This window comes from Ranitomeya imitator, chromosome 3 (assembly GCF_032444005.1).
Source record: "Ranitomeya imitator isolate aRanImi1 chromosome 3, aRanImi1.pri, whole genome shotgun sequence".
Taxonomy (NCBI): domain Eukaryota; kingdom Metazoa; phylum Chordata; class Amphibia; order Anura; family Dendrobatidae; genus Ranitomeya; species Ranitomeya imitator.
The window spans coordinates 266,511,132-266,583,220 of record NC_091284.1 but is presented as its reverse complement, the minus strand read 5'-3'; the positions used below and the strand labels follow the sequence as shown (position 1 = coordinate 266,583,220).

The window sequence follows — 72,089 nt, the reverse complement described above, 5'->3', positions numbered from 1 at the left end:
ATCAGTTAGCTTTTGGTAGAAAAGTATTACATGAAGCAGTCCCACCCTAGTTTACCATCCTTTGGTATTCCTCCAATGGTGCTGTCAGGTGGTGAACTGGAAAACGGTAATTAGACCTACCGGTAATTGTATTTCCAGGAATCCATCTTGACAGCACTATTAGTTCCCTCCCACTGCAAGTCTGTATTATAGACTAATGTGATGAAACATTGGTGTATGACTGTTAATAAACTCTCTTTTTTGCATCCATCCAGATGTGGTACTTAGAAAATCACTGGTGGGTGGAGTGGGGAGGTTCCTTTTAAAAGCTTGTTGTTCCTGTCCCACTGAGGGTAAGAAGGACGTCCTCCAATGGTGCTGTCAGGATGGATTCCTGGAAATACTGGTAATTGTAAGTCTAATTACCGTTTTTGCAACCACAACACATTTTAAAGTATACTGTATGTGTATCTTATTTCTGACATACACAATTTCACCAGTATAAAATCATTAAAGCTGCTGTTCTCTGTACTCCTAAATTACATAACTCAAACTTCAGCACTGAGATAGAAAATTGGTAGAGTTCTGGTCATCACAGGAGGGATAGATGTTAATGTTATGCACCCCATCATGATTCCTTCAGTCAGCAATCTCAGGCCCGTGGTCACCTTTATCTTCCGCCCCCGGAGAGATTCCCAGGGACCCCAGTGTTTGGGCCGGCAGCTGTAGCATAATGGCTGCTGGCCCATTAATGTCTTCCTGCTCTGTGAGCAGCGCATGCTGTGTTCACTACTGAACGCTGAGGAGCGTGCAATGAGAGATTACGTCCTGACATCATTCCCAGGATGCACTTCATGGGTGGAGTTAGTGTGCAATTTGTATGGGCCCCGAAGGACGGCATAAATATCCAAATAGCCCCTGGTGTGGAGTGTAGGCGCCACATTACCCGTACAGAATATCAGATGGTGCTGTTCTAGTTGTGTGTGTGGCACCAGGTTTGGGAAATGTTATTTCCTTTTTTCATATCATTACCATCTTATAGGCCCTGTGATTTCCATCAGTTTGATATCATTACCATCTGTGGGCCCTGTGATTTCCATCAGTTTGATGTCATTACCATCTGCGGGCCCTGTGATTTCCATCAGTTTGATATCAATACCATCTGCGGGCCCTATGATTTCCATCAGTTTGATGTCATTACCATCTGTGGGCCCTGTGATCTCCATCAGTTTGATATCATTACCATCTGCGGGCCCTGTGATTTCCATCAGTTTGAAGTCATTACCATCTGCGGGCCCTGTGATTTCCATCAGTTTGATGTCATTACCATCTGCGGGCCCTGTGATTTCCATCAGTTTGATGTCATTACCATCTACGGGCCCTGTGATCTCCATCAGTTTGATGTCATTACCATCTCCGGGCCGTTATCTCCATCAGTTTGATGTCATTACCATCTGCGGGCCCTGTGATCTCCATCAGTTTGATATCATTACCATCTCAGGGCCCTGTGATCTCCATCAGTTTGATGTCATTACCATCTGCGGACCCTATGATTTCTATCAGTTTGATGTCATTACCATGTATGGGCCCTGTGATTTCCATCAGTTTTATGTCATTACCATGTATGGGCCCTGTGATTTCCATCAGTTTGATGTCATTACCATGTATGGGCCCTGTGATTTCCATCAGTTTGATGTCATTACGATCTGCGGGCCCTGTGATCTCCATCAGTTGATGTCATTACCATGTATGGCCCCTGTGATCTCCATCGGTTTGATGTCATTACCATCTGCGGGCCCTGTGATCTCCATCAGTTGATGTCATTACCGTCTGCGGGCCCTGTGATTTCCATCAGTTTATGTCATTACCATCTCAGGGCCCTGTGATTTCCATCAGTTTGATGTCATTACCATGTATGGGCCCTGTGATTTCCATCAGTTTGATGTCATTACCATCTGCGGGCCCTGTGATCTCCATCAGTTGATGTCATTACCATCTGCGGGCCCTGTGATCTCCATCAGTTGATGTCATTACCATCTGCGGGCCCTGTGATGTCCATCAGTTTGATATCATTACTGTTATGACCTGGTGGTTAAGAGGCCACACTGATATGACCTGGTGGCTAAAACGCAACATGGAGCGAGCTCTGAGAAGGTGGTATCTCTACTGACCACAGTCCCTAATCCTAACAACAACACTAGAAATAGCCGTGGGATGTTCCTGACTCTCCCTAGACACCTCTACACAGCCTAAGAAATAACTACCCCTAAAGAAGGAAATAGAAAGCTATCTTGCCTCAGAGAAAACCCCAAAAGGAAAGATAGCCCCCCACAAATATTGACTGTGAATGGAGAGGGAAATGACGTATTCAGAAATGAAATCAGAATTCAGCAAAGGAGGCCAATACTAAACTAGATAGACAGAGAGAAAAGGATACTGTGCGGTCAGTATAAAAAACTACAAAATCCACGCAGAGTTTACAAAAATGAACTCCACACCGACTCACGGTGTGGAGGGGCAAATCTGCTTTCCCAGAGCTTCCAGCTAGCCTGAATAAGACATAGTGACAAGCTGGACAAAAAGAGACATATTTGCAAGGCAAAAGAGTCCAAACAAATGGACAAACAAAAACTAGCAAAAACTTATCTTTTGCAGACAAGGACTGGCCATATGAGAATTCCAAGGAGAGAACTAAATCCAACCAAGAACATTGACAGCAGGCATGGACTAAAGCCCAGAGCAGGTTTAAATAACAAACCCAGGCAAGGCGATTAGTGAAGGCAGCTGCTACAGCTACCTAAAGGAGCAGCAGTTCCACTCGAAACCACCAGAGGGAGCCCAAGGGCAGAACTCACAAAAATACCATTAGCAACCACAGGAGGGAGCTCCAGAACGGAATTCACAACAGTACCCCCCCCTTGAGGAGGGGTCACCGAACCCTCACCAGAGCTCCCAGGCCGATCAGGACGAGCCAAATGGAAAGCACGAACCAAATCAGCAGCATGAACATCGGGGTCAACAACCCAAGAATTATCCTCCTGGCCATAACCCTTCCACTTGACCAGATACTGAAGTTTCCGCCTCGAAAAACGAGAATCCAAAATCTTCTCCACCACATATTCCAATTCTCCCTCAACCAACACCGGAGCAGGAGGATCAACGGAGGGAACCATAGGTACCACATATCTCCGCAACAAGGATCTATGGAACACATTATAAATGGAAAAGGAAGCTGGAAGGGCCAAACGAAAAGACACTGGATTGATAATTTCAGAAATCTTATAAGGCCCAATAAAGCGAGGCTTGAACTTAGGGGAAGAAACCTTCATAGGAACATGACGAGAAGACAACCAGACCAAATCACCAACACGAAGCCGGGGACCAACACACCGACGACGGTTAGCAAAACGCTGAGCCTTTTTCTGAGACAACGTCAAATTGTCCACCACATGAGTCCAAATTTGCTGCAACCTGTCCACCACGGAATCCACACCAGGACAGTCAGAAGGCTCAAGCTGCCCTGAAGAAAAACGAGGATGAAAACCAAAGTTACAAAAGAAAGGCGAAACCAAGGTAGCAGAACTAGCCCGATTATTAAGGGCAAACTCGGCCAACGGCAAAAAGGTCACCCAATCATCCTGATCAGCAGACACGAAGCATCTCAAATAGGTTTCCAAGGTCTGATTGGTTCGCTCCGTTTGGCCATTTGTCTGAGGATGGAATGCTGAAGAAAAAGACAAATCAATGCCCATTCTAGCACAAAAGGACCGCCAAAACCTAGAAACAAACTGGGAACCTCTGTCAGACACAATAATCTCCGGAATACCATGCAAACGAACCACATGCTGAAAAAATAATGGAACCAAATCAGAGGAGGAAGGCAACTTAGGCAATGGCACCAAATGGACCATCTTAGAAAATCGGTCATAAACCACCCAGATGACAGACATCTTCTGAGAGACAGGAAGATCAGAAATAAAATCCATGGAAATATGCATCCAGGGCCTCTCAGGAATAGGCAAAGGCAAAAGCAACCCGCTGGCACGGGAACAGCAAGGCTTAGCCCGAGCACAGGTCCCACAGGACTGCACAAACGAACGCACATCCCGCGACAAGAAAGGCCACCAAAAGGACCTAGCCACCAAATCTCTGGTACCGAAAATCCCAGGGTGACCAGCCAACACCGAACAATGAACCTCAGAAATTACCCTACTAGTCATCTATCAGGAACAAACAATTTCTCCACAGGACAGCGGTCAGGTTTATCAGCCTGAAACTCCTGAAGTACCCGCCGCAAATCAGGGGAGATAGCAGAAAGAATCACCCCCTCCTTGAGGATCCCAGGCGGCTCAAGAACTCCCGGAGAATCAGGCAAAAAACTCCTAGAAAGGGCATCAGCCTTCACATTCTTAGAACCCGGAATATACGAAACCACAAAATCAAAACGTGAGAAAAACAGAGACCACCGAGCCTGTCTAGGATTCAACCGCTTAGCAGACTCGAGGTAAATCAGATTCTTGTGATCAGTCAAGACCACCACGCGATGCTTGGCTCCCTCAAGCCAATGTCGCCACTCCTCAAATGCCCACTTCATAGCCAACAACTCCCGATTGCCGACATCATAATTACGCTCAGCAGGCGAAAACTTTCTGGAGAAGAAAGCACACGGTTTCATCAAAGAGCCATCAGAATTTCTCTGAGACAAAACGGCCCCTGCCCCAATCTCAGAAGCATAAACCTCAACCTGAAAAGGGAGAGAAACATCTGGCTGACGCAACACAGGGGCAGAAGTAAAACGACGTTTAAGCTCCTGAAAGGCCTCAACAGCCGCAGAGGACCAATTCACCACATCAGCGCCCTTCCTCGTCAAATCGGTCAGAGGCTTCACCACACTAGAAAAATTAGCAATAAAGCGGCGATACAAATTGGCAAAGCCCAAAAATTTCTGAAGGCTCTTTACAGATGTAGGTTGAGTCCAATCATGAATGGCCTGGACTTTAACAGGGTCCATTTCAATAGCTAAGGGGGAAAAAATGAAACCCAAAAAAGAAACCTTCTGAACTCCAAAGAGGCACTTAGACCCCTTCACAAACAACGCATTAGCACGAAGGACCTGAAATACCATCCTAACCTGCTTTACATGAGACTCCCAATCATCGGAGAAAACCAAAATATCATCCAAATACACAATGATGAATTTATCCAGATAATTCCGGAAGATATCATGCATTAAGGACTGAAATACCGATGGAGCATTAGAGAGCCCGAATGGCATCACAAGATATTCAAAATGGCCTTCGGGCATATTAAATGCTGTTTTCCATTCATCACCTTGTTTAATACGCACGAGATTATACGCCCCTTGAAGGTCGATTTTAGTAAACCAACTGGCACCCTTAATCCGAGCAAACAAATCAGAAAGTAAAGGTAAAGGGTACTGGAATTTGACAGTGATCTTATTGAGAAGGCGATAATCTATACAGGGTCTCAAGGAGCCATCCTTCTTGGCAACAAAAAAAAATCCCGCTCCCAACGGTGACGAAGACGGGCGTATATGCCCCTTCTCCAAGGACTCCTTTACATAACTCCGCATAGCGGCATGCTCTGGCACAGACAGATTGAAAAGTCGGCCCTTAGGGAACTTACAGCCAGGAATCAAATTAATGGCACAATCGCAGTCCCTATGAGGAGGCAGAGAACTGGACTTGGGCTCATCAAATACATCCTGGAAATCCGACAAAAGCTCAGGAACTTCAGAAGAAGGGGACGAGGAAATAGACATCAAAGGAATATCACTATGTATCCCCTGACAACCCCAACCAGTTACAGACATAGATCTCCAATCCAGCACTGGGTTATGTACCTGTAACCATGGAAAACCCAGCACAACAACATCATGCAAATTATGCAACACCAAAAAGCGAATATTTTCCTGATGTGCTGGAGCCATGTACATGGTTAACTGGGTCCAATACTGAGGTTTATTCTTGGCCAATAGCGTAGCATCAATCCCCCTTAAGGGAATAGGACTCTGCAAAGGCTCCAAGGAAAAACCACAGCGATTGGCAAATTCTAAGTCCATTAAGTTCAGGGCAGCGCCAGAATCCACAAATGCCATAACAGAGAAGGACGACAATGAGCAAATCAGGGTAACAGACAAGAGAAATTTAGGCTGTACAGTACTAATGGTAACAGACCCAGGAACCCTCCTAGTACGCTTAGGGCAATCAGAAATAGCATGAGCAGAATCACCACAGTAAAAACACAGGCCATTCTGACATCTGAATTTCTGTCTTTCTGCTCTAGTCAAAATCCTATCACATTGCATAGAGTCAGGACTTTGCTCAGAGGACACTGCCAGATGGTGCACCAACTTGCGCTCACGCAAGCGCCGATCAATCTGAATGGCTAGAGACATAGATTCGCTCAAACCGGTAGGCGTAGGAAAGCCCACCATAACATCTTTAAGGGTTTCAGAAAGACCTTTTCTGAAAATAGCAGCCAGAGCCTCTTCATTCCACTTAGTGAGCACAGACCATTTTCTAAATTTCTGGCAGTATAACTCTGCCGCTTCTTGACCCTGACACAGGGCCAACAGTGTTTTCTCAGCATGCTCTACTGAGTTAGGTTCGTCATACAATAATCCGAGCGCTTGAAAAAATGCATCCACACTCAACAATGCCGGATCCCCTGTTTCAAGAGCAAAAGCCCAGTCTTGAGGATCACCACGCAGTAAGGATATGATGATTTTTACTTGCTGAATGGGATCACCAGAAGAACGGGGTTTCAAAGCAAAAAACAATTTGCAGCTATTTTTAAAGTTCAAAAACTTGGAACTGTCCCCAAAAAACAAATCAGGAGTAGGAATTCTAGGCTCTAGAGCCGGAGTCTGGACAATATAATCTTGGATACTCTGGACTCTTGCAGCAAGTTGATCCACACGAGAAAACAAACTCTGAACCTCCATACCAGAGCATATATCCAGCACCACCCAGATATCAAAAGGAAAAAAAAGACAGAACAGAGCACAGAAAAAAAATGGTTCAGAACTTTCTTTTGAGATGCATTTAATTCATTTCTGGCCTTGCTGTACTGTTATGACCTGGTGGTTAAGAGGCCACACTGATATGACCTGGTGGCTAAAACGCAACATGGAGCGAGCTCTGAGAAGGTGGTATCTCTACTGACCGCAGTCCCTAATCCTAACAACAACACTAGAAATAGCCGTGGGATGTTCCTGACTCTCCCTAGACACCTCTTCACAGCCTAAGAAATAACTACCCCTAAAGAAGGAAATAGAAAGCTATCTTGCCTCAGAGAAAACCCCAAAAGGAAAGATAGCCCCCACAAATATTGACTGTGAATGGAGAGGGAAATGACGTACTCAGAAATGAAATCAGAATTCAGCAAAGGAGGCCAATACTAAACTAGATAGACAGAGAGAAAAGGATACTGTGCGGTCAGTATAAAAAACTACAAAATCCACGCAGAGTTTACAAAAATGAACTCCACACCGACTCACGGTGTGGAGGGGCAAATCTGCTTTCCCAGAGCTTCCAGCTAGCCTGAATAAGACATAGTGACAAGCTGGGCAAAAAGAGACATATTTGCAAGGCAAAAGAGTCCAAACAAATGGACAAACAAAAACTAGCAAAAACTTATCTTTTGCAGACAAGGACTGGCCATATGAGAATTCCAAGGAGAGAACCAAATCCAACCAAGAACATTGACAGCAGGCATGGACTAAAGCCCAGAGCAGGTTTAAATAACAAACCCAGGCAAGGCGATTAGTGAAGGCAGCTGCTACAGCTACCTAAAGGAGCAGCAGTTCCACTCGAAACCACCAGAGGGAGCCCAAGGGCAGAACTCACAAAAATACCATTAGCAACCACAGGAGGGAGCTCCAGAACGGAATTCACAACACATTACCATCTGCGGGCCCTGTGATCTTCATCAGTTTTATGTCATTACCATCTATGGGCCCTGTGGTTTCCATTAGTTTGATGTCATTACCATGTATGGGCCCTGTGATCTCCATCAGTTTGATGTCATTACCATGTATGGGCCCTGTGATTTCCATCGGTTTGATATCATTACCATCTGCGGGCCCTGTGATTTCCATCAGTTGATGTCATTACCATCTATGGGCCCTGTGATTTCCATCAGTTTGATGTCATTACCATCTATGGGCCCTGTGATTTCCGTCAGTTTGATGTCATTACCATCTGTGGGCCCTGTGATCTCCGTCAGTTTGATGTCATTACCATCTGCGGGCCCTGTGATTTCCATCAGTTGATGTCATTACCATCTGTGGGCCCTGTGATTTCCATCAGTTGATGTCATTACCATTTGTGGGCCCTGTGATTTCCATCAGTTTGATATCATTACCATCTGCGGGCCCTTTGATTTCCATCAGTTTGATGTCATTACCATCTACGGGCCCTGTGATTTCCATCAGTTTGATGTCATTACCATGTATGGGCCCTGTGATTTCCATCAGTTTGATGTCATTACCATCTATGGGCCCTGTGATTTCCATCAGTTTGATATCATTACCATCTGCAGGCCCTGTGATTTCCATCAGTTTGATGTCATTACCATGTGTAACGGGGTCTAACAAGCTGGGGTACCTCTTTCAGTACCACCCCGTTTTTCAGGAGGTCCACGCTGCTTTTGCTGGATTCTGAATGAAGGATGCTGGCTGGAATTCCTTGGTTACGTGAGAGCATATAAAAGCTGACTGCTACCCCACGTATTTCCAGTCTAAAAGAACTCACTTTATTTTCAGCACACAGAATATATAACACAGATACACAGGACAGGCCAATAGGAAAACAGCTGGCCAGACATACATTACAATAGCCGCAGGGGGCCGGAGCCTGCCGCTATTTACTGTGGGAATTACAAAGGTGGGGGGAGGTCAGAAACAGAATATCTTGTCCAGGGGCGCAGCCTGTACTGATGCATTTCACATGGAAACTATTATACATACATATACTGCATAACATTCTTGGTGCTGGGGGGTTCTGTAACACGGCTCACCTTTTCATCGACGTGATCGGCATACACAGTCTGATCCTTAACGAATCGGTTTGGGGATGACCGAAGTTTATGGGGTTGGTACGAGTTCCGTTTGTCGACTTAGTCCATCGGCGTTACCGTTTTGTTTGCCGGGTCTGTAGTGGATGGTGAAGTCCAGAGGTTGTAGGGCTAAACTCCACCGCAGTAATCTGGCGTTGTCTCCGGAGACCCGATTAAGCCAGACTAGGGGATTATGGTCCGTGAGGAGGAAAAACTGTCGTCCATACAAATATGGTTGTAACTTTTTGAGTGCCCATGGGCTACGCATTCGTCACTGTTTTCTCATTGAGCTTACGATAGTCTACACAAAACCGTGTAGTCCCATCCTTCTTGGGCACTAACACTACGGGGGATGCCCAGGGACTATCTGACTCTTCAATGACCCCTAAACGCAACATCTCTTGTATCTCTTGTCGCATTCCTTCTCGTACAGACTCAGGGATGCGGAAGGGGGGTTGTCGCAGGGGGGTCTGATCCTGGGTCTCAACCTTGTGTTGTGCCAGGTGAGTGTACCCGGGTTTCCCCGAAAACATCCTCTGTCGCTGCCTCAACAACTCCTACGCCTGCTGTCTCTCCAGGGGACCTAAGTCTTCACCCCAGTGTACCTGGTCCCATGTTTTAGACTGAGCCCTCTCCCCTAAGACATCAGGCAAGGGAAGTCCGGCTAAATCCTCTGCTTCAGGTGCACAGATGGCCACTACCTCTTCAGGGCGCTCCCGATAGGGCTTCAGCATATTCACGTGGAACATGCGGATAACCCTGGGGTCATCATAATCGGCGACATTATAGGTGGTGTCGGCTATTTTCCCCACTACCTGGTAGGGCCCCTGCCATGCAGCTTGGAACTTGTTCTGCCTAGTGGGCTCTAACACCAGGACCTTCTGCCCTATTTCCAAGGTGCGCTCTCTGGCCCTCCGATCGTACCATACGCGCTGGCGCCGCTGGGCCACCTGCGTGTTCCCACGTACTGCCTGGGTCAGCTCCTGTAGGCGGTCCCGGAATTCCAGCACATAGGGTACAATAGGTACCCCTTCTATGGTGCCCTCCCCTTCCCAGTGTTCTAGCACTAAGTCTAGGGGTCCCCTTACCCGTCTCCTGTATACCAGTTCGAATGGAGAGAACCCCGTGGATTCTTGGGGCACCTCACGATAGGCAAACAGGAGGTGAGGCAAGAATTTCTCCCAGTCCCTGTAGGTCCTGGTAAAAGTCCCAATGAGTTGTTTTAACGTCCCGTTCAAGCGTTTACACAACCCATTGGTTTGCGGGTGGTACGGGGCGCTTCTAATGGACTTTACGCCACACAGCTTCCACAGTTGGTTGGTCACCTCTGCTGTAAACTGGGTACCCTGGTCTGAGATAATCTCCCGGGGAAATCCAACCCGTGAGAAAACCTGGAGCAAGGCAGCCGCCACCGTCTCTGCCAGTATGTTAGGTAACGCAACCGCCTCTGGATACCGTGTGGCATAATCTACCACTGTCAATATATACCTTTTCCCTGACGGACTGGGTTTGGCTAACGGCCCTATCAGATCAACCGCTACTCGGCTAAATGGTTCCTCCACAATGGGGAGGGGGCGTAATTTGGCTTTGCATCGATCTCCCCTCTTGCCAATGCGCTGGCAACTGTCACAGGTCTGGCAGCACTGACGAACATCATAGGTTACCCCCGGCCAAAAGAAGTTTTGTGTCAGACGATACCTGGTGCGACTGACGCCGAAGTGCCCGGCCAAGGGTATGTCATGAGAGATTCGCAGTAACTCCTGCCTATACTTCTTGGGAACTACCAGCTGTCGTTTTATAGTGGGGCTTGTCCCTGTGTGGTGCTGCTCTGTGATCCGGTAGAAGAGTCCCTGCTTCCATATAAACTGTTCCCCTTCCAGTACCCCTCTCCCCTCCTGTGCCTTCCCACGATATCCCTAAAATGAAGGATCCTCAAGTAACTCCCTCTTAAATTCATCTGGGGTGGCCCAAGAAATGTGTCTGGCTATAGGAATACGTGTAGGGCTGGGATGTCTTACCTGGGCCTCCTCTGAGTGTGATTCCGCCTCCGCAGCTCGAGCTTGTCTCCGGGTGGTCACAGGATGTGTCTCAGCCAGAGGGGCAACCGAGAAGGCAGACAACATGGGCCCCAAGTCATTTCCCAGCAAAACGTCTGCAGGCAAATCCTCCATCAAGCCGGCCTCAACAATGCCATCCCCAACTCCCCAGTTCAGGTGAATCCTGGCAGTGGGCAGTCGATGTATGGCTCCCCCTGCTACAAGGACTGCCACTGTCCGGTCCATCTTCTCTGGGTCCCGGACGAGATGAGGCTTCACAAGGGTCAAAGTTTCTCCGGAATCTCTTAGTCCCTGCATGCGTTTCCCATTAACCCACATGACCTGTCGATGCTGTTGTCGATTATCTGCCCGGGCTGCCTGCACGGGGTCTACTTCATGCAGCACTTCCTCCATGTCTTCCACCCCTTGGTTAGTTGTAGCCCCCAATGCCGGGTCAGCTTCGCCTTGGTAGCAGTGTACAGCGGCCCGGCGGAAGGTAGCTGTTCCCGCCTTTGGCCACTGGGTATGCTGAGTCCGGTTGGGACATTGTCTTTGCAGGTGGCCCAGCTGACGGCAGGTGTGGCATCGCGCCCCAGGGGAACTGTGGTAGGCCGGGTTTCTAGCTGGTCCCCCTACAATCTTCGGTGGTTTGGGGCCCTCCAGGTCCATGGGCGGACCCCTAGTGACCATCATTGATCCTGACAACTGAGGCCTCCTGGCGTCATGATGTTCATCGGCCAGACGAGCGGCTTCCTCAAGAGTCATTGGCCGCCTGTCCCGAAGCCATTCCTGTGTCTCGGGGTTTAGTCCATTAAAGAATTATTCTAACAAGAAGAGCTGGAGGACGTCCTCCTTAGTGGTTGCTTGGCTCCTTTGTACCCACTGTAGCAGTGACCGCCGTAATTTACAGGCCCATTCAGCGTGGGTATTGGTTACTCGTTTTATAAGTCCGCAGAACTTTTGGCGGTATGCCTCTGGTGTCAGCGCATACCGGGCCAAGATCACTTCTTTGATCCGCTCATAGTCCATACAGTCCTCATCAGGTACCGTTCGATAGGCGTCCGCTGCCCAGCCTGTCAGCTTGCTGGCCAGAATCTGAACCCGTTCCTCCGGCTTCACTTGATGAAGGGCACACTGCCGCTCAAAGTCCTGCAGAAAGCCATCAATGTCTTCCTCTGCCTCCCCCAACTGTCGGAAGGCATTATACTGAATCTTTTTGTGGCTTACTGTTGAAGGTACCTGGGCGGAAGCCAGAGCTCCCCCTGCTCGCTGACTCTCCTCTCTCTGCTCTGCCATCTCCATCTTGGCCAGTTCCACTTTGGTCCGTTCTGCCATCTCCATCTTGGCCAGCTCTATCCTGGTCCGCTCGGCCATCTTTTCCTTCAAATCAGTACGCACATCAGCCATCACCTCTCGTATGATCTCTACTGCAGGGTTTGGGCCATAGAACGCCAGTCTGTTCTTTACCTCCCTCTGGAATTCAGTCTCCTCCACGTTCACATTGGGGGGCGCTGCACTGTCGTGTTCCATGATGGCTGCTATCAAATCCGCTTTTGTTTTGTTGCTGGCGATTAACCCTCGGGCTTCCACCAGATCTTTTAATGTAGTCCTATTTAACTTCTGGTAGTTGTCTTCCATTAATTCCTTTCCTCCTGTAGAAAGGGTTTCAGAACCCGCTGTCTGCCACCAGTGTAATGGGGTCTAACAAGCTGGGGTACCTCTTTCAGTACCACCCCGTGTTTCAGGAGGTCCACGCTGCTTTTTGCTGGATTCTGAATGAAGGATGCTGGCTGGAATTCCTTGGTTACATGAGAGCATATAAAAGCTGACTGCTACCCCACGTATTTCCAGTCTAAAAGAACACACTTTATTTTCAGCACACAGAATATATAACACAGATACACAGGACAGGCCAATAGGAAAACAGCTGGCCAGACATACATTACAATAGCCGCAGGGGGCCGGAGCCTGCCGCTATTTACTGTGGGAATTACAAAGGTGGGGGGAGGTCAGAAAGAGAATATCTTGTCCAGGGGCGCAGCCTGTGGACTGATGCATTTCACATGGAAACTATTATACATACATATACTGCATAACATTCTTGGTGCTGGGGGGTTCTGTAACACCATGTATGGGCCCTGTGATTTCCATCAGTTTGATGTCATTACCATCTATGGGCCCTGTGATCTCCATCAATTTGATATCATTACCATCTCAGGGCCCCGTGATCTCCATCAGTTTGATGTCATTACCATCTTATAGGCCCTGTGATTTCCATCGGTTTGATATCATTACCATCTGTGGGCCCTGTGATTTCCATCAGTTTGATGTCATTACCATCTTATAGGCCCTGTGATTTCCATCGGTTTGATATCATTACCATCTGTGGGCCCTGTGATTTCCATCAGTTTGATGTCATTACCATCTTATAGGCCCTGTGATTTCCATCAGTTTGATGTCATTACCATCTGCAGGCCCTGTGATTTCCATCGGTTTGATGTCATTACCATCTTATAGGCCCTGTGATCTCCATCAGTTTGATGTCACTACCATCTATGGGCCCTGTGATTTCCATCAGTTTGATATCATTACCATCTGCGGGCCCTGTGATCTCCATCAGTTTGATATCATTACCATCTGCGGGCCCTGTGATTACCATCAGTTTTATATCATTACCATCTCAGGGCCCTGTGATCTCCATCAGTTTGATATCATTACCAAATGCGGGCCCTGTGATCTCCATCAGTTTGATATCATTCCCATCTATGGGCCCTGTGATCTCCATCAATTTGATATCATTACCATCTCAGGGCCCTGTGATCTCCATCAGTTTGATGTCATTACTATCTGCAGGCCCTGTGATTTCCATCAGTTTGATATCATTACCATCTGCGGGCCCTGTGATCTCCATCAGTTTGATATCATTACCATCTATGGGCCCTGTGATCTCCATCAGTTTGATATCATTACCATCTATGGGCCCTGTGATCTCCATCAGTTTGATATCATTACCATCTATAGGCCCTGTGATCTCCATCAGTTTGATGTCATTACAATCTATGGGCCCTGTGATCTCCATCAGTTTGATATCATTACCATCTCAGGGCCCTGTGATCTCCATCGGTTTGATGTCATTACCATCTGCGGGCCCTGTGATTTCCATCAGTTTGATGTCATTACCATCTATGGGCCCTGTGATCTCCATCAGTTTGATGTCATTACCATCTATGGGCCCTGTGATCTCCATCAGTTTGATGTCATTACCATCTATGGGCCCTGTGATCTCCATCAGTTTGATGTCATTACAATCTATGGGCCCTGTGATCTCCATCAGTTTGATGTCATTACCATCTGCGGGCCCTGTGATCTCCATCAGTTTGATATCATTACCACCTGCGGGCCCTGTGATCTCCATCAGTTTGATGTCATTACCATCTATGGGCCCTGTGATCTCCATCAGTTTGATGTCATTACCATCTGCGGGCCCTGTGATCTCCATCAGTTTGATATCATTACCATCTCAGGGCCCTGTGATCTCCATCAGTTTGATATCATTACCATGTATGGGCCCTGTGATCTCCATCAGTTTGATGTCATTACAATCTATGGGCCCTGTGATCTCCATCAGTTTGATGTCATTACCATCTGCGGGCCCTGTGATCTCCATCAGTTTGATATCATTACCATCTCAGGGCCCTGTGATCTCCATCAGTTTGATATCATTACAATCTATGGGCCCTGTGATCTCCATCAGTTTGATATCATTACCATCTCAGGGCCCTGTGATCTCCATCAGTTTGATATCATTACAATCTATGGGCCCTGTGATCTCCATCAGTTTGATATCATTACCATCTGCGGGCCCTGTGATCTCCATCAGTTTGATATCATTACCATCTATGGGCCCTGTGATCTCCATCAGTTTGATATCATTACCATCTATGGGCCCTGTGATCTCCATCAGTTTGATATCATTACAATCTATGGGCCCTGTGATCTCCATCAGTTTGATATCATTACCATCTATAGGCCCTGTGATCTCCATCAGTTTGATGTCATTACAATCTATGGGCCCTGTGATCTCCATCAGTTTGATGTCATTAACACCTGCAGGCCCTGTGATCTCCATCAGTTTGATGTCATTACAATCTATGGGCCCTGTGATTTCCATCAGTTTGATGTCATTACCATCTGCGGGCCCTGTGATCTCCATCAGTTTGATATCATTACCACCTGCGGGCCCTGTGGTCTCCATCAGTTTGATATCATTACCATCTCAGGGCCCTGTGATCTCCATCGGTTTGATGTCATTACCATCTATGGGCCCTGTGATCTCCATCAGTTTGATATCATTATCATCTCAGGGCCCTGTGATCTCCATCGGTTTGATGTCATTACCATCTTATAGGCCCTGTGATCTCCATCAGTTTGATATCATTACCATGTATGGGCCCTGTGATCTCCATCGGTTTGATATCATTACCATGTATGGGCCCTGTGATCTCCATCAGTTTGATATCATTACCATCTATGGGCCCTGTGATTTCCATCAGTTTGATATCATTACCATGTATGGGCCCTGTGATTTCCATCAGTTTGATATCATTACCATCTGCGGGCCCTGTGATCTCCATCAGTTTGATGTCATTACCATCTATGGGCCCTGTGATTTCCATCAGTTTGATATCATTACCATCTCAGGGCCCTGTGATCTCCATCAGTTTGATGTCATTACCATCTCAGGGCCCTGTGATTTCCATCAGTTTGATATCATTACCATCTGCGGGCCCTGTGATCTCCATCAGTTTGATATCATTACCATCTATGGGCCCTGTGATCTCCATCAGTTTGATATCATTACCATGTATGGGCCCTGTGATCTCCATCAGTTTGATATCATTACCATGTATGGGCCCTGTGATTTCCATCAGTTTGATATCATTACCATCTGCGGGCCCTGTGATCTCCATTAGTTTGATATCATTACCACCTGCGGGCCCTGTGATCTCCATCAGTTTGATATCATTACCATCTCAGGGCCCTGTGATCTCCATCGGTTTGATGTCATTACCATCTATGGGCCCTGTGATCTCCATCAGTTTGATATCATTATCATCTCAGGGCCCTGTGATCTCCATCGGTTTGATGTCATTACCATCTATGGGCCCTGTGATTTCCATCAGTTTGATATCATTACCATCTCAGGGCCCTGTGATCTCCATCGGTTTGATGTCATTACCATCTATGGGCCCTGTGATCTCCATCAGTTTGATATCATTACCATCTCAGGGCCCTGTGATCTCCATCGGTTTGATGTCATTACCATCTTATAGGCCCTGTGATCTCCATCAGTTTGATATCATTACCATCTGCGGGCCCTGTGATCTCCATCAGTTTAATATCATTACCATCTATGGGCCCTGTGATCTCCATCAGTTTGATATCATTACCATGTATGGGCCCTGTGATCTCCATCAGTTTGATATCATTACCATGTATGGGCCCTGTGATCTCCATCAGTTTGATATCATTACCATCTATGGGCCCTGTGATCTCCATCAGTTTGATGTCATTACCATCTATGGGCCCTGTGATCTCCATCGGTTTGATGTCATTACCATCTATGGGCCCTGTGATCTCCATCGGTTTGATGTCATTACCATTTTATAGGCCCTGTGATCTCCATCAGTTTGATATCATTACCATCTGCGGGCCCTGTGATCTCCATCAGTTTGATATCATTACCATCTATGGGCCCTGTGATCTCCATCAGTTTGATGTCATTACCATCTATGGGCCCTGTGATCTCCATCAGTTTGATATCATTACCATGTATAGGCCCTGTGATCTCCATCGGTTTGATGTCATTTCCATCTTATAGGCCCTGTGATCTCCATCAGTTTGATATCATTACCACCTGCGGGCCCTGTGATTTCCACCATTCCACACGTGCACCCCCTTAGAATGCTAGTATTGGGGGCGCAGTATGACACGTACGTCCAGTCCTCCGCTCCTCCCATAAGGCACGTGCCTCTGCACTGCCCCCTGGCGGCTGGATTGCTTCCTGCTGGTGAACGCTATTTACCATGCCCCGGGGTCCTGATAGAATCATAAATGTAATGTGTAGAGCAGAGCAGTTGCCATAGCAACTATAAAGATAACTGCGCTTCCAAACTAACGCTCAGAGACGCAGAAGACCCCTCCGATATTCAGCAGTGCGCTCAGGATCGCCGGCCGCACAGTAATCAGCCTTGTCACGTGTGCTCCAGAGGACTTGTGGCAGACTTCCGGGTACGTCAGAGTTGGCGGGGCTCACGAGCTGTCGGTGAAAGATATGGCGTTTAGAGCGCTGGGCAGACACCGCTCGTGGGTTCTGCGGCTGTGCCAGCATGAGGCGGCCATCCTGCAGGCCGGAGGCACCTGCCACCGTCCAGGTGAGTGTGTGGCCGCCAGGTGGCGCACTGCCCGTGCGGGGTATTACACGTCCTGTATGACTGCCCCTGGCTGGGGAGCTGTGCGGCATCAGGTGGCTCATTTCCATGCCGTGCAGGTTAGGCTACGTTCAGATTAGCGTTGCGCGCCGCTGCGTCGGCGACGCAACGCACGACGCACGCAAAAACGCGTTTTGCGACGCGTGCGTCGTTTTTTTGACGAAAATCGGACGCAAGAAAAATGCAACTTGTTGCGTTTTCTTGCGTCCGACGCTAGCGTCAAAAACGACGCACGTGTCGGAAAACGCAACAAGAAAAACGCATGCGTCCCCCATGTTAAACATAGGGGCGCATGACGCGTGCGTCGCTGCTGCGTTTCCCGACGCAGCGTTGTGAAACGCTAATCTGAATGTAGCCTTACTAGCCGTGCTGCTGGCCGCCCCTCAGCGGTATTACCCCTCCACGTCACTGGGGTTTTCTGTCAGTGATCCTCCCCATGTTTTACACCTGCTTTCTGTCCCAGCTGTTTATGGCACAAGCCCAGGTTCCATTCCTGATGTGGTAAGTTCTGTTGCAGGTACCGTGTGGTTATGGCTCGCTCTTCCGCGTTATTCGCTTTTGTGAGGGCTATTTGGTTATCTTCATCGGCTAGCGCTGACCCATGTCATTCAGTGAGGCAATGATGATGGCCAATTTTTTCGCTGACAATCTGTGAAAAATATTTGCAGCATGCTGCAATTTAGCTCTGTATTCAAATGAGAAAGAGAAAAATCAGATGCCACACGGAACATCATTATGGCATCCGCTCTTTATAGATACATTGTGTGACGACAGCGTCTTATCTTAATTGATCAGATGTCTATTTTCAGTAGAGGTACCTTCACACATAACGATATCGTTGCTTTTTGTGACGTAGCAACGATATCGTTAAGGAAATCATTATGTGTGACAGCGACCAACGATCAGGCCCCTGCTGTGATGTCGTTGGTCGCTGAGGAAAGTCCAGAACCTTATTTCGTCGCTGGACTCCCCGCAGACATCGCTGAATCGGCGTGTGTGACACTGATCCAGCGATGTCTTCACTGGTAATTAGGGTAAACATCGGGTTGCTAAGCGCAGGGCCACGCTTAGTAACCCGATGTTTACCCTGGTTACCAGCGTAAAAGTAAAAAAACAAACACTACATACTTACCTACCGCTGTCTGTCCCCGGCGCTGTGCTCTGCTCTCCTCCTGCACTGGCTGTGAGCGTCGGTCAGCCGGAAAGCAGAGCGGTGACGTCACCGCTGTGCTTTCCGGCCGCTGTGCTCACAGTCAGTGCAGGAGGAGTGCAGAGAAGCAGAGCGCCGGGGACAGACAGCGGTAGGTAAGTATGTAGTGTTTGTTTTTTTTACTTTTACGCTGGTAACCAGGGTAAACATCGGGTTACTAAGCGCGGCCCTGCGCTTAGTAACCCGATGTTTTCCCTGGTTACCCGGGGACCTCGGGATCGTTGGTCGCTGGAGAGCTGTCTGTGTGACAGCTCTCCAGCGACCAAACAGCGACGCTGCAGCGATCAACATCGTTGTCGGTATCGCTGCAGCGTCGCTGAGTGTGAAGGTACCTTAAGCCAAGAGTCATTGACTGTTATCTATATGTTGACTTTTGAATTTGTGTTTTTGGTTGGTCATGAAAACAGACTTTCGTTCACATAAGCCTGCAATATTGACTAAGTTGACTATTGATGTGACATATTGTGCTGTTATACTGGATCACTAGAGATTCAGGATAATTGAACAATGATGTTTGCTGATATGTTGATTACACAGTGTCCAGGTCAGCTAGCTTATTGACTTGCAAAACAGGAGGAATAACCATGCAAATAGATTAATTAGACAATGCGAGTTGATCTCCTCAACAGTCTTCCCCTTTACTTCTGGATGCCAGCTTGAAGGACAGTTGTGAAGTATTAAAAGAGGATATACAGTGTATGTTCCTCTGTAACAGATAGCTCCTTATACAGAAATACATCCAGACCTCCAAAGAACCAGAGGCTTTCTACAAGACAGCAGCCAAGACATGGCTCCATCACGAGGGACACAAATGTGATGTTCTACAGGATGACAGTAGGGGAAAACTGCCCCAGCTGAAAGAATGCAGATCTGCTCCATTGACCATCACTGAACCACGGATACATTTGGAGCGGTCAGGATTTGGACCCATTTGTCATTTGAGGCCCATGTATGTTTGTGAAAGCCAGTGATGGGACCCTACGTTCACCTGGACCATGGAGATGTTCGGAGAAGCCAGGTTGTGGCTTTGTGGACTGTCAGCTTCATAAGCTTGTTGTGGCCTCCTCTCTCTGCGTGCCACAGGTGAGGTAGGTGTTACTGGAAGCTTTGAAGTCACAACTGCTCTTATCACGGCAGGTCAGCGAAGGGTGAGACTCTGTAATTTGCACCATCTTGGGTATTTTGCTGGCACTCTTCTATGTGTTATTTGCCCGTTTTTGCGGTTGAATAAAGTATTGCCACATTTTTACCCTCACCCTGTGTTGTCTGAGTAGTATTTCTGCCCATGGGGAAAGGAGAGCGGGCGTTTCGGTTTGCGGACTAGGGCACTCACTGACAAGTGAGAAAAAATCATCCCACTCTCCTGGATGAGAATGGGACTATTAATTTATTTTTGTTTGCAGCCTAAGGCTACTTTCACACTAGCGTCGGAATCTCCCCGTCGCAATGCGTTGGGCAGAGATTCCGACGCTAGCGTTTAACGCACTGCACAAAGGGTGCAGCGGATGCATTTCTCCGGCGCATCCGCTGCCCCATTGTGAGGTGCGGGGAGGTGGGGGCGGAGTTCCGGCCGCGCATGCGCGGTCGGAAAAAGCGGTCCGTCAGGAGCAAAAAACGTTACATGTAGCGTTTTTTGCTCCCGACGGTCCGCCAAAGCACGATGCATCCGTCGCACGACAGATGCGATGTGTGGCAATCCGTCGCAATGCGTCGTCAATACAAGTCTATGGGGAAAAAACGCATCCTGCAAGCACTTTTGCAGGATGCGGTTTTTCTGCAAAACGACGCATTGTGACGGATTGCAGTTAACGCTAGTGTGAAAGTAGCCTAAGTTGCACATTTAACATGTGTGGATTTTATGGCAAACCTGTCACCAGGTTTGGCCGATGTGAGATACGGCCACCGCCTTTCAGGGCTTATATACCCCATTCCATAATGCTGTCTTATCTGCCCCCAACCCGACCTGTAAGAACTGAAAAATACCGTATATACTCGAGTATAAGCCGAGATTTTCAGCCCAAAATTTTGGGCTGAAAGTGCCCCTCTCGGCTTATACTCGAGTCAAGGTGGGTGGCAGGGTCGGCGGGTGAGGGCGCTGAGGCATACTTACCTAGTCCCAGCGATCCTTGCGCTGTCCCTGCCGTCCCACGGTCTTCTGTGCTGCAGCTTCTTCCCCTCTTCAGCGGTCACGTGGGACCGCTCATTACAGAAATGAATAAGCGGCTCCACCTCCCATAGGGGTGGAGCCGCCTATTCATTCCTCTAATCAGCGGTGCCGGTGACCGCTGATAGAGAAAGAAGCTGCGGCACCGAAGACCAGGCAGAGGGACAGCGCGAGGATCGCCAGGACTAGGTAAGTATAGCATATTCACCTGTCCTCGTTCCAGCCGCCGAGCGTCGCTCCATCTTCCCGGCCGGCGCCTCCATCTTCCCGGCGTCTGCACTCTGACTGTTCAGGTCAGAGGGCGCAATGACGCATATAGTGTGCGCGGCGCCCTCTGCCTGATCAGTCAGAGCAGAGACGCCGGGAAGATGGAGGCGCCGGAACGAGACGCCGGGAGCTGCAATCAAGGGAGGTGAGTATGTGTTTTTATTTTTTTATTGCAGCAGCGGCGGCGGCAGAGATTTATGTGGAGCATCTATGGGGCACAGTGAACGGTGCAGAGCACTGTATATGGCACATCTATGGGGCACAGTGAACGGTGCAGAGCACCATATATGGCACATCTATGGGGCACAGTGAACGGTGCAGAGCACCGTATATGGCACATCTATGGGGCACAGTGAACGGTGCAGAGCACTGTATATGGCACATCTATGGGGCACAGTGAACGGTGCAGAGCACCGTATATGGCACATCTATGGGGCACAGTGAACGGTGCGGAGCACCGTATATGGCACATCTATGGGGCACAGTGAACGGTGCAGAGCACCGTATATGGCACATCTATGGGGCACAGTGAACGGTGCAGGGCACCGTATATGGCACATCTATGGGGCACAGTGAACGGTGCAGAGCACCGTATATGGCACATCTATGGGGCACAGTGAACGGTGCAGGGCACCTTATATGGCACATCTATGGGACACAGTGAACGGTGCGGGGCACAGTGAACGGTGCAGAGCACCGTATATGGCACATCTATGGGGCACAGTGAACGGTGCAGGGCACTGTATATGGCACATCTATGGGGCACAGTGAACGGTGCAGAGCACCGTATATGGCACATCTATGGGGCACAGTGAACGGTGCGGAGCACCGTATATGGCACATCTATGGGGCACAGTGAACGGTGCAGAGCACCGTATATGGCACATCTATGGGGCACAGTGAACGGTGCAGAGCACCGTATATGGGCACAGCTCTGGGGAAATATGAACGGTGCAGAGCACTATATGGCACAGCTATGGGGAAATAATGATCTATTTTTATTTTTGAAATTCACCGGTAAATGCTGCATTTCCACCCTAGGCTTATACTCGAGTCAATAAGTTTTCCCAGTTTTTTGTGGCAAAATTAGGGGGGTCGGCTTATACTCGGGTCGGCTTATACTCGAGTATATACGGTAGCTTTTATTATACTCTCCTGCGGGCGGTCCGGTCCGAGGGGTGTCGCAGGTCCTGGTCTGACTCCTCAATCTTCTTATGATCCTGTTTGCTTCATGTGGATGACGTGTCTCGATACATGCCCACTGCAGTACTTTATTCTGCCCAGTCAGAGCAGAGAAGTACGCCTGTGCAGGAGCACGATGCCGGGGAGACTGAGGATGATGTAGGGACGTGTCATCCTCACAAAGCAAGACTGTATTGATACAGATTTAAATCCAAATACCTGGAAGTTTCAAGAACAAAGCAGCTTTATCTAAAACATGACATACCAAGTAGAGATCTAAACCGCAGCGATAAAAATGCATTTAAAGGGAACCTGTCAGCAGGATTGTGCACAGTAACCTACAGTGTCAGGTCTGCGCTGTTATACTGATTACAATGATACCTGGGTGATGAAATCCGCCTTGTGGTTGTTGTTTAATCCTTGTTTTCAGTTTTGAGTTAATGATATTCTCGTGCTCCGGGACGGCCTGTGGGGGTTTTTCATGTGTTGATCTGCTTAGGTATTCATAATGCAGACTGCTGACAGGTCACTGATCCCTCACTGACCTGCCCCCTAGTTTACATAATGAATGAATGAATGTATGTATATACTGAAGAAAAAAAAACAACAAAAAACTGCAGGCAGATGCTGGCCGTGGCACCTGTGCTGTAGCATAATCGCATGTGTGCTGTGTTTATAATTAATGTGGTTGAGGTTATCCTGATTTGGAAAAAACCCCATTTAAAAATGGCGCCTGCGCAGAAGCAGCTGTCGATGTAAATTGAGGTGTTCCAATAGCTGCTAATGTGCCATCTTGCTAAGGAAAAAAAACCAATTCCTCCTCCAAGATGATGACGATACCTGCTGCCTACAGTTGGGTCAGCATGTATCGGACATTGGCTGTAGTATCCCAGCCATGTATGTTTGTCCCTAAAACACTGCAACATTTCGGAGATGAACACTTTAATAGCCGCCGGCTACTGAGCCACACTAATGACTAGTTGTACAGGCGACTTCCCTCCGCCCAATGAGTGACTGGCAAGCCTCTGCCTACATGCATACATGGGCACAAGCTTGCCAGTTACTGTCAGCAGGCGGGGACTAGCTGTAAAACTAGTCATTAGCTCGGCACAGGCACTAAATGATGTCTGAAAAATCATCACTGCTGTTATCAGACTGTGTGCTGGCACCTTCACCATTATATGCAGGAGGATTTTGCCATCCTGCTTGTTGAGACCCCTTTTCTAAGTGATTATTCAGGGATTCCTATTCCTACATAAGTTGTAATATCACAATAATTTTGATTTGCAAACCTCATGGATCACCCATTTCATCATGAAAGCTCATCATCTGTTTCTCACTGTAATGTTCAGCAGTGTTGTGATAACTTAAGAAAACAGCAGAATTACCGTATATCTGTCCATCAGTTTGTGACCAAACAGTAATTGTGCCTGTGGCAATGCTGTGTCCCAGTTATGAGCACACAGCAGTAAATGTAGCGTTATATATTGAATAATGTAAACATTCCCATGTGAAAGAGGAGAATGCTTTATGAAAGCCTGGCAAAATCACTTCTATCATGATGTTCTACACAGTAAGGCATCTTGTGGAGGGATCACTGCATGGTAAAGCAAAACCTCTACATACAAATCACTGTACATGTTGTAGAAAATGTCATTCTAAACCAGACATCTATAATATAAGGCTGGGAGCGTCATTTTGTCCGAAGCCTTTATAGACTGCGCAAGCGCCGGCGCAGTCTGCACCCCACAGAGTGACGCAGCCCAGGAGATCGCGGTATGCGTAAGCACTGAACGTACACCACGATCTCCAACGGAGAGGCAGGAACGTGCCAGGAGGGTGCGTATGCTATATTCACCTTTCCCGTTCCAGCGTTGCGTGCCGCTCCGTCTTCCGGGTCCTCTGCCTGTGACGTTGAGTTCAGAGGGCGCGATGACGCGCTTAATGCGCGCCGCCCTCTGACTGAACAGTCACAGCCAGAGGACCCGGAACACGGAGCGGCACGCAGCGCTGGAACGGGACAGGTGACTATAGCAAGTGTTGGGGGGCCTGAGCTAGCGGCGACTCCGGCACCTGACCCCCACAGCGCGCCGGTGTCCCCGCCTGCTCAGGCCCCCCAGCACTCACCCGCCCAGCGACGATAGGTGAGTATGTTTTTTTTTTTTTATATATCGCAGCAGCGTACGGGGCATATACTATGGAGAATCTTATGGGGGCCATCAACCATAATGCAGCAGCATACGCGGCATATACTATGGAGAATCTTATGGGGGCCATCAACCATAATGCAGCAGCATACGCGGCATATACTATGGAGCATCTTATGGGGGCTATCAACCATAATGCAGCAGCATACGGGGCATATCCTATGGAGCATCTTATGGGGTCCATCAACCATAATGGAGCAGTATATGAGGCATATACTATGGAGCATCTTATGGGGGCCATCAACTTTTATGGAGCAGTGTACGGGGCATATACTATGGAGCATCTTATGGGGGCCATAAACCTTTATGGAGCAGTGTACGGGGCATATACTATGGAGCATCTTATGGGGGCCATCAACCATAATGCAGCAGCATACGGGGCATATACTATGGAGCATCTTATGGGGGCCATCAACCATAATGGAGCAGTATACGGGGCATATACTATGGAGCATCTTATGGGGGCCATCAACCATAATGGAGCAGCATATGGGGCATATACTATGGAGCATCTTATGGGGGCCATCAACCATAATGCAGCAGCATATGAGGCATATACTATGGAGCATCTTATGGGGGCCATAAACCATAATGGAGCAGTATACGGGGCATATACTATGGAGCATCTTATGGGGGCCATCAACCATAATGCAGCAGCATACGGGGCATATACTATGGAGCATCTTATGGGGGCCATCAACCATAATGCAGCAGCATATGAGGCATATACTATGGAGCATCTTATGGGGGCCATCAACCTTTATGGAGCAGCGTATGGGGCATATGGATGGGAGCAGCAAATTACAGAACAGTGGCGCAGGATGGGAGCAGCAAATGACAGGATGGAGGCGCAGGATGGGTGCAGCACATGACAGGATGGGGGCGCAGGATGGAGCAGCACATACCAGGATAGGGACGCAGGATGGGTGCAGCACATGACAGGATGGGGGCGCAGGATGGAGCAGCACATACCAGGATGGAGACCATATACCAATATAAATGCTCGCCACCCGGGCGTAGAACGGGTTCAATAGCTAGTTAAAAATATCCAGCTTGAAGAAAACTTAGAACAGACCAACAATGTAGAATTGGAGGTGGTCCAGTTGGCAGAATGAAGGAGCAGAGATGTACAGTTGAAATAAAGTCTACACACCTGTTTAAAATGCCAGGTATTTGTATTTTTCCTCCTTTATGGTCAGTAATAGTTTGTACAATTTAATAGAAAAACAAACTAAAGTAATGTGGTTGTGTAAATATGTACACCCCTAAACTAATACTTTGTTGACGTTTCCTTTAAATTAATGCATTGCACATCTAGAATTGCCAGTCGTTGTTCTCTCTTCCTTTTTAGTAGTCCTTCAAATCTGTCAGATTGCAAGGGCAGCTCCTGTGTCCAGCTCTCTTCAGGTCACCCAGAGATTATCAATTGGATTCAAGTCTTGGCTCTGGCTGGGCCTTTCCAAAACGTTGACATTTTTATGGAGAAACCATTTTATTTGTTGATTTTGGAGCATGCTTATTCTAGAGCATTCCCTATTATTATTATTATTATTACAAAATTGACTGATATTTGGAATTCATTACTCCCTCCACCTTTACTAAATCTCCAATTCCAACTACCAAAATATAGCCCCAAAGCATAATGCTGCCTACACCATTTTTCACCATGGGTATAATAATAATAATAATAATAATCTTTATTTTTATATAGCGCTAACATATTCCGCAGCGCTTTACAGTTTTTGCACACATTATCATCACTGTCCCCGATGGGGCTCACAATCTAGATTCCCTATCAGTATGTCTTTGGAATGTGGGAGGAAACCGGAGTGCCCGGAGGAAACCCACGCAAACACGGAGAGAACATACAAACTCTTTGCAGATGTTGTCCTGAGTGGGATTCGAACCCAGGACCCCAGCGCTGCAAGGCTGCAGTGCTATCCACTGAGCCACCGTGCTGCCATTTATTCCATGGCGCTTTACATGTGAATACGGGGCAAATATAGACAAATACATTAAACATGAGCAGATAACAAGGCACACGAGTACATAAGGAGGGAGGACCCTGCCCGCGAGGGCTCACAGTCTGCAGGGGGTGGGTGAGGATACACTAGGAGAGGGAAGAGGGTATAGTGTTCTTTTGGTGATGCGCAGTGTTGGCTTTGGGACGAACATACGTTTTGGAATTATGAGAAAAAAAAAAAAGTTGAATGTTAGTCTCATCAGACCATAACTTGACTACACACATGCTTTTGGCAGCGTTAATGTAGGTTTTGGCAAAATCTAGCCAGGCTTGGATGTTTTTCTTTGTTAGAAATGGCTTTCATCTTGCCTACCTGACTGGACAAAAATATAAAGAATATGTACAGTCATGGCCAAAAGTATTGATACCTCTGCAATTCTGTCAGATAATACTCAGTTTCTTCCTGAAAATGATTGCAAACACAAATTATTTGGTATTATTATCTTCATTTAATTTGTCTTAAATGAAAAAACACAAAAAGAATTGTCCTAAAGCCAAATTGGATATAATTCCACACCAAACATAAAAAAGGGGGTGGACAAAAGTATTGGCACTGTTCGAAAAATCATGTGATGCTTCTTTAATTTGTGTAATTAACAGCACCTGTAACTTACCTGTGGCACCTAACAGGTGTTGGCAATAACTAAATCACACTTGCAGCCAGTTGACATGGATTAAAGTTGACTCATCCTCTGTCCTGTGCCCTTGGTTGTACCACATTGAGCATGGAGAAAAGAAAGAAGACCAAAGAACTGTGAGGACTTGAGAAACCAAATTGTGAGGAAGCATGAGCAATCTCAAGGCTACAAGTCCATCTCCAAAGACCTGAATGTTCCTGTGTCTACCGTGCGCAGTGTCATCAAGAAGTTTAAAGCCCGTGGCACTGTGGCTAACCTCCCTAGATGTGGACGGAAAAGAAAAATTGACAAGAGATTTCAACGCAAGATTGTGCGGATGTTGGATAAAGAACCTCGACTAACATCCAAACAAGTTCAAGCTGCCCTGCAGTCCGAGGGTACAACAGTGTCAACCCGCACTATCCGTCGGCGTCTGAATAAAAAGGGGCTGTATGGTAGGACACCCAGGAAGACCCCACTTCTTACCCCGAGACATAAAAAAGCCAGGCTGGAGTTTGCCAAAACTTCCCTAAAAAAGCCTAAAACATTTTGGAAGAATGTTCTCTGGTCAGATGAGACAAAAGTAGAGCTTTTTGGGCAAAGGCATCAGCATAGAGTTTAAGGAGAAAAAGAGGCATTCAAAGAAAAGAACACAGTCCCTACAGTCAAACATGGCGGAGGTTCCCTGACGTTTGGGGGTTGCTTTGCTGCCTCTGACACTGGACTGCTTGACCGTGTGCATGGCATTATGAAGTCTGAAGACTACCAACAAATTTTGCAGCATAATGTAGGGCCCAGTGTGAGAAAGCTGGGTCTCCCTCAGAGGTCATGGGTCTTCCAGCAGGACAATGACCCAAAACACACTTCAAAAAGCACTAGAAAATGGTTTGAGAGAAAGCACTGGAGACTTCTAAGGTGGCCAGCAATGAGTCCAGACCTGAATCCCATAGAACACCTGTGGAGAGATCTAAAAATGGCAGTTTGGAGAAGGCACCCTTCAAATATCAGGGACCTGGAGCAGTTTGCCAAAGAAGAATGGTCTAAAATTCCAGCAGAGCATTGTAAGAAACTCATTGATGGTTACCGGAAGCGGTTGGTCACAGTTATTTTGGCTAAAGGTTGTGCAACCAAGTATTAGGCTGAGGGTGCCAATACTTTTGTCTGGCCCATTTTGGGAGTTTTGTGTGAAATGATCAATGTTTTGCTTCATTCTCTTTTGTGTTTTTTCATTTAAGACAAATTAAATGAAGATAATAATACCAAATTTGTGTTTGCAATCACTTTCAGGAAGAAAATGAGTATTATCTGACAGAATTGCAGGGGTGTCAATACTTTTGGCCATGACTGTAGTTGCGAAGATTGTTTGCCATAGATACCACCAATGGGTATCAGATGAGTAATATACCTCAAAATCATCTGTTGTATGAGAGAGTTTCTGGAGCTTCAGCCTCTGGGCCATTTCGCCCTGCTCCTTCGGGGGGCGTGACACTTCAAGACTGTTTTCAGTGTTTCATGGTATAGCTAAGGCCTTGGTAAAAAAAAATTTTCTAACCTTACCCTGATAACAATCAATGATGAGATCCCTTTGCTATTTAGCTGTTTACGGACCATGGCTTTTGCTGTAAAATGCAGCTAAGATAATGTTAGGAAAATTCAACTACAACAGGGTAAACTTCAGATGTGTGGGCAGCACGGTGGCTCAGTGGTTAGCACCGCAGCCTTGCAGCGCTGGGGTCCTGGGTTCAAATCCCACCAAGGACAACATCTGCAAGGAGTTTGTATGTTCTCTCCGTGTTTGCGTGGGTTTCCTCCGGGTACTCCGGTTTCCACCCACATTCCAAAGACATACTGATAGGGAATCTAGATTGTGAGCCCCAATGGGGACAGTGCCAATAATGTTTGATGTTTGAAAAGCGCTGTGGAATTAATGGCGCTATATGAGTGAGTAAAATGAATAATAAATAATTATGGGATTAATTAGAATCACTTTAAATGCTGGCAGCTGTCTACTGACTACTATTTAACATGAGATTACATGTGATTGGCTGATTCTTGACACAACCACGTCCCCAATTATAAAAGGGTGTCCACACTTCTGCAACCACATTATTTTAAAATGTCAAAATGATTTGTTTCTTTTCAATTGAATTGTACAGAAAAGTGACTTTTTAAAGGTTTGCATGGAAAGTAATTTCTTCACGTGTGTATGTAATATATAATCTATACTGTATTTCACTATAAAATCCAGGAAATCCCCAGCATTTGTGAGCGTATTAATCATCTTCATCCCCAACTTAGAATATTATTGCAAATTCACTAGTGTATGAAGTGAATGAGAACGTATTTAAGACTCCACTTATAAGCATAAAAAAAGCTCTATTTAAGGATTTTTCAATGCAGTTTTTATATTCTTTACAGGTCTTTGAATTCCTTTCTGTTTCTCTCCAGTTTACAGGTTGAAATCTTCTATTCAGTACTTGGCACGCAAAGATTTGCCAAACTTGGCTTACCAGAAACTAAAAGGCAAGAGTCCTGGAGTCATTTTCTTGCCTGGTTTTGCCTCTGACATGAATGCGCAGAAAGCTGTGGCCCTTGAAGACTTTTGCAAATCTCTGGGACACTCATTTATACGGTAATGCCAATAATATCCTACAAGTCTGCTTGTGTTTTTGTATAAAAAGATATGGGCACTTGTGACCTGATTTACAGTCACCACCAGGTTGTTGCCACCGAATTCTAGCGATGCCGCTGTGTTTTGCGGTTTCAATACAATCAGTGTTTTATAATCAGAAGTTTATCATTAGAGGACAACTGGCCTCGTGTAGCCAATCCCACACCCAGCACTAATTATCAGCTCTGTCACTATACAATGTACACAGAAACCTGTGGTGTGAACAGGGTTATACACAGCTCAACTACTGAGCTCTGCTAGATCTGCAGCAGAGAAAACTGTGATTCCATCAGAACTGTTGCATCCAATAAACTAAGTGGTACATTCCTGAAATTGGGGTCTCTGTCCGTACTACCTCATACTGCTGTCAGATTACACAGAAAATACCTGTTGACGGATTTTCCTTAAATCCATATACTTGATGCTCGTCTTGATAAGTTCAGGTGCACTTGGAGGAGCAATGAGTGCAGTTCCTCCAGGATATACTGGACTTTGCACTCTGCTACCAAGGACAATATAATGAGATCACGATTGGACTCTTCTGTAAAAGTAATTTACGATGTAATAGTAAGTAAAGGGTGGGCCATGTATATGGATACACCTAAATAAAATGGGAATGGTTCGTGGTATCAATTTCCTGTCTGTGGCACATTAGTATATGGGAGGGGGAAAGCTTGTCAAGATGGGCGGAGACCATGGCGGCCATTTTGAAGTTAGCCATTTTGGATCCAACTTTATTTTTTCCAGTGGGACGAGGGTCACGTGACCCATTAAACTTTTTGGGAATTTTCTAAGAAAAACAATGGTGTGCTTGGTTTTAATGTAACTTTATTCTTTCATGAGTTATTTACAAGTTTCTCTTTGTTTACAGCCATTGACATGTCGCAGAGGTTAGCATGTGAGGAGTGGATAGAAATTGTGTTGATGTCTGGTGAACGCAGTACCCGGGTCATTGCAGCAGATTTCAATGCAAGACACCCTACACAAGAAAACTGTCACCATTCCCATGTTATTTAGGTGTATCCATATAAATGGGCCACCCAAAAAAGTTTGCCTCATCACTCAACATAAAGTTCTGTGTAAACTGAGGGTCCTGTTCCTATTTTTGCTTTGCCCATTCAGCAAATTCAGCGCACTGATCTGGGTTACCAACTATTCCCATTTCATTTAGGTGTGTCCATATAAATGGCCCACCCTGTATAAAAACACCAGTTTATGTAGGTCCAGGTCAAAATATCACAGTTCTGGTCACAAATGAAAAATATTTACTGGAAGGGGATTACCAAACCCCCTCTACCACATCAAAACAGGCAGTAACAGGTTTTTGTTTTTTTTGTATCTTGTGTTTTTTTTTTTTTTTTTTTTTTTTTTAGGTTTGATTACAGTGGATGTGGAAGCTCTGAGGGCAATATGAAAGAGTGCACTATTGGAAAATGGAAGAAAGATGTACTTTCAATTTTGGATGATGTGTCTGAAGGCCCACAGGTTAGCTTCCTAGACTTTTGCTTAACCCATTCCCGACATGTGGCGTAATAGTACGTACATGTCAGACTCCCCCCTGTTTGATACGGTCTCTGGCACTTTCCGGGCACGTGACAGCTGATCTATGCAGCTGACATGTGCCATCCACCCGTGGCTGTTAACTGGTTAAATGCCGTGATCAATCTCTGAGAGCAGCATTTAACTCATGCTTACAGGAAGCGTGTCACTAATCCCGCCCATCGGTGACCCCGTCACATGATTGCGGGTCACCAATGGGTCGGCATGACAACCAGAGGTATGCAGCAGACCTCTATGGTTGTTATTGCCAGATTGCTATGAGTACCGCCCTGTGGTTGGCGCTCATGACAAGTGAGCATTTCTGCTACACACAGGCGATTTGATCATCACCTGTAGCAGAGGTAATCAAAGTACTGCAGCTTCTAGTTTCTCATGGAGACTATTGAAGTATGCAAAAAAATGTAAATATTAACAAAATGAAAAAATAAAAGTTCAAGTCACTCTTCTTTCACCCCTTTTAAGATAAAACAATAAAAAAAAATCAAATGTACACATATTTGGTATTGCGGCTTTCAGAATCGTCTGATCTATCAACATAAAATAATTAACCTGATCGCTAAACGGTGTAACAATAAAAAAAATTCAAAACGCCAGAATTGCTTTTTCCAGGTCATCCCTCATGATAGCACCACAGGAGGTTGCTCTTCATATCCTTGATAGGGACAGGAACACAGAAGAGGTTAAATAGCCCCTCCCCACCTCCACCCTTCAGTGTTTTTCCTGTCCCTATCAGGGACGGATGCAGGAGAGAGATCGCATCAGGTAAAAACCCGATCTTCCTAGAGAAGTCAGGTCTCGGTAGAGCAGGAGCTCCTGAGTGCGGTCCCATCCTCCTGGAGGGGGCTCTGGCTGCGGGAGTCTGGAGACCGATGGAGGTCCCTCCGCGACTAGGTAGAGCTGTGTGCTCCCCATGGACTGCCTCATCCCCTCACAAAGGGGCTCTGAGACAGCAGCTGCGGCTGCGGTGCTAGGCGCTCCACGTGCGGCCGGCGCTGGCGTCGTTCCCCGGACGTCCGGTCCGGCGCTCCGGTCGGAGGTGACGACTTCCGGGGGGCGGGGCCGGATTCCCGGGGTCAGCGGCGCCGATGCATTTCCGGAGGCGCCGAGAAGCTGCGGGGGGGGTGAACAGAGACCGGAACAGCATCCGGACTATGCGCCAGAGTCTAGGTCCCAGGCTGGTCAGCGTGCGTTCCAGATGACGTATGCGCAGTACAGCTGGGGACCTGAAATCACTGTGGAGGCCAGCAGCTGAGCTCAGAAGGAGGACAAATCAGATGTCTTGAAGCTGGGTAAGACTGACTACTTAATGACGGACATCTGACAGCACACTTTGACTTAGGGAGATGGAAGGTGCTACTCGCCCAGACGTCCAATCCTTAGAGCTACACACGGACCATGTGAGTAGTACGTGGTAGGGGATGCATTACAGAACTTTAGTTCCGTAGCTACAGGGATCTCCTTTACATTTTCAGGATAAGGACATTCCCGAGAGGTCAACTACTAAAAAAAGGACTATTAGATGTCCATTGTGCACCACCAAGCTCCCAGACGGCTATAAAAAGAAGTTATGCGAAAAATGCATCGCCAAACTTCTAAAGGACGAACAGGCTTCGCTATTAGATAATATCAAATCTATGATTAGAGACGAAGTCCAAGCTACGGTGTCTACAATGGTGCCACCCCAGTCTCCGCGGCCTAAAAAGCCTAGATGGGATATGGATTTGAGTTCCGAGGAAGGAGAGACCTCAGGTTATTCTGATCCGGGCTCAGATGAAGAGGATAATACATTGGCTGTGCTTCCAGAAGAACGGAAAAAATACCTGTTCTCATCCAAAAATACGGATGTACTGCTAAAGGCAGTGAGAAGCACTATGAAAATAGAAGACTCTTCTGAGCCACTATCAGTTCAAGATGAAATGTTTGGGGACCTGAGAACTCGCAGGAATAGAGTTTTTCTGGTCAACAACCACATAACAGCAATGATAATGGAAGAGTGGGAAGACGTGGGGAAAAAATTAGTAGTCCCAAGAGACTTCAAATACCGTCTTCCCTTTGACCCAGAAGAAACTAAGGTCTGGGAATCGGTTCCAAAGATTGATATTCCTTTGGCTAAAGTCACAAGGAAAACAGCTATTATGAAGACGAATATATCGGCTACCTCTGTAGCAAGGTCCATGAGTCTTTGGGTGGACGAGCTGGAGAGTCATATTAAAAACAGAACTCCAAGAGAGGAAATCCTTAAATCTTTTTCAGTTTTGAAAATGGCGACTGATTTCATGGCAGATGCTTCAGCGGAATCAGTACGTTTTGCTGCTCGGAATAATGCACTGTCAAACGCAGCGAGAAGGGCATTATGGCTGAGATCGTGGACGGGAGATACCCAATCCAAGAACAAACTGTGTTCGATTCCATTCTCAGGATCTCATGTCTTTGGTCCAGTCTTTGACGAGCTACTCGAAAAAGCGTCCGATAAGAAAAAAGGCTTCCCGGAAGAGAAACCAAAAAAAACACAATTTTTTCGGAAAACTCGCTCCCACCCAAGACAGGACTACAGAGGAAAAGGGAAGTCCGGCAGGTGGAGCTACCCTAAAGGGGGCAGAGGAATAGGTTCCTTTCGAGACCAGTCAACAGGACCCAGCAAACAATAACGTCAACAATATAGGAGGAAGACTACAATACTTCCAAGAAGAATGGCCGAACATAACTCAGAATCAGTGGATTCTACAGACAGTTGCACAGGGTTACAAGATAGCGTTTACTCATCTACCTCCCCAAGAGATTCTGCTTAACACAGACGGAGTCGTCAGCAGTACATCAGACTGCTAACAGACATACAGGAACTCTTGGAATTAAACGTCATAATACCGGTACTCCATCATCAACGTTTTCAGGGGCGGAAGAAAAGATTCATTGGACAACAGGATGTGGTTACCCAGCGAGGTAAAGCAGTCCCTCTCATGGTGGATCAACATAAAAAACCTCAAAAGAGGAAAACCATGGAAAATATCTCCATGTGTAAACATAACCACCGGTGCAAGCTCAAGGGGCTGGGGAGCCCACATAGAAGGTCGATACCTTCAGGGGACATGGCCACCATCGATATGCGACAATTCCTCCAATTACAGAGAACTCAGGGCGGTCTGGGAAGCATTAAAGAGGTGCCAACATGAGATTCAGGGACACCACATCCGAATCTTCTCGGACAACTCGACCACGGTAGCTTTTCTCTTACATCAGGGAGGACCAAGGCACTGTCCACTTCAAACATTAGCAGAAACAATATTCTCCTGGGCGGAAGATACCGTGAAGTCCATCACAGCAGTACATCTGAAAGGTTCACAGAACCAAATCGCGGACTTTCTCAGCAGAGAAAAAGTACAGCCGTCAGAGTGGTCTCTAAACGGAGAAGTCTTTACTCAGCTAATTCAACAATGGGGCTCTCCACAAATAGATTTATTTGCCTCAAAGGGCAATACAAAAACGAAAGAATTCTTTTCATTAAATCCAAGAGACAATCCAACCGGCATAGATGCCTTGGCTCAACATTGGGACATGGAACTTGCATACACGTTCCCTCCACTAGCCCTAATTCCCAGAGTTTTGAGGAAAATTCAGGAAAGTCTAGCTGTAGTGATCCTAATAGTGCCATATTGGCCCAAGAGGAGCTGGTTTCCTCTGCTGAAGTGGATGGCGGTGGAAGACCCAGTGCTGCTACCACTGAGACGGGATCTTCTAATACAAGGACCACTGGTCCATCAAAATCTAAAGATGCTACAACTCTCAGCGTGGATCTTGAAAGGGAGATCTTGAGATCAAAAGGACTGTCGGAGTCAGTTATCTCGACCATGAAAAAAAGCAGAATGCCGGTGACCTCGGCTATATACCAGAAGATTTGGAAGAAATTTTCTGCACAGAGCAAAACTCCAATATCCGTTCTCCAACAACCAGATATTCCTCAAATCCTAAATTTTCTCCAAACAGGTTTTGAAATGGGCTTGAGACCTAGTACGCTAAAAGTACAAATCTTAGCTTTAACTGCCTTTTATGATTATCCACTAGCAAATCATCCCTGGATAATGAGATACATCAAAGCTACACAACGTATCAGACCAACAATGCGAAGCTCAGCACCCTCATGGAACCTCACTTTGGTACTAAATGAGCTACGGAAAGCTCCATACGAGCCACTTGATCAGGCAGACCTAAAGTCTGTAACATTTCAAGACTGTCTTCCTGGTCGCAATAACGTCAGCAAGGCGAATAGGCGAAATTCAAGCCCTGTCCATAACAGATCCATACGTAAAGATACAAGAAGATTGCATCGTTTTAAAGTTGGATCCTTCATTTCTTCCAAAAGTTGTGACGGACTTTCACAGAAACCAGGAAATAATTTTGCCTACGTTCTGTCAGAACTAAAAAAATGATAAAGAACATTCTCTTCATTCCCTGGATGTTAAGACAACAGTATTGCAGTATCTAAAACTTAGACAGCTGGAGAATTGATTCAAACCTCTTTATCCAGATGTCTGGGAAGAATAGAGGCAAAAAAGCCTCAAAAGCGACTCTGGCCAGATGGATTAAATCTACCATTTGCACCGCGTATACTTCAGCCGGTGAATCTCCTCCAGATCACCTAAAAGCCCACTCACTAAGAGCAGTATCTGCTTCATGGGCAGAGAGTGCGGGTGCATCCATGGACCAAATTTGCCGGGCGGCAACTTGGTCTAGCTCAAATACCTTTTGCAAGCACTACAAGCTGGACGTTCTTTCAAAGCAACAGACTGGCTTTGGGAGAAAAGTCCTCCAAGCTGTAATCCCGCCCTAATAGGAGTTATTTGGTATTTCTCCTGTGGTGCTGTCATGAGGGACGACCTGGAAACTAGGAGTTAGTCATACCGGTAACGGTATTTCCAGGAGTCCATCATGACAGCACCCATTATTTGCCCTCCCTTGAACTCCTGTCTGATGTGTGATATGAACATGTATAGAGAGGAAGTTCAATAAAATTGTGTTGTATCCATCCTGGTCTGGTACTTAGTAAAATCACTGAAGGGTGGAGGTGGGGAGGGGCTATTTAACCTCTTCTGTGTTCCTGTCCCTATCAAGGAAATGAAGAGCAACCTCCTGTGGTGCTGTCATGATGGACTCCTGGAAATACCGTTACCGGTATGACTAACTCCTAGTTTTGTGGTCAATAAAATGCAATAATGGGTGGTCAAGAGATCGTATCAATACAATTGTCAACTTGGCATGCCACGCAAAAAAAATAAGCCCTTACCCAGCCCTATCACTAAAAATGGAGATGTTGCATGTCTCGGAAAAATGGCGCCGCTTTTTTTTTTTTTTTTCTTCTTCTTCTTTTATACAAGTGATGAAAAAAAATCCAAAATGTAAATATTGAAGAACCTAGACATGTTTGGTGTCTAGGAAATCGTAATGACCTGGAAAATCATAATGGCAGGTCAATTTTAGCATTGGGTGAACATGGTAAAAAAAACAAAACAAACTGTGGGATTGCACTTTTTTTGCAATTTCACCGCACTTTGGAATTTTTTTTCCCTGTTTTTCAGTACACAATATGTTAAAACCAATGGTTTTGTTCAAAAGTACAACTTGTCCTGCAAAAAATAGGCCCTCACATGGCCATATTGACCAAAAAATAAAAAAGTTATGGCTCTGGGAAGGAGGGGAGCAAAAAACGGAAATTCAAAAACTGAAATACCCCTGGTTGTTAAGGGGTTAAAGAAGTTGTCAACTACTATTTTTTTCATTGATAGGATAGGTCACCAATGTCTGATTTGGCCAGGGTCTGACGCCTGGCACCCCTGCCGATCAGCTGCTATAGGTGTCAGCGGCCTCCGCCAGCCATTTTCTGGTAGTGTCCGAGGCTTGGTACTGCACATCCACCTGTTGTTCAAATCAGTAGGAGGCAGATGTGTGGTATCCTGTGGCAGCCAACATCAGAAGACGGCCAGCTCCGTAAGTGCGTACTTCTGGCCGGGTCGGTCATCAATGGAAAAAGTAGTGGACAACCTCTTCTATGAACTTTTTTTTTTTTTTTACTAGTGAGGAAAAATATTGTGTATACTCTGAATTCTCACTCGTGAATTGACACAACACACACATGTACAAAAGAGCCTTCATTGTGTATAACAAGTGGGACTGATTTCCCATTAATATTGTACTGTTTGAATCGTACAAACTACTCGGGAAGATTTGGATAAGCAATAGATACTAGTTCATATATCTGGGCTACTCTGTTTGGGATTTCATAACATAATAGTTTAATCTATATTGCTAGGTATAAAAGCCTTTATTAAAAGTTTGAAGCACAGTAGACCAGCAAATCTCCTTTATATAAACATAGGACTACAACTCAAAGTGTGCCAACCACTGTCAGACTACTCAGTTGATGAGGGCGAAACGGCTCAAAACCAAGTAAAATTCTGTCTGAACTTTGCTTTGCTTTCAGTTGCCCTCTTTTGATTTATTTTTTCTATGTTCTGTCAGATACTAGTTGGCTCAAGCATGGGAGGGTGGCTCATGCTACTTGCTGCGCTTGCCCGGCCCGAGAAGATTGCAGCTCTTGTTGGTGTTGCCCCTGCTGCAGACCACTTTGTTACAGTATTCAACCAACTTCCATTAGAGGTATCTCATTTGGACATGTAATGTAACGTTTACAGATTTGTGACCTTTTTGTTGTAATTGAAATCCTAAGAAAATACAAGTAGATACATTTCAAATATTTGCACATGTTACAACTTGTTCGTTTTTTGTTTTTTTTTATTATCATAAATGGCAGCTGATATTACATGTGATAATCAGAACCTATGAATGAAAAAATATGGCACCATGTTGCCAATGCAGAGCAAAGTCTAAAAACAGATTGTGTTTGTAATGAGATTTTGTGAATTTATCTTTTCTATATTCCAGGAAAGAAAAGCAGCTGAAGATACCGGTGAATGGAAACTTGCCTCAAAATACAGTGAAGATGGGTTTTATACCATACCTTGCTCCTTTATTAAAGAAGCTGAAAATCACTGCTTGTTAAATAGCCCTATACCTATAACGTCTCCTGTCCGACTCATTCATGGCATGAAAGATGAGGATGTTCCTTGGCATGTATCTATGCAGATCGCCGACCGGGTACTCAGCACTGATGTAGACGTCATTCTCCGCAAACACGGCCTACATCGGATGAGTGAAAAAGATGACATCAAACTTCTTGTATACACAATTGATGATTTAATTGATAAACTTACTACTTTGGGGTGACTTCCCATAATCTGCGCAGTAACATACAGCTTTACTTATCGGTGATGCTCTTTTTCAGCGTTACACAATAGATGTTTGCACAAATACTACCTGCTAATAACGGTGGATAACAAACCTCTTTTTATACTTTTTCTCATCCGTATTCCCTATGTTTTATACTGCCCTTTTCTACATCCCGTGGTAAATGTGAATAACTTCCTCAAAATGTACAGAACTGAAAGAAATCACTTTCCTAGTGAGAACACTATGGCTTGTAATGTTTACAGAGAAATAAACTACACATATAAAGCGCACTTTCTGCCTGTAGAAATAAGTACACCAATGCCTCCCGGAAGGGACTGCACTGGTCCATGCACAAGTATTGAAACCGTACTGCATGGTGCCTGCAAGTCCCTTTAGGTCACCAAGTATCCAGTTTTTTGCCAATACCTTAATGTAGTATTTTAAGTTTCATTACTGAGTTTTACACTTTAAACTGTACCAGTGACTGCACATCCTGATAAATAATTTGTGTGAAAACGTTTTAAAGGGGTTCCTTCATTTTGTCTTGAGCCTCATTTAGATATCTGATTCTTTCTCGTACACATGAGGGACTTTTTTTTTTTTCATCCATAAGGCTGGGATCCCATTAGCGTATGGCATCCAGTGATCATCGGATGCGTTCTGCTAATGACTCTCGGCTCCTGCTCTGCTGTAAGAGAGGATTGGAGCAGAGCTGCGGAGGAGACGGAGAAAGTAATTTCTCCATCTCCTCTGCTGCCGGCGTCAGTGGGAATCGCGCTGTACTCAGGCAATGTTTCACACGCACCCATAGATTTGAGTGCTTGCAATTGATTCTCGGGTGCAATCGCAGCATCTTTAGCTTTTTTTTTTTTTTCCTCCTGATATCTGTTAAAACCTTTCAAATTTGTTCTCCTTTCTGTGGAAATTATTTTTCTGTATCTGATATTTAGTCACTTTTCATCCCATCTTTAAAAAAAAAAATCTTTCAATACCTTATGCAATTTTACACAAACATAATTCAGGCTTCTTTATCTGCCATCCAGATTCATGAAGTGGTCTTCTTTTTTGTGTTCAAATAAAAAATGAGAAATCTGTGGTTAGCCATTCTCCAGGGGGGCACCTCAATATCCTAGATTGTATATGATGTGCCCCGGCTACTAATGGCTAGATACCTACCGCAGATTGCTACGTGCTCATGTTTGACCGTTGGGTCTGTGGCAGGGTTTCCCGCCCCCATTTTCTCTGTCCACTTTTTTCTTTAAGCTCACCCAATAGGAAGGAGCATTTGATGTGACCTCCTTTTCCTGAATAAGGGCTCATGTGAAAGAATCTTATCGATTATATGTACATGATACTCGGCTCAAGCTCTGATCAATGTTGGAGCCGAGTGTTAGTTTAACCCCTTAACCCCAAAGGGTGGTTTGTATGTTAATGATTGGGCCAATTTTTACAATTTTGACCACTGTCTCTTTATTTAATCGTCTAAGGGTCACTTCCATCTGTCTGTAACGGAAATCCCGCGTCACTGATTGGTCGCGGCCGGCAGGCCACAACCAATCAGCGACGGGCACAGTCCGGCTGCAAATTCGCCCCTCCCTACTTTCGTCCAGTCAGTGCCCGCTCCATACTCCCCTCCAGTCAGCGCTCACACAGGGTTAATGGCAGCGTTAACAGACCGCTTTATGCCGCAGTGTAACGCACTCCGTTAACACTGCTATTATCCCTGTGTGACCAACTTTTTACTATTGATGCGGCCTATGCAGCATCAATAGTAAAGATATAATGTTAAAAATAATAAAAAAAATTAAAAATCATGCTATTCTCACCTTCCGACGTCCTCCGATGCTGCTGCCAGCTTCCGTTCCCACAGATGACTGCTAAGTCATCTGGATAATTTCGCAATGCATCACTGGGAACGGAAGCTGGCGGCCGCATCGGCACAGCTTCGCTTGACGCCGGAGGGTGAGTATATAACAATTTTTTTATTTAATTTTTTTTTTTTAACAGGGATATGGTGCCCACACTGCTATATATTGTGTGGGCTGTGCTATATATTGTGTGGGCTGTGCTATATATTGTGTGGGCTGTGCTATATATTGTGTGGGCTGTGCTATATTACGTGGGCTGTGCTATATATTACGTGGGGGGCTGTTATATATTACGTGGCTTCTATATACTGCGTGGGCTGTGCTATATACTACGTGGCTCATATATATACGAGGGGCGATCCAAAAGTAATGATAATCAATACTAAACACAATGAATATAGTACAAAAAATGTTTTTGCCGCGCCTTTTCTCCTTGATAGCCTCCTGCAATCTTATTTGTTCTGCGTAGTAGGAGCCCGTAATAGTGGCTCTCTTCTCCAAATAGTCCACCACAATAATTCCTTCAGCATCCCAAAAAAAGGATGCCATAACCTTCCCTGCTGAGCTTGACACTTTGAATTTCTTCAGCGTCGGTTCGTCGGCTCGTTTCCATGTCATCGATTGTTTAGTTTCGGGATCAAAGTGGTGGATCCAGGTCTCGTCCATGGTCAAAAAACGTGACAAAAAATTTTCCTTGTCTGCTTGGAACTTTTCGAGATTTGCTATTGAAATGTCAACTCATTTCTTCTTTTGCTCGTCTGTTAACATTTTTGGCACCCAACGCGTGGAGACCTTTCTCATATGCAATTCTTTTGCAAGGATTCTTTGAATACTGCCATATGAGATCCCTGTGACCCCAGCTACATGCCTGATAGTCACTCATCGATCTGCCAATACAACTTCTTCAACTTTTTTCACGTTTTCTTCATTGAGGGACGTGGATGGGCGTCCTTCACGGTGTTCATCTTCCGTCGATGTTCTTCCCAGCTTAAATTCCCTGGCCCAGCGTGCAACTGTGGAATATGGAGGAGAAGAGTCCCCCAATGTTTCCACCAAGTCACTGTGTATGTCTTTGATAGTCATTTTTTTCAAGCAGAGGTATTTGATGACAGCTCTGAGCTCGTTTTTTTCCATTTTGATGTTCACTAGATGGTGGCCCAATTCTAACGCATCGGGTATTCTAGAATATGCATGTCCATGTAGTATATTGCCCAGCCACGTAGTATATTGCCCAGTCACGTAGTATATTGCCCAGCCACGTATGTCACAGGTTAAAAAATAAACATGCTCACCTTCGGATCCAAGGGCCCCTTGTAGCGCACGGCTGCCCCCATCTTCCGTTCCCAGGATGCATTGTGAAATTACCCAGATGACTTGGCGGTCTCGCGAGGCCGCTAAGTCTTCTGGGTAATTTCGCAATGCATCGTCGGGAACGGAAGATGGCGGCCGGCTCTGCTGCCATCTTTGAGGGGTTTATATGATAGAAAATACCCAAGTGTGGCACCATTCTAAAAACTGCACCCCTCAAAGTGCTTAAAACCACATTCAAGAAGTTTATTAACCCTTAAGGTGCTGCACAAGAATTTTTGTAATGTTTAAAAAAATGAACATTTAACTTTTTTCACAAAAAATTTACTTCAGCTCCCATTTGTTTTATTTTCCCAAGGGTAACAGGAGAAATTGGACCCCAAAAGTTGTTGTACAATTTGTTCTGAGTATGCTGATACCCCATATGTGGGGGTAAACCACTGTTTGGGTGCATGGCAGAGCTCGGAAGGAAAGGAGCGCCATTTGACTTTTCAATGCAAAATTGACTGGAATTGAGATGGGACGCCATGTTGCATTTGGAGAGCCCCTGATGTGCCTAATTGTTGAAACCCCCCCACAAGTGACACCATTTTGGAAAGTAGACCCCCTAAGGAACTTATCTAGATGTGTTGTGAGAACTTTGAACCCCAAGTGTTTCACTACAGTTTATAACGCAGAGCCGTGAAAATAAAACTTTTTTTTTTTCCACAAAAATTTGTTTTTTAGCCCCCAGTTTTGTATTTTCCCAAGGGTAACAGGAGAAATTGGACCCCAAAAGTTGTCCAATTTGTCCTGAGTACGCTGACACCCCATATGTTGGGGTAAACCCCTGTTTGGGCACACGGGAGAGCTCAGAAGGGAAGGAGCACTGTGTTCGTGTTTCAACGCAGAATTGGCTGGAGTTGAGATCGGACGCCATGTCACGTTTGGAGAGCCCCTGATGAAAGCCTTACCCAAACACACCCCTAACCATAACCCTAACCACACCCCTAACCCGAACATGCCCCTAACCCTAATCACAACCACACCCCTAACCCCAACACACCCCTAACTATAATCCCAACCATAACCCTAACCACACCCCTAATCCCAACCGTAAATGTAATCCAAACCCTAACTGTAGCCCCAACCCTAACTAGCCCTAATTGTAGCCTTAAACCTAATGGGAAAATGGAAATACATTTTTACATTTTATTATTTTTCCCTAACTAAGAGGGTGGTGAAGGGGGGGTTTGATTTTACTTTTATAGTGGGTTTTAGCGGATTTTTATGATTGGCAGCTGTCACACACTAAAAGATGCTTTTTATTGCAAAAAATAGTTTTTGCCTCTCCACATTTTGAGAGCTATAATTTTTCCATATTTCGGTCCACAGAGTCATGTGTGGTCTTGTTTTCTTGCGGGACGAGTTGACGTTTTTATTGATACCATTTTCGGGCACGTGACATTTTTTGATCGCTTTTTATTCCGATTTTTGTGAAACAGAATGACCAAAAACAAGCCATTCATGAATTTCTTTTGTGGAGGGGTGTTTATACTGTTCCATGTTTGGTAAAATTGATAAAGCAGTTTTATTCTTCGGGTCAGTACGATTACAGCGATACCTCATTTATATCATTTTTTTTATGTTTTGGCGCTTTTATACGATGAAAACTTTTATATAAAAAATTATTTTTTGCATCGCTTTATTCTGAGGACTATAACTTGTATTTTTTCGCTGATGATGCTGTATGGTGGCTCGTTTTTTGCGGGACAAGATGACGTTTTCAGCGGTATGGTTATTTATATCTGTGTTTTTGATCGCGTGTTATTCTACTTTTTGTTCGGCGGCATGTTAATAAGCGTTCTTTTTTGCCTTTTTTTTTTTTTACGGTGTTCACTGAAGGGGTTATCTAGTGGGACAGTTTTATAGATCGGGTCGTTACGGAAGTGGCGTGTACTTTTATTGTTTTCATTTAGATAAATGTATTTATTGGAAGAATTGTGTGTGTGTGTACATATGTGTGTGTGTGTATGTGTTTTTTTTTTTTTTTACTTTATAACATTGCCCCAGGGGGGGACATGACAGTATAGTGTCAGATCGCTGATCTGACACTTTGCAATGCACGGGATGCTTCCCGGCACCTGCTCTGAGCAGGCGCTTGAAAGCCACCTCCTTGCAGGACCCGGAAGGAGCCCCACGGCCATTTTGGATCTGGGGCGTGCAGGGAGAAGACGCTCAGTACAACGCGATCACATCGCGTTGTACCGAGGGTCTCAGAAGCACGCAGGGAGCCCCCTTCCTGCGTGATGCTTCCCTATGCTGCTGGAATGCTGCGATTATATTTGATCGCAGTGTTCCGGGGTTAATGTGCCAGGAGCAGTCCGTGACCGCTCCTGGCAAATAGTGCTGGATGTCAGCTGTAACAATCAGCTGACACCCGGCGGCGATCGGCCGCGCTTCCCCCGTGAGTGCGGCCGATCACCTATGACGTACTTTCCCGTCCATGGGAAGTAGGGCCCCAGTCACATGGATGGAAAAATACGTCTAATGGCAGAAAGGGGCTAACCGTTTAATAACCACCGATTTTAATGGCGTACTTAGTCCTCAGCGCCGCTTTTTAATGGAGCTGAGAAATAAGTGTATAGCGCCCCCAAGCATCGGAAAATATCGGGGTTTTGGCTACCGGAGGTAACTGAGACCCCATAGAACATGATTCAGGTTTTTTACCGACCCCATGAATAACAGCGATCGCAAAAAAAAAAAAAAGATTTTTCCATTAATTTCTCTCTCCTCTGATATGATCTAGCATACTAGAGGAGAAAGAAATGGGGTCCCCGAGCCACCCCAGTATCTACGCCATCCCTGGACTCTCCGCTTCTGGTCCTGCTGAGATCTGCTGACCGGCACCTGGCAACGATAGATTTTTCCTATTGGTTCACTTTGATCACTGTGATAGGATTATCACATGATCAAAATAATAAAAAATGGAAATCAAACCCCCCTTTGTCATCCCTTTAGTTAGATTAAAAAAAAAAAAAAAAAATTTTCTTCCTTTTTTCCATTCTTTGCAGTTAAGGCTAGGGTTGGGGTTAGAGTTATGTAGGAGTTAGGGCTGTGTTAGGGTTGGAGTTAGAATGGGGGGGTTCCACTGTTTAGGTACATCAGGGGGTCTCCAAACGTGACATGGCGCCCGCCATTGAGTCCAGCCCATTTTGTGTTCAATCAAAAAGTCAAACAATGCTCCTTCCCTTCTGAGCCCTGCTATGAGCCCAAACAATGGCTTTCCCCCACATATGGGGTATCGGCGTACTCAGGAGAAATTGCACAACAAATTTTGTGGTCCACTTTCTCCTGATACCTTTTGGAACCAAACTGTTTTTAATTTCACAAGTAAATTTTTGTGAAAAAGTAAAATGTTAATTTTTTTTTTCTTTCCACATTGCTTTAGTTATTGTGAAGCACCTGACGGGTTAATAAACTTCATGAATGTGGTTTTGTGCACCTTGAGGGGTGCAGTTTTTAGAATAGTGTCACTTTTGGGTATTGTCTGTTATATTTATCCCCATATTTATCTCCAAAACTCACTTAAAATGTGAGGTGGTCCTAAAAAGAGTGATTTTGTAAATTTTGTTAGAAAAATAAAAAATTGATGGTCAACTTTAACCCTTATAACATCCTATCAAAAAAAGTTTTCCAAAATTGTGCTGATGTAAAAGTTGACATGTGAGAAATATGTTGTGACACCACTCTGATTTAAGGGTGCAAAAATTTTGGAAAAAAGTTTGGAAACTGCAAAATTTTTGAAAGTTTTTGCCCAATTTCTGCTTTTTTCATAAAGAAACACAAGTAATATCGAAGAATCTTTACCACTACCATGAAGTACAATCTGTCACAAAAAAAAAAATCTCAGAATCTTTGGAATACGTTGACTCGTTCCAGAGCTATAGCTTCATAAAGAAGTTGTGTCTGTGTGAATTGGGCTGCACTCGGATAACCTCAGAATGCAGGCATGCACCCAGTGATCTGATTGTGAAGCTGCTCGCAGGAAAAAAAAATTAAGATCTGCACTGCCACAAGTGCTGTCTGAGAAAACAAAGCATGCTGTTTCCATGTGAAAGTGCCCAAAAAGATGTAAAAATTTGGAAAAAATGTGTCCTGTGAGAATCCAGTCATACTGTGCATGAGCCCCTGGTACAACATAGACTGGAGTTTATGATCACCTTCCTCTTTACCAGAGCATACTTGATCCCAGAGGCGTAGCTAGGGTTTTGGTTCAGGGGGGCGAAGCTTCTGAGTGGGCCCCTAACCAGGTAACCTTGATTATAACTGGGTGACGCACCTTAATAGTGGAGAACCTCAGCAGTTGACCGCTTTGTTATTGAAGATAATCTATATAAAGACCAACATGGATATTACCGCCATATGGTCAGTGGTAGATACCAGCCCTGCAGAACATATAAGAGATCACTGCACAGTTACAGATAATGTTCTACCGCTGACGTCCTTTATGATGGAATTGTTCACTTTTCACGTATTTTCCATCTGGCCCAGACCAACATGCCAACTTTTTCCAGCCAGGACTCTTCTGCAGAGATTACATCAAAGACACGTTTCACTTCTCATACTCCAGCCTCATCACCATCTATTCCCAACCTGCACAAACTCCTTATCCTGCTGATACTCCAATACTGAGCCTCTGCCGCCGTATGTGTCCCTATTACTGCCCCTGATACTTCAATATTGAGTCGCTGCTGCCGTATGTGTCCCTATTACTGCCCCCGATACCCCAATACCGAGCTGCTACTGCCGTATGTGTCCCTATTACTGCCCCTGATACCCCAATACTGAGCCGATGCTGCCGTATGTGTCCCTATTACACCTGATAGAAGTATAATGCTTGATGATCCAAATTAGTATCCACCAAAAATACATAACAAAAACTAATATTTACAATAATTTTATTTCAAACCAAAAAATAGGATTAAAAACTAACACAACACCCAAACCCCTTGTAATGAGAGTGGGTCAATAAAAACCTGGCCCGATGAATGAAGGGCAACGGGTGGGGGCAAATAGATGGAGTATAGGTTCTACACGTCCCTAAGATGCTCCCTCTTGGACGCAATATATAGGGCTTTGTACGGTCAGACCAGGCCATTTGGGCTGAGACACCTTGGTGAATTAAGACCTGGCATCGGTTTGGTGTGTATAGTATTTTTGGGCCCTAAGGTGTGGGCAATTTAGGGTTATCAACAGCAGTGTAGCATTCCCATGTAAACTTAGGGACTCACAGGGCTTACAGGGCTAGCCGTCGAGGAGCGGGGGGGCGCCATATTGCATCCAAGAGGGGTGCCAACCTCCGCAGACAGGCAGGGAGCATCTTAGGGACGTGTAGAACCTATACTCCATCTATTTGCTCCCACCCGTTGCCCTTCATTCATCAGTCCAGGTTTTTATTGACCCACTCTCATTACAAGGGGTTTGGGTGTTGTGTTAGGATTAAAAACTATTTTTTGGTTTGAAATAAAATTATTGTAAATATTAGTTTTTGTTATATATTTTAATGCACCTGATACCCCAATACGGAGCCGTTGCTGCCGTATGTGTCCCTATTACTGCACCTGCTGTGTCGCTCTCTGTAATCTCTAATGCCGGGTGCAAGTGCCCTAGAAAGCAGTGCCCACATTTTGCCCCCTAGAAAGTAATATTGCCCTGTGTTCCCCTTTGATGGTCACAGTAACCTGAGTTCCCCTATAACAATAAGTGCCAACTTTACATTTAATAATGTCCCAAGACTCCCCCTGTACAGCTCCCCTATACACAGTATAATGCCCCCTAACTGTATAGCACCACCCACACAGTATACTGACCCCTTATTAGCCTCCAAACTGTTTTGATGGCTCCAACACTGTATGATGGCCCCCTCACTGTAATCCCCACACTGAATGATGCCCCTTCACTGCAATCCCCATATTGTATGATGGCCCCATAGATAGCCTCCATATAGTATAATGTGCCAGATAGTCCTCAATATAGTACAAGGCAGCACCCCCATAGGCAGACCCTGTAGTATAAGACAGTACCCCTATAGGCAGACCCTGTAGTATAAAGCAGCACCCCCATTGGCAGACCCTGTAGTATAAGAAAGCACCCCTATCGGCAGACCCTGTAGTATGACAGTACCCCATAGGCAGACCCTGTAGTATAAGGCAGCACCCCATAAGCAGACACTGTAGTATAAGACAGTACCCCCATAGGCATACCCTGTAGTATTAAGCAGCACTCCCATAGGCATATCCTGTAGTATAAGGCAGCACCCTCCCATAGGCATATCCTGTAGTATAAGGCAGCACCCTCCCATAGGCAGATCCTGTATATAAGGCAGCACCCCCCCAAGCCAGATCCTATATATAAGGCAGCACCCCCCCATGCCAGATCCTATATATAAGGCAGCACCCCCCATGCCAGATCCTGTATATAAGGCAGCACTCCCCCCAATAGGCAGATCCTGTATAAGGCAGCACCCCCCCCCCAACAGGCAGATCCTGTATATAAGGCAGCACCCCACCCCAATAGGCAGATCCTGTATATAAGGCACCCCCCCCATAGGAAGATCCTATAAATAAACAATAAATACCACTCTTCCTCCTTGTTCCAGCGGCGCTCCCTGCTCCCGCTTATCTACTGACAGCAGGCGCCTGGCAGTGACGTCCATCGCGCCCGCTGTCAGTGTGGGGGATGATGGGAGAAGGAGCGCAGCACTCCTTCCCTCAACGCGGTGAGCTGTATTGGCTAGATGCCGATACAGCTCACCTTGCGATGACGGCTGGGGGTCCATTGATTCTCCCTGCTCTGCCGCAGAATGTAGCTGCATCGGCGCGCTGCGCGTGCCGATGCAGTTACAGTAGTGTAGCTCCGGGTGGGCCCCCTCAGAGCAGCGGGCCCGGGGCGATGGCCCCCTCTGCCCCCCTGGTAGCTACGCTACTGCTTGGTCCATAACTGTATCTACCAGGAAAAGGAGTGAGAAGAGGCAGTTGCTCATGTAATCACCCTTGCACCTAATTAGGCCATTTATTGATACCATAATCTCCCCGATGGAATGCATAACGTTTGGCTTGAAATTGAACAGCAAAATAGTAAATCCAGGTGTCCAATCTTTGCAGGACCTTGCTAATTGAGAAGAAGTCTCATCCCATTAGATGGGAGCGAGCGGAGTCAGGGTCTCTGGGATATACAGGTGCTTCTCACAAAATTAGAACATAATTGAAAAATTAATTTATTTCAATTCTTCAATACAAAAAGTGAATCTCATATATAGTCAGTACAAAGAGTCATCTATTTAGGCACACTAGCGAGGAATACGGACGAGTGCTATGCAAGAAAAAATTGCATAGCACTCGGACTGCTGTTAATCTATGGGGCAGCTCCCATCACCTTTTTTTTTTTTCTTGGCCGTACTATACGTGCAAGTGAAATCGCAGCATGCCTCGATTTCCTGCGTATATCGTCCGAGACTCGCCAATGCAAGTAAATGGATGCGCAAAAAAAAAATCACACCGCACTTGCACCATGCTAGTGCTATCCTATTTTTACACACCGGTGTCCTTTGAAAAGCCGGCAATTCATATGCGGCTACTGTAAAATCACACTTACAGGTTATAATAGAAAATATAGAATAGAGACATATAGAGAGATTATAGACATAGAATAGATGTCTGTGTGTATATACATGTATATATATTTCATAGAGAGATAGATTAGCTGGTAACTCATTTATCGGCTTCTGTAAATTCACTGCAGGAGCCGACAGGATAGAACACATGGTTTACATACAGTAAATAGATGCAGAATAGGTAGATACAGTGCCTTGCGAAAGTATTCTGCACCCTGGAACTTTTCAACCTTTTCCCACATATCATGCTTCAAACATAAAGATACCAAATGTAAATTTTTGGTGGGGAATCAAGGGAAACACAATTGTGAAGTTGAACGAAATTTATTGGTTATTTTTAATTTTTGTGGAAATTCAAAAACTGAAAAGTGGGGCGTGCAATATTATTCGGCCCCTTTACTTTCAGTGCAGCAAACTCACTCCAGAAGTTCATTGTGGATCTCTGAATGATCCAATGTTGTCTTAAATGCCTAATGATGATAAATATAATCCACCTGTGTGTAATCAAGTCTCCGTATAAATGCACCTGCTCTGTGATAGTCTCAGGGTTCTGTTTGAAGCACAGAGAGCATCTTGAAGACCAAGGAACACAACAGGCAGGTCCGTGATACTGTTGTGGAGAAGTTTAAAGCCGGATTTGGATACAAAATGATTTCCAAAACTAAAAACATCACAAGGAGCACTGTGCAAGCGATCATATTGAAATGGAAGGAGTATCCTAACACTGCAAATCTACCAAGACCCAGCCGTCCCTCTAAACTTTCATCTCAAACAAGGAAAAGACTGATCAGAGATGCGGACAAGAGGCCCATGATCACTCTGGATGAACTACAGAGATCTACAGCTGAGGTGGGACAGTCTGTCCATAGGACAACAATCAGTCGTACACTGCACAAATCTGACCTTTATGGAAGAGTGGCAAGAAGAAAGCCATTTCTCAAAGATATCCATAAAAGTGTTGTTTAAAGTTTGCAACAAGCCACCTGGGAGACACACCAAACATGTGGAAGAAGGTGCTCTGGTCAGATGAAACCAAAATCAAACTTTTTGGCAACAATGCCAAGCGATATGTTTGGCGTAAAGGCAACACAGCTCATCACCTTGAACACACCATCCCCACTGTCAAACATGGTGGTGGGGCAGCATCATGGTTTGGGCCTGCTTTTCCTCAGCAGGGACAGGGAAGATGGTTAAAATTGATGGGAAGATGGATGGAACCAAATACAGGACCATTCTTGAAGAAAACCTGTTGGAGTCTGCAAAAGACCTGAGACTGGGACAGAGAATTGTCTCCCAACAAGACAATGATCCCAAACATAACGCAAAATCTACAATAGAATGGTTCACAAATAAACGTATCCAGGTGTTAGAATGGCCAAGTCAAAGTCCAGACCTCAATTCAATCGAGAATCTGTGGAAAGAGCTGAAACCTGCTGTTCACAAACGATCTCCATCAAACCTCACTGAGCTCGAGCTGTTTGCCAAGGAAGAATGGGCAAGAATTTCAGTCTCTCAATGCACAAAACTGATAGACACATACCCCAAGTGACTTGCAGCTGTAATCGCAGCAAAAGGTGGTGCAACAAAGTATTCAGTTAAAGGGGTCTGATAATATTGCACGGCCCTTCTGTTTTTGATTTCTCCAAAAATTTAAAATAACCAATAAATTTCATTCAACTTCACAATTGTCTTCCACTTGTTGCTGACTCTTCACCAAAAATTTAAATTTTGTATCTTTGTTTGAAGCATGATATGTGGGAAAAGGTTGAAAAGTTCCAGGGGGCCAAATACTTTCGCAAGGCACTGTTTATAGATGTCAGTGACCAATACAATTAGTAGTGTGTGTGCAAATTAGTAATTATTGTATTTAATTGATAAATGATTCTTTTTGGGGAGAAAAATGGCTCCCGCGCAATTTTCCAAACCAGAGAGGGAAAGCCAGTTATTGGGGGCAGATGTTTATAGCCTGGGAAGGGGGTAATACCCATGGACCTTCCCAGGCTATTAATATCAGCTCACAGCTGTATATTTAGCCTTTACTGGCTATTAAAATAGGAGGAACCCAAAAAATAAATGGCGTGGGGTCCCCCTATAATTAATAACCAGAAAAGGCTATGCAGACAGCTGCAGACTGATAGTCATAGCCTTGGAATGGGCCATGGATATTGCCCCCCCCCCCCCCCCGGCTACAAATACCATCTCTCAGCTGCCCCAGAAATGGCGCATCTCTAAGATACACCAATTCCAGCACTTGGCCTCTCTCTTCCCACTTGCTCTGTATCGGTGGCAAGTGGGGTAGTAGTTGTGGGGTTGATGTCACCTTTGTTTTGTCTGGTGACATCAAGTCCACGGCTTAGTAATGGAGAGGTGTCAATAAGACACCTATCCATTACTAATCCTATTGTTACAGGATAAATACACAGCCAGAATAAAGTATTTTAATGAAATAAAACACAGTTTCCCATCTTTATTATACTCCTAATTCCTGCTACGCCCTCATTCTCCTGTAATAAAAATAAAATAAAAAACCAACAATATACCATACCTGTACGTCGTTGTGTCCCACGCTGTAATCCATATCTGGGGTATATGCAGTTTACAACCAGGACTATGATAAGATGCGACCGCCCCAGCTGTAAACCACTGGTGAATGAATGAAATACTGCCGTTACAGCTTCAGTGACTAGCGATGCCATCACTGAAGCTGCCCAGACTCACAGACTGACCTGCGATGAACTCTGGAGCATGGGAAAATGAACTGGTGTATATGTATGTGTGTATATATATATATATATATATATATCATTTTTTTGAAGAATATTTTGTTTTAACATGATGTGTCAATGACAGAGAACTGCTGTATTTAAAAGCTCATGTTAAAATCGCATTGCATACGGATCACCATACGGAGAACATTGATGAGATACTCGGCCGTCAAAATCAGACCGATTCTTTTTATATGTTGAGTGTGACTCCGGCCTTAACCCCTTTCTGACCTCGGACGGGATAGCACGTCCAAGGTTAGATCCCCTGCTTTGATGCGGGCTCCGGCGGTGAGCCCGCATCAAAGTTGGGACATGTCAGCTGCTTTCAACAGCTGACATGTGCCCGCAATAGCGGCTGGTGGAATCGCGATTCACCCGCTGCTATTAACTAGTTAAATGCCGCTGTCAACATCCAGCCGGAAATGAGCGCATCGCTGACCCCCGGGTGGTCAGCAATGCGTATGCATGATAACCAGAGGTCTCCTTGAGACCTCTATGGTTGTTGATGCCGGTTTGCTATAAGCGCCACCCTGAGGTCGGTGCTCATAGCAATGCAACAATTCTACTACATAGGAGCTATCTGAGCTTCGCTCCTATGTAGCAGAGGTGATCGAGTTGTGCCAGCTTCTAGTCTCCCATGGAGGCTAATGAAGCATGGCAAAAGTAAAAAAAAAAAGTTTTAAAAAATATATAAAAGTTTTAATCACCCCTTTTCGTCCCATTAAAAATAAAACAATAAAAAAATCAAATATACACATATTTGGTACCGCCGCGTTCAGTATTTGGTACCGCCGCGTTCAGAATCGCCCAATCTATCAATAAAAAAAGGATTACCTGATCACTAAACGACGTAGTGAGAAAAAAATTTGAAACGCCAGAATTACTTTTTTTGGTCGCCGCAACATTGCATTAAAATGCAATAACAGGCGATCAAAGGAACTTATCTGCACCAAGATGGTATAATTAAAAACATCAGGTCGGCATGCAAAAAATAAGCCTTCATCCAACCCGAGATCACGAAAAATGGAGACGATATGGGTATCGGAAAATGGTGCAATTTTATTTTTTTTAGCAAAGTTTGGAATGTTTTTTCACCACTTAGATAAAAAATAACCTAGACATGTTTGGTGTCTTTGAACTCGTAATGACGTGGAGAATCATAATGGCAGGTCAGTTTTAGCATTTAGATAACCTAGCAAAAAAGACAAAAAACAAGTGTAGGATTTCACTTTTTTTTGCAATTTCACCGCACTTGGAATTTTTTTCCCGTTTTCTAGTACATGACATGCTAAAACCAATGACATATTTCAAAAGTATAGCTCGTCCCACAAAAAATAAGCCCTCACATGACCATATTAACGGAAAAATAAAAAAGTTATGGCTCTGGGAAGGAGTGGAGCAAAAAAAGAAAACGAAAATACCCCGGGTCATGAAGGGGTTAAAGTGTTTATTTCTGTTAATGTTAATGATTATGGCTTACAGCCAATGAAATCCCAAAAGTCATTATCTCAGCAATTTAGAATAATTAACAAAAAACTCCTGCAAAGGCTTCCTAAGCATTTAAAAAGATCACTTATTCTGTATCAGTAGGCTACATAATCATGGGGAAGACTGCTAACTTGACAGATGTCCAGAAGGCAGTCATTGACCACAAGGAGGGTAAGCCAAAATAGGTCATTGTTAAAGAAGCTGGCTGTTCACAGAGTTCTGTAAACAAGCATATTAATGGAAAGTTGAGTGGAAGGAAGACGTGTGGAAGAAAAAGTTGCACAAGCAACCGGGATAACCACAGTCATGCAAGAATTGTTGAGAAAAGGCCATTCAAAAATTTGCGGGGGATTCACAAGGAGTGGGCTGCTGCTGGAATCATTGCTTCAAGAGCCACCACACACAGACATATCCAGGACATGGGCTACAGTGTTGCATTCCTTGTGTCAAGCCACTCATGACCAATAGACAATGCCAGAAGTGTCTTACCTGGGCCAAGGAGAAAAAGAACTAGACTGTTGCTCAGTGGTCCAAGGTAGGGTTGAGCGACTTTTCTTTTTATAGGATCGGGTCGGGTTTCACGTAACCCGACTTTTTCAAAAGTTGGGTCGAGTGAAATCGGCCGATCCTATAGAAAAGTCGGGGTCGTCCGAAACACGAAACCCAATGCAGTGCATTGGGTTTCTAATGGTTCCCAGGGTCTGAAGGAGAGGAAACTCTCCTTCAGGCCCTGGGATCCATATTTAAGTGTAAAATAAAGAATCAAAATAAAAAATATTGATATACTTACCCTCGGACACGCCCTGGTTCTCACCGGCAGCCTTCCTTCCTAAGAATGAGCGCCTGAAGGACCTTCGATGACGTCGCGGCTTGTGATTGGTCGCGTGATCGGTCACATGGGCGTCACGCGACGAATCACAAGCCGCGATGTCATCTAAGGTCCTTCAGGCGCTGATTCTTAGGAAGGAAGGCTGCGGGTTAGAACCAGGGCGCGTCCGAGGGTGAGTATATACCTATTAGGAATATACACACCCTCGGACGCGCCCTCGGACGCTTCCTTCCTAAGAATTAGCGCCTGAAGGACCTTAGATGACGTCGCGGCTTGTGATTGGTTGCATGACCGCCCATGTGACCGCTCACGCGACCAATCACAAGCTGCGACGTCATCGAAGGCCCTTCAGGCGCTCATTCTTAGGAAGGAAGGCTGCTGGTGAGAACCAGGGCGCGTCCGAGGGTAAGTATATCAATATTTTTTATTTTGATTCTTTATTTTACACTTAAATATGAATTCCAATACCGATTCCCGATATCTTAAACATATCGGAACTCGGTATCGGAATTCCGATTCCAGATGAGAAGATCGCCGACCTCATGGCCGACCCCACACAGGGGTCGGGCCGGGTTTCATGAAACCCGACTTTGCCAAAAGTCAGCGACTTCTGAATCTGGCCGACCCGTTTCGCTCAACCCTAGTCCAAGGTGTTGTTTTGAGATGAAAGTAAATGTTGCATTTCATTTGGAAATCAAGGTCCCAGAGTCTGGAGGAAGAATAGAGAGACACACAATCCAAACTGCTTGAGGTGTAGTGTGAAGTTTCCACAATCAGTGATGGTTTGGGGAGCCATGTCATCTGCTGGTGTAGGTCCACTGTGTTTTATTCAAGACCAAAGTCAGCACAGCTGTCTATCAGGAAGTTTTAGAGCACTTCAAGCTTCCATCTGCTGACAAGCTTTTTGGAGATGGAAATTTAATTTTCCAGCAGGACTTGGGACCTGTCCACACTGTCAAAAGTACCAATACCTGGTTTAAAAACAACAGTATCACTGTGCTTCATTGGCCAGCAAACTCGCCTGACCATAACCACATAGAGAAACTATGAGGTATTGTCAAGAGGAAGATGAGAGACACCAGACCCAACAATGCAAATTAGCTGAAGGCTGCTATCAAAGCATCCTGGGCTTCCATAACACCTCAGCATTGCCACAGGCTGAATGCCTCCATGCCACACCTCATTGATGCAGTAATTGATGCAAAAGGAGCCCCGACCAAGTATTTAGTGCAGTTACTGAACATACATTTCAGTAGGCCAACATCTTGGATTTTAAAATCATTTTTCAAGCTGGTGTTATCAAGTATTCTAATTTACTGAGATAATGACTTTTGGGTTTTCATTGGCTGTAAGCCATAATCATCAACATTAACAGAAATAAACACTTGAATATAATTATTCAAGTGTTTATAATTTATTATATATAACGCTATATAATATATGAGTTTCACTTTTTGTATTGAAGAACTGAAATAAATTAACTTTTTGATGATATTCTAATTTTGTGAGAAGCACCTGTACGTTGGTTCTGACTGAAGACACCGTAAGGTAGGACTAAGGTACTAATAATGCACAGGGTGTCTTCCTTTAGAGTTATATCTTCAGAGCCTAGAGTGAACTTAGTGATTATGGGTTGGTCCTCTTTGCTGCAGGATTAGGTATCAGCTGATTCTTACCAAGCACTCCCAGCATTTCGGTAGCAGGCAGAGGGAAGACAGCCCCTCTGCCCTTGGATCGGAGATGCTGCCTAACTTACGGGTGCATGTTTCCAGAAGCACAGGCTGGACATAACGTACTGGTGACTGTAAAGTACTGGTCACTACAGCGTACTGGTCACTACAACGGCAGTTTGCAATTTTCACTTGGCAACATTCATTGCTGCTTGTTTCTGGAAAATACGCATGGAGTCACAATCGTCACTACACCTGTAGATAAATTCCCCATGGGTATAGTATCCCATATGGGGTCATTTGAGGGAGGAAATCTGCTCTTCTAGCAATGACGGGCTCTGTATTTCGAGTCCACAAACTGTTCTAGGAAAATCTGTACTCCAAGAGGCAAATAGTGCTCTGTTACTCCCTAGTCTCTCCGTATGTCTAAATAGTACTGTACAGCCACATATGGGGCACTGCCACGTTCAGTAGGAATTGGACAAATTTTGGTGCCATTTTTTCCCACTTCTTGGGTGAAAATGTAAAATCTGGGACTAAAACAAAATTTTGATGGTAAAAATATAGTTATTTTTTCTTCACTTCCCAATAGTATAACATTCTATGACACACTCGTGGTGTCAATATGATCGCTGCACCTCTACATGAATTCATTAAGAGGTATAGCTTGTAAAATGGGGTCACTTATGGGATTGTTCTGCTGTTCTGGCACCCACCTCAACAGTAAAATCTGGCGCTCCTTGCCTTCTGAGCTTTGCACTGTGCCTGAAAAATATTTCCTGATTACATGTAATGTGTTGGCACACTCGGGAAAAAATGGACCTCAATTTGTTGTAAAAAAAATCCTATTAGCCCTTAGAAAAATTAAAAACTTGGAGCTAAAACAACATTTTAGTGGTAAAAATGTAATTTATTCTTTCTTCACCGCTCAGTGGTATAAAATTCTATGAGGCACATGTGCTATCAATATGATCACTGCACCCCTGGATGAATTCATTAGGGAGTGTAGTTTGTAAAATTAGCTCACATATAGGGGGATTATGTGGCACCTCAGGGGCTCTGCCAATGTGACAAGGTGACCTCAAACCATTCAAGAAAAATCTGAACTCCAATATGGCGCCTCTTCCCTTCTGAGCTTTGCAGTGTGCCTCAAAAGTAGTATTCCCCCACATATGGGGTATTGGCGTACTCAGGAGAAATTGCACAACAAATTATATGGTGCAATTTCTCCTGTTACCCTTATGACAATGCAAAATTTGGGTCTAAAATAACATTTTTGTGAGGAAAATGTGATTTTTTTTTTTATTTTCACGGCTCAACGTTATAAACTTCTGTGAAGCACCTGGGGGTTCAAGGTGCTCACCACACATCTAAATACATTCCTTGAGGGGTCTCATTTGCAAAATGGGGCAATTTGTGTGCGGTTTCCGCTGTTTAGTCACATCAGGGGCTCTCCAAACGCGACATGGCGTCCGGCAATTGTTCCAGGAAATATACCGTTCATTCAAAAAGTCAAATTGCTGAAGAGAAATTGCACAACAAATTGTATGAAGCAATTTCTCCTGTTACCCTTATGAAAATGCAAAATATGGAGCTAAAAAGATTTATCTGGGAAAAATGTTTTTTTTTTTTTATTTCCACGGCTCTCCATCCCTCCAGAGTCTTGCTGTGTGACTAAGCAGTACTGTACAGCTACATATGGGGTATTGCCAAGTTCAGAAGAAATTGTGTAACACATTTTGGCACTATTTTTACCCATTTCCCAGTGTGAAAATCTAAAATCTGGGGCTAACACAATTTTTTTGTGGTACAAATGTAATTATTTTTTCTTCACTGCCCCTAGGTATCAAATTCTGTGACACACTTGTGGTATCAATATGATCACTGCACCCCTAGATGAACTCATTGAGAGGTGTAGTTTGTAAAATGGGGTCATCTACGCGGGTTTCTGCTGTTCTGGCACCGCAGAGGCTCGCTAATGTGACCTGGCCCACTGAAACCAATGCAGCAAAACCTGCACTGTAATATGGCATTCCTCCCCTTTTATACCCTGCCATGCTCCCAGACAGTAGCTTTCCACCACATACTGTGTATTGGCATACTCAGGAGAAATTACACAACAAACATTGGGGTTCATTTTTTCTTGCTACCCTTTTAAAAAAAAATTGGGGGCTAAAATAGCATTCATGTGGTAAAAATGTGTTTTTTTATTTTGACGGCTCAATATTAAAAAATTCTGTTAAGCCTCTGGAGGTTCAAGGTGCTCACCAGACATCTAGATCAATTCCTTGAGGGGTCTAGTTTCCAAAATGAGGTCACTTATTGGGGATTTCCACTGTTTAGGCACATCAGGGGCTCTCCAAATGCAGCATGGCGTCCGATATTGATTCCAGCCAATTATGCATTCCAAGAGTCAAATGCCGCTCCTTCCCTTTTGTTTTTTTTTATTTCCACGGCTCTACGTTATAAACTTCTGTGAAGCACCTGTGCGTTCAAGGTGCTCAATACATATCTTTCCAAAATGGTGTCACTTGTGGGGGGTTTCCACTATCTAGGCACATCAGAGGCTCTCCAAACACGACATGACAACCGCTAATTATTCCAGCATATTTTACATAAAAAAATGGTGCTCCTTCCCTTCCGAGCCCTGCCATGAGCCCAAACAGTAGTATTCCCCCACATATTGGGAGAAATTGCACAACAAATTGTATGAAGCAAGTTCTCATTACCTTTATGAAAATGCAAAATATGGAGCATGTTCAGGAGTAATTGCAACACAAAATGTATAGTCCACTTTCTCCTGAAACCTTTGCGGAAGTAAAAAAAAAAATAGGTTTAAAGGAAAATTTTTGTGAAAGAAAAGTACATTTTTATTTTTTTCCTTCCACATTCCATTCATTCCTGTGAACCATCTGAAGGGTTAATAAACTTCTCGAATGTGGTTTTGAGCACCTTTAGGGGTGCAGTTTTTAGAATGGTGCAAATGTTGGTATTATGTTTCACATAGACCCCCCAAAGTGACTTCAAATGTGAGGTGGTCTCTAAAAAAAAAATGGTTTTATTTAAATTTGTTTAAATATTGAAAAATCGCTGGTTAAATTTTAACCCTTATAACTTCCTAACAACAAAAAAATTATGATTCCAAAATTGTGCTGATGTAAAGTAGAAAAGTGTTATTTATTAACTATTTTGTGCGATATGACTCTCTGATTTAAGGGCATAAAAATTAAAAGTTTGAAAATTGCGAAATTTTCAAGATTTTTGCCAAATTTCTGTTTTTCACAAATAAACACAAGTCATATCAAAGATATTTTACCACTATCATAAAGCACAATATGTCATGAGAAAACAGTCTCAGAATCACCGGGATCCATTGAAGTGTTCCAGAGTTATGACCTCATAAAGTGTCAATGGTCAGAATTGTAAAAATTGGCCCGGTGGCGTAGGCAAAAACAGGCCCGGGCACGAATGGGTTAAACAGATCCCGGTTATTCCGAGAATGTCTTTTTGTGACATATTGCACTTCATGATAGTGGTAAAATTTCCTTGGTATGACTTGCGTATATTTGTGAAAAAAATGGAAATTTGGCAAAAATTTTGAAAATTTTGCCATTTTTCAACTTAAAATATTCATGCCCTTAAATCACAGAGTTATGTCACACAAAATAGTTAATGACCAAATTCCTTCTTATATTTGAAATATTGAAATTCAATGTAATAATACTTTGCTTGGTTCCAATAGGTTGAACGCAGACAATTGTTACCCGTTTTAATTAATTTAATCTGTGTTCTCAACTTAATCAATGCTAATCATTTTTTTAATGTTCTAATTTTTAAACATTATGTTGAATAACGGTTAATTTACATTGTTATAAAATATAAATGACATTATTAATTTATTACTTTGTTAACGTAGAGTCTGCCATTGGTCTGGTGAATATACAGTGCAAAAATAGAAAATACAAATGTATAATGTACTTATATTGTACAATCTTGAATATTTATTTCGATCGCTTTGACTCAGTTCTGACCAGAACTACTCATTGAAGCATAATGTTCTCAATTTGATGCCCTCTGAGGAATCCCAGGAGAAATGCGAGTTGATGCTGCAGGCAGAGTTAGTCTACATAGGCAAAATATGGGTAAGAGTACTCTGATATAATACTTTGTATACATCCCTTGATGTCTGACCTCACATGTAATGTACAGGCTTTTTTAATATAGAGAGTGAGCTTAGCACATGATTCTATATAAATGTTATCCATTTAATATTGTCCTTTTAGGATTACCATTATAGTGGGAATATGTTTACACATGGGCACTTCATACGCTCCTTCTAATATATTCCTGGCCTAGATATTGGATTTAGCTATGTGGGTGATTTGTTGACATTATATATCATTTGCTTGGTACAGTCATGCGACTGTACCCTAGGTTTTAAACCCTAAATACCGAGTTTACAAACAAAACCTTGGAAAAGAGGACAAAAAGTGCTAAGTGACAACTTGTATAAAAAATTATAAGGAAAAATTATTAAAATGGTTGTAAAGTGAAACATAATCACATTAGTGCGTGTTACTGTAGATGAAAAACATGATGAATATTAAATACGTATATAAGGCTGGTTTCACACTTGCGTTTTGATCTGCAGCGTTTTAAACGCGTTTGCAAACGCATGAAAAAACGCATGTGAACGCGTGCAAACGCTGCGTTTTTTAGACGCATGCGGCTAAAAAACGCAGCGTTTGCACGCGTTCACATGCGTTTTTTCATGCGTTTGCGTTTTTTTGTGCACATGTCCAAAAATATCACAGGAGCCAAAAAAAGATAACCAGACACCACCAATAGGAATAGAGAGGGCTTATATGATGGGCTCTCTATATATAGACCCTAGGGCTACAGAAATTTTAACAGCTTGCTACTGTTTCCTGTGTCATGATGGATCTTCGCATGAAGAGCTTTTATTTCAACCTGGATTTCAGCTTCAAGATTTTTCTGGCCTGTGCTTTTGCTTGGGAGCAAGACCGAAACCGCCAAAGATGGAGAAGGAGACAACGTAGGTGTTTTTGGAGGCACCTCATAATAGAAGTGCGTGAGAGCCGTGGAGCCTATCACACGCTCTATGCGGAGCTGAATGCCAACCCGGAGAAATTCCAGGAGTACACGAGAATGTCGCAAGAATCGTTCCGGGATTTGCTGTCTCGTGTCCAAGGAGCCATACGGCGACAGGACACCCAGCTCCGTAGAGTGATTCCACCCGAGGAACGTCTGCTGGTGACATTAAGGTACGTTTAAAGTCTAAACCAATGACAGTCCCAATTTTGTTTATTCTGACATGGTTTTTTTGTGTTTTCCTCTTTTTTTTTTTTAACCACACCATAAAAAGAGTAGATTGTAATTTTGTTTTTTGTTTGTGTTTTTCTTCTAGATTTCTTGCCACAGGGGAGAGTTTATCTTCCCTTCACTTCCAATATCGGATTCGAATATCCACCCTGTCCGGAATAGTTGAGGACACCTGTCGGACTTTATGGAATGTACTCCGTGAGGAGTTTATACCAGTACCCACCGCGGACATGTGGCGTGAAATTGCAGATAAATTCTTGAATGTGTGTGATTTCCCCAACTGTTTAGGAGCAGTGGATGGAAAGCACATCCGCATTATCAAACCTGCCAGAACCGGATCGGAGTTTTTCAACTACAAAAAATATTTTTCTGTAGTGCTCATGGCAATAGCTGATGCGGACTGTCGCTTCATCGCCGTGGACATTGGAGCTTTTGGCCGTGGCAATGATTCCCAGACTTTCAAAAGCTCGGATATGGGCTGGCGTGTGTATGGCAACAATTTTAATTTCCCCCCTCCACAGCCTCTCCCCAACACTCAAGGCCCACCGCTGCCATTTGTTATGGTTGGGGATGAGGCCTTCCAGATGTGTGAAAACCTACTTAAGCCATATTCCAGTCGGGACTTGGACCACACTAGAAGGATCTTCAACTACAGACTGACCAGGGCCCGTAGAACAGTAGAGTGTACCTTTGGCATTCTGGTTGCTAAATGGCGCATTCTTGCAACAGCCATAAATCTAAAAGTGGAAACAGTCGACGAGGTGGTCAAAGCCTGTGTGGTTCTCCACAATTACATAATTACTAAGGAGCGACCCCACATTGAACTGGATGAACCAGTTGCACACCCACTGCCTGATTTCCATCATCACCCGCTGTGGTCAACTGCAGCCGTTGGTCTCATGCGGGACCAATTTGCGGCCTATTTTGATTCAGATATTGGACGGGTGTCATGGCAGGACAATGTTGTTTAAATGTCCAGTTGTATCTTTATCTGTACCAGTAAGTTTCTATAATGAAAATAATATTTCAAATTAATAAACTTTGGTGTTGGTTGTGTTGACCGTGTCTCCTATCTTTTTCCTCTCCAAAACAAGGTTGCCCTAAAACGGGCAGTAGATATGTATGTAATATCATTTTTTGTAATCCAAAACCAGGAGTGGGTGATACAGACAGAGGTGCTAGTTATTATGTTAATATCATAATTGACCTCTTATTGTTCCACTCCCTATTTTGGTTTACAAACAATAATATAAATCACTGGCCACATACTTCTAATAATGGCAACCATGTTGCTTTATTGGTAAGCTTGTTGACGTCATTGTGTCAAGACTCTATACTCATATATCCATTGGACACAAAATGGAGAGACAATCACTGTCACGCTATCTATACTCATCAAGTCAAGTGTCAGAAATAATGAATTCATGATAAACATATACAGGCTCATGAATTCACTATTTCTTACACCTGGGCAGGTGAACATAGATATGTAGCGTGTGACAACCATTGTCACCTCAATTGGTGTGTAATAGATTAGGTATGAAGAATAGAATATGGTGAATATACAAGGCAGTTATCTACTCAACAAGTCAGGTGTCCTAACTTTTGAGTTTTTGGACACCTGACCTGTTCAGTAGAGGACTGAACTGGATTTCCACCATTTTCTCTTCGTTCTGTCACACTAGGCATATACAAAAATAGAGTATGGAAATGTTATATTTTTGGGGCCACCTCATATCTCTATATTAAAGACACACATATAGCTGCAGTCTTGTATTTTTAACTACTGGAGATATGTTGTGGCCCAAAGAATACGTGTGTGGTGAAGTTTCTTGGCGCATGGTGTGTGTTGCCGGCGGCGATAGACACAATAAACCAAATATAAGTGTGGCAAATTAAACTGTTTTTATTTGGTTAACAAAGTCTAAAACTTATTTTTTGGTACCGCGATGGCTTGTACCGCGACGGCTTGGGGTAGAGTGATGTAAACTGGGGGTGTGAAGAACTGAAGCCTGGCTAACCGTGGACAACGCAGAGGTGGCAGGAGAAGGGGCAATGAAACTAGAAGGGTCTGGAAGTTCGGGGATGGGGCTTGACACATGAGGGGCTTGAGACGCACTGGAAGGGTGAGACAAAACTGACAATACAGACACATCGGAAGGTGATGGGGGAGGAATACTAAGAGTTTTTTTTTCTGAGTTTTTGTTTGGGTTTGCCTGGTAGGGGGACGTCTTGGTGAGCTCATATGCTGTACCCTGGTGGGTGGAGCCACATCAGGGTCCGGCTGCCCTGTCTCACAGTCCATTGCACTTGTCGAGCGCTCGGCAACGCCAGAGTCCAGCTCCGTCGTGGTGGAGGAACATAAAGCCCTGCCAGGGTCCTGCTGCATCGTTGGGGGGGGAACATAAAGCCCTGCCAGGGTCCTGCTGCATCGTGGTGGGGCCGGTCCGATAAGCCATGCCTGGGTCCTGCTGCATGGGGGGGGGGGGCGCTCCGATAAGCCATGCCTGGGTCCTGCTGCATCGGGTGGGGGCCGCTCCGAAAAGCCACGCCAGGGTCCTGTTGCATCGTGGTGTCAGTGGAGGAGGTCCAAGCCGGAGCAGCGGTTGTCACGGTGGTGGCGGTGGGATGTCCAACTGCACTCGTCATGGATGTTGGTGCTGTAGTGGAGTCCACCTGTGGAAAGAATTGAGGTGGCCGTGCAGTGGTATGCAGCAGAGGTCGGCATGGAGGTTAATCGTGACAGTGATGGCACAGTTGGATATGCCGCCACTGTCTGCTGTAAATTCCGACTCTGCTGCATAGCATGCACAAAAGCAGCATTGCAGGACTGCATCACACTGAGCTGGAGATCAGGGCTAAGGTGTTCCGACATGCCCTGCTCAATTTGGTTGAAAAAATGATGAGCTGGCCTCTGGAGGTCGGCTTTCACTTGATCAAGGCTTTTGGTGACCTCCTGGATACGGCAATTCAAGAGGTTATGAGAAACATCCATTCGGTCACCTAAAGCCTTGACTGCTTCGTGTAAAACCGAGCTCAAGTGCAAAAACTCGGGCATGAGTGACCTGTCCGAAGCCCTCTGTCGCTGCCGGGATGAGCCCAAAAAAATGGGTGCAGTGGAAGAGGACTGCGAAAGGGGAAGACCTGATGGGCCAGCTCCCTGGTCTCCAGTTAGTGTGAAAGGCCCACCTGCTGCTGCGCTGCTGGATGGCTGGGACGGGTCCGTGGCTGCCGGCTGAAGGACCGCTCCAAAACCTGGGGCGACAGTCGTGCTGTGTGTGCTGTGAAAAAAGGAAAAAGAAAATTAATACCAAAAAATAACCCGACGCTAAATCCTGTGGAATTTGAAAATACAGATTATGTCAATACAATACAACCGAAAGCATGTGAGAAATACTTACGTTCTCTGGACAAGGACCGGTCTTAAAAATGACAGCACACGATGATATTTGTACAGTCTGGTCCTTGCTTCTGAACCACTGGCAGCATGACTCTCTTCGCGCAGGTCCTTGTTGAAACGGTCCTTCATGGAAGGCCAACGTGTTTTTACTTTGTCCACTGTTAAAAAAAAAAAAATTATGGTCAGTAAATGGACTTTTTGCCATGCAAAGACAACTGTGTGTGATGAAAGAAACTCCGAAGAGTTTCTTTCATCACACACAGTCAAGAGAGCACGGCCAAGGTCTCTGCTGCTTCACACTGCAGTGCAATACTTACCAAATGCATTACGGACCCGTGGCGTGGCATTGTCCCAGCCATCCCACAACGCTTGGGCCACCTCACTCCACAACCGGCGTAGCGTGCTGTTCATTGAATGCTGTGGATCCCGGCTGCCCCACAATGGAACTCGCTCCTGGACCAAGGTTATCAGGAGGTCGTTGTCAATACGGTCATCGTCCCGTCGTGAAACCTAAAAATTAAAAGAAAATCATTAAAGTATGCTCAATCACATAAGGAAAAGAAAGAGAACAGATGATGAGAAATGGCATGAATATGAAAGTCAACATACAAAAGGATTCCAGAAGAAAAATTTAAAGAAATTCAAGGGTAAAGAAAGGAAGATTCAAGAATATTACAATGAGGACAGTCAGCCTAGTATACATACCTGCTGCCGTCTTCCCACCGGAGGTTGACTCCGCTGCTCCGGCCCAGTCTGTGCCTCAGTGGAAGTGCTCTAAAAAAATGGAAAAATAAAATTGTCACATGTGTCGATGTGACAGTGAATACTTACCAAGCTGAAGAGGCAAATACTCACCTCACTGACATGCTCCACTTCCGACTGACGTGGCTCAAACTCCTCACCAGATGAAGACTCCGAAGAAGACATTCTGATGCATGTGGAAAAAAAGAAATGGAAGAAATTAGGACATGTAGAGCCAAAAATTTGAAAAAACAGGCATTGGTTAGGATATACTCACATTGATCTGGGTCTTGTCCTCCAAAATGCGGCCTGACAGTGTCTTGTCTTCTTCAGAGTCTGATGAGAAGTGTCCTGAAACTGTCCCCAACCTCACTTTTATCACCTTGATGCTAGGGGGTGGCTTATCAGTGTCTAGACCTCCTTATCCTAATTGAAACACATGCATTCAAAAACGCATGCAAACGCATGTACGTAAAAAATGCATGCGTTTCCATAGACTCCAATGCATTTTTTGACGCAAAAAACCGCAAACGAACGCATGCGTTTTTATGCGTCAAAAAACGCCTCTGAAAATTACTACATGTTGCATTTCTGCAAATGAACGCATGCGTTGTAAAACGCGTCCAAACACGTATAAAAAAACGCATGCGTTTTTAATGTTAAACATAGGGAAAAAAAGCATGCGTTTTTATGCGGTACAAACGCTGCAGATAAAAACGCAAGTGTGAAACCAGCCTAAAAAATGTTTAAAAATCCAAATTGGACGGAATATGTAGAGAGCGGATTCCATTTAGTACTACTTGGAAGGCATCCAAAATTCTGTACTTCATGCAACCTCCTCACATCCTCCTCCCCATTGGTAGATTTTGAATCTCATGCAGAGGAAATGAAAAATCGTTATTTGGAGAGAAGATACAGCAAAAGGTCAATTAAGAAAGGTTGGTATAATATATATTATTTTGTCCAGGGTACCTACATCGCCAACTTTATATCTATGTGCCATAAATACTATCATATGCATGTGAATATTTGCCCGTGTTTCAGTTGTGTCCTGCCTTTTTGTTCAGTGTGTTTTTTTAGCTTTTGAGTACTCATTATTTATATTGCTTAAAATAAAAGGTGTACATTCTTAATTTAGTTCTCTTTTATGGTCTTTTTGTGCACCAATCCTTTATATGAACTGCATATTAATATGTGCATTACATACGGTCCTATATTCTTGTGATGCTTCAAAATTTGTTCAATATCTGCCATTAATGAGTTGGGAGAAAGAGTACAGGTGCTAATTAATTTATTTATTGGTTGGGGAAAGTGGCTTTATATAGTTTACGGTGGCACAGTGGTGGATTATATTTGGAATGATGAGTTGCATATTAACTAATTATATATTGATGGTGGGTGCACGTCTGTATTCAATTGCGTAGTGCAGAAGTTGGGGAATGTGATCTGGAAGCCGTGCTCTTGACAACTGTGTGTTATTTTATGTAGAGGCAAGTCCTGGCTGGAAGACGTGATGGTGGTCTGCCCTGGATGAAGGAGACAAGTTAAGATGAAGGACTTCAACTAGAGACTGTAATGTGCTGCTGCAGTGCAGTATAGCGCAACCTCCACCAGGGGGTGCTGGTTAAGGAAAGGAGGTTGCACACACAGCGCAGCAACACTGAACAACACCACAGGTGTCACAGGTAATGAAAGGGACATGAAACAAGCCAGGGTCATACATGGAGATAGCAACGCGGTACAGAAGGGGCGCGCAGAGAATAGTCGGGAACAAGCAAGACGTCAGAACCTACCAAGAACGTGGTAACCAAAACGTGAGATGTAAGACGGAGTCGGGGTACAGGCCAAAGTTCAGAACAAGTCATAAACGGTTGCAGTCAATCAGAGGCAAAGAGGAACACTAGTACATGGATCCAGGTCAGGAGCTCAAACAGTGCAGGATGAACTATAGCTGACACTGGCCCACAGGCTGCAGAGGACTTAAATAGCTCAGCCAGCTTCAGGGTGAGGCAGAGAGGATTAACTCCCACATGACCAGTCCAGAGACAAGAGAGCTGAACATAATCTCAGAACTGGATCATGACAGAGACATCACCCGTGTGTCAGTGTGTTATCTGTACACTAACACTATACACTATATACTGTGTACAGAGCCCCTTTATATTTTATAATTTTATTTTATTATCGTTATTGTTAATCACTGTATTACATGTACATTATACACTATATAGAGAGCTCTTGTGAATGTAGTAGTCATCACTATTACCTGTACACTATACATGTCAATTGTTTTTGCGGATCTGCAGCGTTTCTGCACCCATTGACTTCTATTGTGTCAGGCCAATCTGCAGCAAACCCACAGATGTAAAAAAAAATCTGCAGATTTTCTGCAGATGTGTCTGCAAGAAACGCTGCAGATTGGGAAGGGGAAGAGTATGTGGGTTGAGACTGTATGTGTGGGCGGAGAGTGTGTGTGCGGAGAAGATGTGCATGTCTGTGTGCAGGTGTTTGTGTGTATCTGTGTGTGTCTGCGGGGCTGTGTCGGGCTGTGTGGGGGTCTGCGGTGCTGTGTGGGGGTCTGTGGGGCTGTGCCGGCGTCTGCGAGGCTGTGCAGGGGTCTGCGGGGCTGTGCCGGCTGTGCGGGGGTCTGCGGGGCTGTGCTGGGCTGTGCCGGGCTGTGCAGGCATCTGCGGGGCTGTGTGTATTTGTGTGTGTGTGTGTGTGTGTGTGTGCGGGGCTGTGTTTGTGTGTGTGCAGGGCTGTGTGTAGGCAAGCATCGTCCAATATGACTACTAGTACCATCCGGCTATGCCTGCTACAGTGACAGCCGGATGATGGGACAGTATAGTCCCATCATCCGGCTACTGTGTTCAAGTGTAAAAAACAAAAACAAACAAAAAAAAAACACATACACACATATACAGTACATACATATAGACATACAGTACATACAACACACAGTACATACTCACCACACAGTTAATCCCCAAACCCATCGATCACCTGTAAGAAATATAAAAATAACAAACCAACAATATACTCCCTGATCCGCAGTAATCCATGTAATAACGAGTGTCCCACGACAATCTCCCATGGAGAGCTGTCACATTGGCAGCTCTCCAGGGGCTCCGGTGATACAATGATGGAAGGTATCCTTCTGCACTGTATCCCTCCGCCGCTGTGAGTACAATATAGTTCATGCTGTCACTTGCGGCACAGCTGCGTCAGAAAATTCTCACGCAGCAGTGCCATAAAGTGAGAGCAATGAACTCATTGAACCCTCTTTGATAACACTGCAGGAGCCATTGTCTCCTGTCAGTGTGTCACTGAAGGCCTATAGATCACCCGATGACACTCTTCTATAGGGGAGATCGTCCTGGGATACTCGTTATTAATTGGACTGCGTCAGACAGGGAGTATACGGTTGGTTTATTATTTTTTATTTTTTTTAGGTGATCGATGGTGGTTGTAAGTATGGTGAAATTAAGAATATTAAAATACTTTTTTCTGGCTGTCTTTTTTTAACTCTTTCACTGCTATAGGAATAGTAATGGATAGGTGTCTTATTGACGCCTCTCCATTACTAACCGGGCTTAATATCACCTTACAATCAAAGGTGGCATTAACCCCTTATTACCCCATATTCCACTGCTACAGGTCAGTGGGAAGAGAGAGGCTAAGTGCTGTAATTGGGACATCCTACAGATGCGCCATTTCTGGGGCGGCTGGGAGCTGGTATTTGTAGCTGGTGGGGAAGGGGGGCAATATCCATGATCTCTCTCTAGACTACGTATATCAGCCCGCAGCTGCCTGCTTATCGTTTCTGGCTAAAAATTATAGGGGGACCCTACGTCCTTTTTTAGGGGGGTCCCCCTATTTTAATAGCCAGTAAAGGCTAAATATACAGCTATGGGCTGATATTCATAGCCTGGAAACTCCATGGGTATTAACCCCTTCCCAGGCTATAAACATCGGCCCCCAGTCACTGGCTTTCCCACTCTGGACTTGAAAATTGTGCGGGAGCCAACGCAATTTTTTTTCCATTTTTATAAATTAAACAGATATTGCGTTTAAGGCCGGGGTCACACTTGTGAGAAACTCGCATGAGTCTCGCACCTCAATACCCGGCACTTGGGACCAGAGTGTGTGGCTGCACGTATTTCTATGTAGCTGAACGCTCCGGTCCCAAGTTTCGGCGGCAGTGCTGGGGATTGAGGTGCGAGACTCGTGCGAGTTTCTCGCTAGTGTGGCCCCGGTCAATGCAGATTTTGTGTGTGTCTTTATTTAACTCTTTATGTACCATTTTATTATGTTTATTACTAAACATCTGGCTTGGTATTATCTATCTATCTATTTGTCTGTGTGTAAACATTATTCTTTAATGGAGTATGTAAATGAAGAGGTTGGACAAGGAATGACATCACAATTCTCTTCTTTCAAAAACAAATCCGCATCTTTTCATACAAATCCGCATGAAAAAATGCATCAAAAACACATAAAAAAGCATCAAAAATGCATCAAATCTGCACCTGCATTTTCTGGCAAGAGAGGAAAGAATCTGCACAGAAAATTCCACAGGCAAATCTGCAACGTGTGCAAATACCCTATAGCAGGGTACCATAGGAATTTCATCTCCAACTATAGTGCCCTTGCCAAGCCTCTAACGGACCTCACCAAAAAGAAGCTACCACAAACAGTCTACTGAACTGTGAGCAAGCATTCACAGTGCTGAAAGCTGCCCTTGATAGTTCCCCAGTTCTACAAGCCCCGGACTTCACCCGGCGGTTTGTAGTTCAAACAGGTGGTAGTGCATTTGGCCTAGGTGATGTCCCCAGCCAGGAAAAGGGGGGAAGGGGCAGAGCATCCAGTGTTGTTACTCAGCCGCAAGTTCTTACCACAGGAAGTGACTTATGCCATTGTGAAGGAGTGTCCCGCCATAGTGTGAGCCCTGCGAAAACTACAGCCCTTTATCCTTGGGTGGGATCTGCATTATCTCTCTGGTGTTCTCCTTGGCAGGAATGTAAAACAAATTCCCTGATGAAGTGAATTGCTAAGTTGCAAAGGTGTTTTATGATGCATTATACTTCTTGTTAGTCAATACAATTTATGTTTATTTATAAATCTATCGGGAAAATTTTGAAAAATTTGGTAATTTTAATGCCCTTATAAAAGATAAACATAGCCACAAAACAGTAAAAAAAAAAGATATTTTCCATATGTATATTATGCAACAGCATTATTGTCGAAATGCCCTTTTATTTTGTCAGGATGTTAGAAGGTTTAAAAGTTTAGCAGCAATTTTTAGTTTTATAACAAAATGTAGAGAATCTATTTTTTTAAGTAACCTATTCAGTTTTGAAGTGATTTTTTCTGGTTATATACCGGAAGAAAAAAATAAAAGTGATAGCATTTTAAAAACTTCACCTCTTAAAGTGTACAAAACGCATTTATGAAGCTTGTAAACCCTTCAGGTGCTTCACAGCAATTAATGGAAAGTGGAATGAAAAATTGAAACATTTCATTTTTTTTAACCAAAATTTTTTTTCTCAAATATTGCATTTTCAGAAGCTGTAATAAGAGCAAATATACCGAAACATCTGTTAAGCAGTTTCTAATAAACTCTCTGACACGCCATATGTGGTTGGGATCCACTGTTTGGGCATGCGACCGAGTTCAGAAAGAAAGGAGTGCCATGTGACTTTTGGAGTGCAATTTTGGCAGCTATTGATTCTTGAGGCCAGGTCACAATTGCAGAGCCCTAAAGGTCCCCAAACAGCAGGAACCATCCCTCAAGGGACTACACATTGGAAACTGTACCTCTAAAGAATTAATCTAAGGCCCCTTCACATGTACATATTTCCAGTATGTGTTGCATCTGTTATCTTTCACGGATACCACACGTATCCATTATAACCTATGGGGTTGCTCACATGTCCGTGTTTTTACGTGGACCGTGTGTTTGTGTAATCTCACAGAGACATGTCTAAGGATTTGATTGCAGATGCCATGTTGGTGTTACCGAGCCCCCCAAGTTGCCAAATCAGTAAGACCCAGTAGTGACCCCATTCTAGAAACTGAACTCCTCAAGCAATTTATCTAAGACTGCTGAGACCTTTTTGTTCCCACAAGTGCTTCTCAAAACTTTATAACATTGAGATGTGGAAATGAAACAACAGAACCCCCGACACACATGTGACCCCATTTTGGAAGCTACAACTCTAGATAAATTCCATTAGAATTGGGACATTTTTAGACCA

The 72,089-nt window shown here is 44.7% G+C and overlaps 1 protein-coding gene across 1 annotated transcript; it reads left to right on the top strand.

The window, feature by feature from the left end:
- The first annotated feature begins 17,143 nt into the window (after window positions 1–17,143).
- ABHD10 (abhydrolase domain containing 10, depalmitoylase) lies at window positions 17,144–39,291 on the top strand. The gene is made up of 5 exons (XM_069756445.1): window positions 17,144–17,530; window positions 29,706–29,889; window positions 31,302–31,413; window positions 37,999–38,136; window positions 38,422–39,291. The coding sequence occupies exons 1-5, from the start codon at window positions 17,431–17,433 to the stop codon at window positions 38,761–38,763; spliced, it is 876 nt and encodes a 291-aa protein (XP_069612546.1). The 5' UTR covers window positions 17,144–17,430; the 3' UTR covers window positions 38,764–39,291.
- The last annotated feature ends 32,798 nt before the right edge of the window (window positions 39,292–72,089 follow it).

Coding starts and splice junctions, on each gene's coding strand:
- ABHD10 (XM_069756445.1), top strand. CDS start 17,431: ATGGCGTTTAGAGCGCTGGGCAGACACCGCTCGTGGGTTCTGCGGCTG. Junction 17,531..29,705: donor AGGCACCTGCCACCGTCCAG/GTGAGTGTGTGG, acceptor GTTTCTCTCCAG/TTTACAGGTTGAAATCTTCT. Junction 38,137..38,421: donor TCAACCAACTTCCATTAGAG/GTATCTCATTTG, acceptor TCTATATTCCAG/GAAAGAAAAGCAGCTGAAGA.